This window comes from Oryctolagus cuniculus, chromosome 14 (genome assembly GCF_964237555.1).
Source record: "Oryctolagus cuniculus chromosome 14, mOryCun1.1, whole genome shotgun sequence".
Classification (NCBI taxonomy): Eukaryota; Metazoa; Chordata; class Mammalia; order Lagomorpha; family Leporidae; genus Oryctolagus; species Oryctolagus cuniculus.
The window spans coordinates 66,068,259-66,120,266 of NC_091445.1; the positions used below are offsets into that span (position 1 = coordinate 66,068,259).

Here is a 52,008-nt window from a genome sequence, read left to right on the forward strand (position 1 = left end):
CTCTGACTTTCAAATAAATAAGTAAATCTTTAAAAAATAAAAAATAAATTAGGAAGAAAGAAAATAAATTAAGAATTGTTGTGGCTTTCTTTCATGATGAATATTATTCCTTACATAATGCTATGGTCTGAATGTCTATGCCCTCCCAAAATCCACAGATTGAAACCTAAGTGCCAGAGTTATTAACCAGTACAGTCTTTGAGAAGTGATCAAGTCATGAAAACTTGGTCCTGGTGAATGGAATTTAGTGCCCTTATAAAAGAGCCCTGGAGAGCTGCTTTGTACTTCTGTTTGTGAGGATTCAGCAAGAAGTCACCTTCTTTGAAGCAGAGAGCCCCTGTCAGACATCTGACCTACTGGTGCCTTGAGTTTGGATTACCCACCTGGGGACATATGAGCAGTTAAAATTCCTGTTGTTTATGATTTACCCTATCTAAACTATTTTGTTATAGCAGCCTGAAAAGACAAGCTATAAATATAATCAGGATGTGGAATTACAAATTTAATTTTCATTTTTTTGTGTCTATTTCTTGCATAGAGTAAAACAGTTAAATTCAAATTACACTATGAAATGGGTAGAGCTTTCAATTTTAAAGATTAAAAGTTTAATATAGGAATTTTGCTTTCTTTTCATACTTTGTTATAAATTTTATTCGTACTGCAATGTGTCTATATTATTTGACTGTGACATTTTAAACCACTGGATTTTCAGCATACCATATTGGATTGCATATATAATAACTGACCTTTACCAAAGGACTTTTTTTTTAAAGATTTTATTTATTTACTTGAGAAGTAGAGTTACAGACAGTGAGAGGAAGAGACAGAGAGAGGTTTTCCATCTGCTGGTTCTCCCCAGATGACCGCAACGGCCGGAGCTGCGCCGATCTGAAGCCAGGAGCCAGGAGCTTCTTCCAGTCTTCCACACGGTACAGGGGCTCAAGGACTTGGGCCATTTTCCACTGCTTTCCCAGGCCATAGCAGAGAGTTGGAACGGAAGAGGAGCAGACGGGACTAGAACCGGCACCCATATGGGATGCCAGCGCCGCAGGCAGATTAACCTACTGAGCCACAGCACCAGCCCCAGGACTTTTTTTTTAAAGCTTTTATTTAATGATTGCATTTTTCATAGGCACAAATTTAGGAATATAGTGGTTCTTTCCCCCATACCTACCCTCCCACCCCGATTCCCATCTCATCTCCCACTCCCTCTCCCATCCCCTTCTTCATTATAGTTTATTTTTAGTTTGATTTTATATACAGAGGACCAACTCTATGTTAAGTACAGATTTCAACAGTTTGCACACACACACACACACACACACAACATATACAGTACGGTTTGAGAACAAGTTTTGTAGTTAATTCTCATAGTACAACTCATTAAGGACAGAGGTCCTATGTGGGGAACAAGTGCAGTGACTTCCGTTGTTCTTTTAATGATTAACACTCTTATTTATGACGTCAGTGGTCACCTGAGGCTCTTGCCATGGGCTACCAAGTCTATGGAAGCCTTTTGTGACTACAGACTCCATCGGTAATTGGACATGGCCATAATCAAAGTGGAAGTTCTCTCCTCCCTTCAGAGAAAAGTACATCCTTCTTTGTTGGCCCCTTCTTTCTGCTGAGGTCTCACAGAGATCCTTCGTGTAGGATATTTTTTGCCACAGAGTCTTGGCTTTCCATGCCTGAAATGCTTTCACAGGCCTTTCAGCCAGACCAGAAAGCCATAGGGGTTGATTCTGAGGTCAGAGTGTTATTTCAGGGAATGTCATTCTTGGAGTCTGCTGTGTGGACTGCTTCCCATGTTGGTCCTTTCTTCCTTTTTAATTCTATTATTATTACTAGGCACTTTTTTTGATGTTATTTATATGATCACTTGTACACTTAAACCTATCTATATGTTGACTTTAACATTTAATATGATCATTTTAAGAATAAAGATGGCTTTACAGCACCGATTTTAATGAGTTTGGAGTCCCATGACAAGCTTTTAAGCTGTACCCTTAGAAGTAAGTCTGTAGAACTGTATGTAGAACTATACAGCTTTACTTATAGACTACCTCCTCCCTCTCTTATTCCCCCTCTTATTTTTTTACTGGGATCTTTTTTCAATTGAATTTATATACATATGATTAACTCTATGTTATGTAAAGAGTTCAACATATAGTATGAAGAAGATAAAGGAAAAAGGAAGAAAACAAAGAAAATGGAAATGCAAAATAAAAAGTAACAATAAAAAACTGTCCCTCCACAGTCAGGACGAAGACTTTTTTTAAATCTGGAATTAATACTTTGTTTCTTTTTTAAGATTGATTTATTTATTTGAAAGTCAGAGTTAGAGGAAGAGACAGAGAGAGAGCTTCCATCCACTGGTTCACTCCCCAAATGGCTATAATCACCAGAGCTGAACTGATCTGAAGCCAGGAGCCAGGAACTTCCTCCAGGTCTCCCATGTGGGTGCGAGGGCCCAAGCACTTGGATCATCTTCTACAGCTTTCCCAGGTGCATTAGCAGAGCACTGGATCAAAAGAGAAGCAGCCGAGTCTGAACCCAGCACCCACATTGGATGGCACCCACATGGGGTCAGCGCTGCAGACAGCGGCTTAACCCTCTGTACCATAACACCAGTCCTATACCTACTTATATTTTATACATAGATTTCTATGTATTTATCACTACTTCGATCCAGACTGCCTATCAGTTATCTGAATCTCCTCACAAGTCATTAAAGTGCATGAGGGTTATTCTTAGTTTGATCTTAAAGGCAACTGTCCTGGAACAATCTCTATTTCAACTGTTCGCCTCCTGCCACTGTCTCAGTTATCTAGGATTCTTCCTTCATCACTGTTCTGTGGACACCCTCTCCTTCTCAACTATGTTGGATTTACTGTTTTCTGTATACTATGTTCTTTGTTTTTGTTTTTCTCTCCCTAGTTTTGGGAGAAACATGTCCCACCATAGTTTTATAAGAAATCTCAGATAAGTATATTTTTCTGAGAGCATATGTGTTTGGAATGATTTATTCTACTTTATGTAGACTCCAGACTTTGGCTGGAGATAGGGTTTTAAAAGTCAGAAAGAATTTTGTTGAGAATTTTAGAAAGTATCACTCCATTAGCTTCTTATTTGTTTTAAGAGGTTAAGTTTATTGAAGGGCAATGTACACACAGTAAAATTCACTTGTTTCAGGTATAGAATGCATTGAGGGTTTTTTTTTTAGGATTAAAAAAATTATTTAAGGTATATAAACTTCATGCACTTCATATATTCAAATTTAGGAACATAGTGATTCTTCCACCCTGCTCTCCCTCCCACCTGCACTCCCACCCTTTTTCCCCCTCCTTTTACATTTCCCATTCTTATTTTTTACAAAGATCTATTTTCAGTTAAAATTTTTTTTTGACAGAGTTAGACAGTGAGAGAGAGAGACAGAAAGGTCTTCCTTCCGTTGGTTCACCCCCCAAATGGCCACTATGGCCGCTGCGCTGCGCGATCCAAAGCCAGGAGCCAGGTGCTTCCTTCTGGTTCTCCCATGTGGGTGTAGGGCCCGAGCACTTGGGCCATCCTCCACTGCCTTCCTGGGCCACAGCAGAGAGCTGGACTGGAAGAGGAGCTAGTACCCGGCGCCCCAACCAGGACTAGAACCCGGGGTGCCAGAGCCGCAGGCAGATTAGCCTAGTGAGCTGCGGCGCCGGCCTTCAGTTAAATTTATACTCATAATTTTAGCCCTACACTAAGTAAAGAGTTAACAAATACTATAAAGAAAAAGAAACAGTCAAGACAAGGGCTGTTCAAAATCATCAGATCTCAGTGTCAAGTGCATTGAATTTTGAAAATCATGTAACCCATGTAATCACAATCCCAATTAAGATATATGTGCAACATGATCCGGCCTCACAATCAACCCTTGGGGCATTCGGATTTGGCTAAAAGGCCCATGAGAATTTCACAGGCATGGAAAGCCAAGACACTGTGGCAAAAACAACCTAAATCAAAGATCTTGGTGAACAAGACCCCAGCAGAGAGAATGGGCCATCAAAGGAGGAGGCACCTTTCTCTGAAGGGAGGAAGGAACCTCCACGGTGATATGGCTTTGACTAAACAAGTTCAGAGCTGGTGAACTCAAGGGACTTCCATAGCCTACACAGCTCATGGCAAGAGCCTCAGGTGATTGCTGACGCCATAAATAAGAGTGTCAATTATTAAATCAACAACGGGAGTCACTGGGCACATGCTCCCCACATAGGATCTCTGTCCTTAATGTGTTTTACTATGAAACTTAAAGACAACACTACTAGTCGAACAGTACTTTCTATCTTGTGTGTCTGTGTGGGTGCAGTCTGTTGAAATCTTTGCTTAGTATATACTAATTTGATCTTCTGTATATAAAGATAATTGAAAATGAAACTCAATGAAGAGTGGGATGGGAGAGGGAGTGGGAGATGGGAGGGCTGCGGGAGGGAGGGAGGTTGGGGGAGGGGAAAGCCACAACAATGCAAAAGTTGCACTTTGAAAATTCACATTTATTAAATAAAAAAAGGGAAAAAAAAGATGTGCAACATGAGCAAAAACAAAAAATAAACAAAAACAAAAAAACAACAGAGAAAAAAAGATATATGTGCAATATCTCCATTACCTCCCACCCTATAGGCTAAGAAGTCCAAGATCACGGCACCAGCAGGTTTGGTGTCTGGTGAGGGCCATCTCTACTTACAAGATGGCTTCTTGGACATTGGGTCTTCCTGAAGATAGCATAAGGGTAAACAGGCCCATACACCGTGGAAAGCCTTTTTTATAAAAGCCGTAATTATATTTATACGAAGGAGCCTTCATAACCTAATCACCCCCTGAACACTCAATACTATAGTATTGGGCATTAAGTTTCAATATGAGGACCAGCATTCGGGTACAGTGGATTAAGCTGCTGCTTAGAATGCCCACATCCCAGGGCCAACGCTGTGCTGCAGTAGGTTAATCCTCCGCCTGTAGTGCCAGCATCCCATATTGGCACCAGTTCCAGTCCCGGCTGCTCCTCTTCTGATCCAGCTCTCTGCTGTGGCCTAGGAAAGCAGAGAAGACGGTCCAAGTGTTTGGGCCTTTCCTTGCACCCATGTGGGAGACCTGGAAGAAGCTCCTGGATCCTGGCTTCAGATTGGTCCAGCTCTGGCAGTTGTGGCCATTTGGGGAGTGAATCAGTGGATGGAAGACCTCTCTCTGTCTCTCCCTCTCACTGTCTGTAACTTTTTCTTTCAATAAATATTTTTTTTAAATTTTTTTATTTTTTTATTTTTTTGACAGGCAGAGTGGACAGTGAGAGAGAGAGACAGAGAGAAAGGTCTTCCTTTGCCGTTGGTTCACCCTCCAATGGCCGCCGCGGCCGGCGCGCTGCGGCGGGCGCACCGCGCTGATCCGATAGCAGGAGCCAGGAGCCAGGTGCTTTTCCTGGTCTCCCATGGGGTGCAGGGCCCAAGCACCTGGGCCATCCTCCACTGCACTCCCTGGCCACAGCAGAGAGCTGGCCTGGAAGAGGGGCAACTGGGACTAGAACCCGGTGTGCCAGCGCCGCTAGGCGGAGGATTAGCCTAGTGAGCCGCGGCGCCGGCCCTTTCAATAAATATTTTAAAATTTATTATTATTTATTTGAATGTTAGAGAGAGAAGGAGAGGCAGAGAGAGAGAGGTGTTCCATCTGCTGGTTCGCTCCCCAATTGGCCACAACAGCCGTAGCTGTGCCAATCTGAAGCCAGGAGCCAGGAGCTTCCTCCAGGTCTTCCCACATGGGTGCAGGGGCCCAAACACTTGGGCCATCTTCCACTGCTTTCCCAGGCCATAGCTGAGAGCTGGATCAGAAGTTGAGCAGCTGGGACTTGAACCAGTGCCCACATGAGATGCTGGCACTGCAGGTGGCAGCTTTACCTCCTATATCACAGCGCTGGCCCCAATAAAAGCTTTAAAAAAAAAATTAAAAGTACTTAAAAAAAGAATGCCCACATCCTATATCAGAGTCCCAGTTCTTTTTCTCAGCTACTCAGTTTCCAATCCAGCTAATGACTGGAAGGCCGGAGATAATGGCCCAAGTACTTGGGTTCCTGTCACCCATGTGGAAGACCTGGATGGTATTCCTGGTTCTTGCTTTCAGCCTGGCCCAGCTCGTTCTGCTGCAGGCATTTGGAGAGTGACCCAGTAGATGGAAGCGCTCTTCCTTTCAGTCTGACGCTGTCTTTCAAATCAATAAATGAATCTTAAAAACAAAAACTGGTTTCAGGCCCCTTTTAAATATCATGCTCTTCTTTCACTATTGTGAGGATGGAGAAAGCAGGGTTCCCTAAATGCCAGCTTCTTGATTTTGGACTTCCTGGCTTTCAAACCTCTAATATAAATTTCTATTTATAAATTACCCAATTTCAGATATTCTGTTATAGAAGACAAAACAGACTAAGACAGAGGGACACAAACATTCAAACCATAGCAAGCTCTAAGCTGTACTGAGATGATTCTTGGTAAACTTCAGAAAGGCCTGCCATTCCTCCTGAGCTAAGTTTCTACAATGTACAACATGGCTTTTCCAGGCCACAGTTCTGCTACATGCACTCACCTAATAATCAGATTCTTCCAGAACCCCATTCAGCATCACTGCAGAATTGCCATTAAAAAAGGCACTTGCTAGTTAATGTCTTCCCCTCTGGCACTCCCTCTCATGGCTTTCCAGCAAGTCCCAGGGGTGTGACACTACCTGTGTTGTGCTTTCTCCAACGACATTTGGATCTCAGCCCTGGGCATGAGAGGGCCTCTTCCTTGGGTGCTCTATCTTTGCATTAAGATGTTATACTGTGTTTTCAGTTTCCTAATAGTTCACCTACTCAGTCTCCAATGTGAAGTTTATTCAAAGTTTAGAACTGTTCAAAAAATTTAAAGCTTTTGTGGATTTTACTGCATAGTGTATTCTATTATATAAAGTTTTGTGTGTGGAGAGGATCAGGGAGGGTCAGATTTGCTCTAACCAAAATTAATGAAAAATGGCTTATTAATTTTTTACATGAGATCACCAAATGCTAGAATTACATATATATGAAATAATGTCTTAGATCTTTGTACTTTATTATGTATGATTAGCACTGTGGTTCCTCATCCAGACTGTAGATGAGTGTGATTCTATTTAATGAAAATAAATTTGCTGCAAAAGTAATCTTTCATTGTCTAGTAATTTTTTTTGAAGAATTATTTTATTTATTTGAAAGATAGAGTTACAGAGAGAAGTAGAGACAGAGAGGTCTTCCATTCCGCTGGTTCACTCCCCAAGTGACCGCAATGGCCAGAGCTGGACCAGTCTGAAGCTAGGATCCAGCTTCTTCCGAGTCTCCCACACAGGTGCAGGGGCCCAAGGACTTGGGCCATCTTCTACTGCTTTCCCAGGCCATGGCAGACAGCTGAATCAGAAGAGTGGGGACTTGAACCAGTGCCCATATGGGATAACAGCGCTGCAGGCTGGGGCTTTAACCCACTGCGCCATAGCGCCAGTCCCCAGCAATATATTTCTTAAACAACATTATTGGTTACATATTTACTACGAAAGAAAACATATACCTTCAACAAATCTTTGTACTTAGTTTTCTACTCTCCAAAATAAGTTGTATCATCCCAAGTCTCTTGCAAGTCTAAAACCCTGTTCTGTGCTGTGCTCTCTCATGGAGGCATGTTCCCAGAGGTTTCATTCTCCAGAGATCCCTAATAGGATAACCTTCTGTCTGGGGCTTGCTGCTTTGTTTCTCTCGGCTCCCTTGGGGTATTGCTTCTCCTCTGAGAGCTGCTTCCCTGTGACACAGGAACTATAAATAGTCTCTGTTGGGACTACTTCTCTACTCTTAAGTGACTGAGCCGTACACTACTTTGCTTTCCTCCCATTCACTCCAGATGGTTCTGTTCCTGACATAATAGCATTTACAACTTGGCCTCTTCCTCCTTAGCAAATTCTAATAGCAGCCCTAACTGAATTTTTCTCCTGTCCTATTTTACTTGCTGTGTATTTAAAAAGAACAACACTCAGAGTGCCAATCATTTAAGCATTTGTGAACATAATGCTAATAGACTTTACATTTGCTAGATGCTTATTTGTAGAACTACATGAATTTAACTTGCTCACAACTTTTAGAATCCTCAGCCAGATCAAGGATATAGAAGGGATCCAGGGAGATCCTGTGGAAGACATTTTTTTCAAGAGATTTTTAAGTGTTCAATCTTCTTGGAAAGGGGGATTATTACATTCCAGTCCTAAAGTTACTGAAAGGACCTTCACAGGAACAATTCAGAGAACTCTGAAATGTTTCCTACAAGTATTCTGGTGGGGATCTAGGAGAGTGCTGCCTGACATTTGCCTGTACTAGTGAATTTGTTCACACCAAAGATGTGAAACTGTTTCCAGTGGACCAGATGTGGGCCACTCAAGGGATCCCGCACAGAATAATATTGACCCTTATCTAGAGTTAAAGAAAACATCAGGGGGCCAGCGCTGTGGTGCAGCGAGTTAAAGCCCTGGCCTGAAGCACTGGCATCCCATATGGGTGCTGGTTCTAGTCCCGGCTGCTCCTCTTCCAATCCAGCTTTCTGCTATGACCTGGGAAAGATGTAGAAGTTGGCTCAAGTCCTTGGGCCCCTGCACCTGTGTGGGAGACCTAGAAGAAGCTCCTGGCTCCTGATTGGTGCAGCTCCGGCTGTTGCAGCCATCTGAGGATTGAACCAACAGATGGAAGACATCTCTTCTCTCTGTGTAACTCTGACTTCCAAATAAATAAAATAAATAAATCTTAAAAAAAAAAAAAAAGAAAAAATCAGGATAAAGAGGTGTATACTAGGGGATGGTAAGAAATTAGAAGTGGCTATTTTTGAGATAGATCCACCAGATTCAAGGGAATGACAGGGGAGGTACCCAGGCAGAGAACCTCCTAAGAGGTTGTACATGTGCTCTGGAAAGAAGTCAGCTGCGTCAACTGCTGGGTCCAGGAACTGTAAAGCAGCCACACTATGGAAGAGCCATCCACCTTCTTACCCTTCTGTCCTATCTACCCTTTAACTCCACTGAAGAATGGAGATTGCAGCCCAAAGCCTGAGATGTCAAAGAAGAAAGCTGAGAAACAGTCTTTTCCATTGCCAGGTTACAGCCCAAAGCAGGGCCAAGTTGGGAGCTGTCAACTTTAAGGTTTTATTATTATTGAACTCAGTGAGGCAGTCAGAGAAACCTCCCTTGTGCTGGTTCATTTTCTGAATGCCCACAATAGCCACAGCTGAGCCAGGCTGAAGCTGGGAGATGGGAACTCAAACCAGATCTCCCATGTGGGTGAGGGGGATCCAAGCATTTGAGCCATCACCTGCTGCCTCCGTTTCCAGAGGACCAGATGTGAGCCACTCAAGAGATCCCGCACAGAATAATATGTGTGCATATTAGCAGGAAGCTGGAATAGAGAAAATGGCCAGGACTCAAACCCAGTTGCTTCAATTTGGAATGGGGGCATCCCGATTGGCTTTCTAATCACTAGGCCAAATCCCTGCTCCTGACTATTATAAAGGACTGGACATTTCTGCTTATTGAAATAAAATTGTTTTTACAACCAACCACACTGAGATATTTTATTCTTTCTCAGTGAAACACATGGCCAGGTCAATTCTTTCTCCGGAGACACTGGTGCATACTTCCTCTGTATAAAGGTAAGGACAAAAATGTACCATGCCTGTTCCAACAACTTGTATACATCTTTTTAATGGAATATTCCTTGTCAAAACATTCACCTCAGGGCTGGTGTTGTGTCATAGCAGGTTGTCACCACCTACAATGCCAGCATCCCACTGGTCCAGTTCAATCCAGCCACCTGTTAATGGCTTGGGAAAAACAGCTGAAGATGGTCCAAGTGCTTGGGTTCCTGCCATCCACATGGAGACTCAGATAAGGCTCCCAAATGCTGGTTTTGGCATAGCCTAACCCTAGCCACTGTAGCCACCTAAGGAGTGAATCAGATTAAAGACCTCTGTCTCTCTTCTCTTTCAAAGCTACTTGGTTGCTATACAACCAAGTTGCTGCTTCACTGCCTCCTCTTTGATTTCCAAGGCTATTCATAGTCTTTGCCTTGTATTTCTTAGATTATGGATCAAACTTTTGTGTTTTTAAAAACAGCTAAATATAATCCATGTGCTAATTTTGAAAGAAAAGTCTCTGAAATTTTAAAAATATTTACTTATTTGAAAACCAGGGATAGATAGATAACATACCTTCCATCTGTTGGTTTACACCCCAAATGGCCCCAACAGCCGGGGTTGGGCCAGGATGAAGCCAGGAGCCAGGAGCTTATTTGGGTCTCCTACATGGGTGGCATGGGCCCAATCACTTGGGCCATCTTCCGCTGCCTTCACAGGTGCTTTAGCAGGGAGCTGAAATGGCAGTGGAGTAGCTGGCGCTGTACACAGTGGCTTAACCTGCAGCGTTAGGCCCTGAAAATACTTAAAACAATTCTAGAATGCATTATTTTGCTTTTCTTACATGCATGATAGTACAAAGGAGTTTCAACTAAATTTCAGCCAAGACTAAATTATTACAATCCAGAACTCAAAAAAGGGCTGAGGGGCTGGTGCTGTGGTGTACTGGGTAAAGCTGCCACTGACAGTGCTGGCATCCCATATGGGTGCCAGTTTGAGTCCTGGCCGCTCCACTTCCCATCCAGCTCTCTGCTACTGGCAGTGGAAGATGGCCCAAGCACTTGGACCCGTGTGTGCACCCACCCACATGGGAGACCCGGAGGAAGCTCCTGGGTTCGGATCTCCATCTGGAGAGTGAACCAGCAGATCGAAGACCTTTTTTTTTTTTTTTTTTTTTAACAGAGATAGACAGAAATGTCTTCCTTTTTCCATTGGTATACACCCCAAGTGGCCACTACGGTGCGTTGCGCCGATCCAAAGCCAGGAGCCAGGTGTTTCCTCCTGGTTTCCCATGCAGATGCAGGGCCCAAGGACCTGGGCCATCCTCCACTGCCTTCCTGGGCCACAGCAGAGAGCTGGACTGTCAGAGGAGCAACCGGACAGAATCCGGCGTCCCAACCGGAACTAGAACCTGGGGCGCCGGAGCCACAGGTGGAGTGTTAGCCTAGTGAGCTGTGGTGCTGGTCCCCGTTTTTCTCTTTCAAATAAATAAATAAATCTTAAAAAAAAAAAAAAAAAAAAAAAAAAAAAAAAAAGCTTAATACAGCATTTCTGCCTGAATAGCTAATAGCCACTACCTGATTGCTCCTTATCACTCAGCTTTCTTGACCTCCCTCTAAGGAAGGTTTCCCCTTTCCTGCTTATATGTTCATGAATGAAGGGGTACTAGACAGTTAATAAAAAGGAAATTAAACCATCTAAGTAACCTTCCAAAAGTGTCTAGTTTTGCTGTGTCAGGCAAACTCCCATTCCATATTGTTCAATCTCCCTTGAACACCTGGCTAATTTTTTTTCCCCTCTTGATATTCTACTGAAACACAAGACATTTCTGGCAAATAAATACTAAATTTTAGCAAATCCCAAAGTCATTTTAACAGTTCTCACTCTCTGGTCTCAGCGATGCATGATTGCACAATTCCCTTTCCCTAATTCCTGGGCTAATTTTGGAACCACTGGAATGTCAATGTCAAGAAGGCAGGGATCATATTTGTTTGCTCTGGTATTTGTGTATCCCTAATATAACCTTTCACATAACTGCATCACACATACAGATACGTCCTCTTCTGTCTCAGATGGGTATCTCCCAAATCTTTGAGACTCTTGAAATTACCTTTTTGGAATTTGTGTATTTTTTTTAATGATTTCAACCAATAGAATAAAGGATGTTTAGTGAAGTTCATCAATGAACTGAACCCTTTTTTCTCACCATTACTTTTCTATTGTCTTCATCATTCTAACCCTTACAGTCAGTCCCCTCTCATAACTTTTTATTACTAGTAAATCTAAGCTCCAGTCCGGACTTTCTATGTGAACTGCCACCAGGTTTACAACTGATCCTAACAACACAAATAAGCTAATTGTATTAGTCAGGAAGTAAGGTATCCAAAGACTCCTGTCTCCCTGTTAATACTGCTGAAGCCTCTCTTCTGTCTCTGCCTTTAAAAAATGTAACTAATGACGAAACTCTGCTTGAAATCAATCATCTGTCATTGTCTTCAAACTAAAATAATTGGATCACTGCCTATCCCTCTTAATTCTTCTCTTGCCAACCCCTCCCATTCTCCTGACAAGTCACAGCATCTGGTTTTTGGCCATGCCATGCTGACTGGCTGTGACTCAAACATTTGTTCCATTGCTAGGAGAGCCAGTTCAACTCCTGATTCCTACCTGGTTCAAATCTTAGCCTGTTCATTGGGGTCAAACACTCCTTTTCAATATTCTCACAGAAATCTGTCCATTTATGTCATAGCCGTACAAGATTTTTTTATGCCTCATGGGCATATTCTATGCTTATGCTTTAGTAACTCAATGACTTTAACTGATCATGTGACTTTATTTGCTACAATTTAGAGGGCAATTATGATAAGCATAAAGGAATGGTTTTCTAACGTTTTAAACATCACAGCCTCATACTTTCACTTTTTTTTTTTTTGATAGGCAGAGTGGACAGTGAGAGAGAGAGAGACAGAGAGAAAGGTCTTCCTTTTGCTGTTGGTTCACCCTCCAATGGCCGCCACGGCCGGCGCACCGCGCTGATCCGATGGCAGGAGCCAGGTACTTACCCTGGTCTCCCATGGGGTGCAGGGCCCAAGTACTTGGGTCATCCTTCACTGCACTCCCTGGCCACAGCAGAGAGCTGGCCTGGAAGAGGGGCAACCGGGACAGAATCCGGCGCCCCGACCGGGACTAGAACCTGGTGTGCCGGCACCACAAGGCGGAGGATTAGCCTAGTGAGCCGCGGCGCCGGCCCACTTTCACCTCTTTACTTTTCTTAACTGCAATACCTAACTAGTAAAAACGGGTACCCTGCTTTCTACAGGTTGGGTAAAAAAAACAAAAAACAAAAAACAAACAAACAAAAAAAAAAACAAAAAAACCACAAAAACCAACTGACTTCCATAAAGTCAGATGAAGTACAAAGGAACAATCTGATTTTGAGAACTGGGGTGATATTTGAAGCATATAACCCAAACTGCAAAAGGCAGAACTGGGCAGTGAAGAGCCTAGAAGTCAGGTCTCAGATTCACTGTTGAAACTGTCAGTTCACAAGGTTGTTACAAGTTAATGTCCACACTCCATGGTGAGGGCGGAAGGTGCTAACTTGTATTTTATGTGGAAATTAGGGTACTTTCAGTGGACTTAGATAATCTGAGAAGTGTTAAATAGAACTAGAGCATAATTTTGTGAAGCAGGAAGAGAAGATCAGGAATCAAAGCACTAACTGGGGCTGGCACTGTGGTGCAGTGGGTTAATGCCCTGGCCTGAAGCACCAGCATCCCATATGGGCGTCGGTTCGAGATCCCGCTGCTCCACTTCCTGTTCAGCTCTCTGCTATGGCCCAGGAAAGCAGAAGATGGCCCAAGTCCTTGGGCCCCTGCACCCACGTGGGAGACCTGGAAGAAGCTCCTGGCTTCAGATCGGCACAGCTCTGGCTGTTGCAGCCATCTGGGGAGTGAACCAGATGGAAGACCTCTCTCTCTGCCTCTCCTCTCTCTGTGTAACTCTTTCAAATAAATCAGTAAATCTTAATTAACTATGATATGGTTCTTATCTCAGAGTAACAAGTGTAGCACTGGCCTGGGAGGTAAACTCACTTTGCATACATTAACAGGCCTTATTGTGTTACTACCCCCTTTCTCATCCTACCCCTTTAGGTCAATTGCTTTTCCTTTGATTCTGCATTAAACAATTTCACAGATCCTCAGGTCAGTGTTATGCATTTTCCATGAACTTCTACAAGGTCTCCAGATACTGGGAGAAAGCCCAATAGAAACTAGCCAGTAATCTGTACAACTGAATGGTAAAGTGTGACCTAAAGGAAGACCTAAGAGTTAAAATAATCTTCAGATTATAATATGTAAATATCATGTGGTTAAGTAACACACATGCTAACACAGTGGCTATTTACAATTCAGATAGCACAGCTTGGCTATTACTACCTTAAATAGCTCTTCTAGCATTTGGCCTCCCTCTAATTGCTCTTATTTTCAGCAGTTAAACAAAGTTGATGTCTCCTCACTTCAACCCATTCTGTTCAAACACAGCCCTACAAACTGTCTCAAAATCCTTAAATACATATTTTGTACACTGACTTTTTTGTCTACCCACCAATTTCAGTCTACATGCTAGGTCCCACGTGAGCATTATAGATGTTATGGCAACCTTCCCTAAAACAGCTATTCAACATCTACCTTTATGTTCTTATTCTAAGTTCCTCCCAATATAATTGATAATCATCCCCTGAAATCAAACAGCAGATGAACATGCGATGAAGAACTCTGAACTCTGAAATTAAGCCACCCCCCTTCCACAACTACAGCAATTCAAAATCACTGATACAAGACTACAAAAAAAAATACCTTTGCACACCAGACATATTTTGTAACCAGAACATTTATTGCTTGACTAATTGTTGAAATTCTCAAGATGAACTGGATGCTGCAACAGCTGCCCTCTTGGGTTTAGGTGTTGTTCCTTCACGGAATCCATGCCTGCACCGTGTTAAAAACAAAAATGGGCACTTCAGCAACATAAATACTCACATTTTATTTTTTTTTGTTAAACATATCTCAAAATGAGCTTATCTCAGTTAAACGTCAAAATCAGTATGCCATTCATAAGTTCAGACATTTGTGACATCACCGATAAGCGATAATATTTAACTTCAATCTCCTTGAAGATACCCATTTCAGTTTATAATCAACTGCATTAAATTATTTGGATACACTGATCACTGGCACAGCATTTACCCATTGCTTGCCAACCGACCCAAGCTACTTGTCAAATTGTTTCCTTGTGCTGTGAAGGTTAAATCTTAGTAACTCTCACCTAGCAAAATAACGGGAATATTTTAATGGCAGACGTCTTCTAAATGGCTTTAACCAAAGGCTTTACATTTTAACTCAATGTTCACATCTACTTTGAGGTACAGAAAAACTAAGCAAACTTGATCTGCTTACAGTTCATCCTAGCTCCTGCATCATAGTAGTTCACTCAACAACACCAAGTCCATAGGAGTACAAAAAGAAAAAATCATCTCAGCCTAAGAACAAACCTAAGTGTGTTCACAAAGCCATGAACAAACTGCCTTGTGACTTTTTAAAAATGATCATCCCAAAATACTGCTAATCCCTCAAATAATAGTAATACAAGCAAAGGCTTTAGAAGGGGGGGCAGGTATTTGGTGGTTAATCTGCTGCTTCATACATCTCTATCATAGTGCCTGGATTTGAGCCCCTGCTTCAATCTCCATTCCAACTTCCTGCTAATGTGCACCCTGGGAGGCAACATGATGTTCCAAGTAGGGTTCCTGCAACTATGTGCAAAACCTGGATTGAGTTCTGGCTCCAGGTTTCTGCCTAGCCAGATCCAGGCTGTTGCAGGCATTCAGGGAGTCAATCTGCAGGGCAGGCATCCATCTTTCTGCCTTTCAAACAGATCTCATCTATCTGAATGACTTAAAAAAACACTGTAGGGCCTCAACTTTGATTAAGACCCTATCTTAATGGAGGGAGAACCTTTCTCTCAGTCTCTGTCTGTAACTCCACCTGTCAAATAAAAAAGACCCTATCTTTCTGTACAAACACAATAGCAACCATGGACAGTCTTCTACAGCACACTTGTCCAAAGCCCACAAACCTGAAGGCCGAACCAAGTTAAGTGTTGACTCCAAACCTCACTCATGCACTACTGCCTAGAGAAATTTCAAGTTGAGACGTATACGCATTCCTAATGCTAGTATTTTAGGGGAATCTACCTCAAACTGTGCTCCAGCATTTTAGTTCATACTATCATTTAGTAAGCTATTAATAAAATTGAGATCAACTGATCCAAAACTACAGTTACAAGAAAAACAGCTTCATGCATCTCATCGCTACTAATCAGTGCAACCTTTCTAGCCAAGTAAACATGTAAGTTCTTATTCACCCAGGCCCAGAGAATCAGTTACAATGGAAACATAAAAATTGTACCTGAATCTGCGGTATACAATTTTTAGGTGCCTCATCCGACCAGTCCCAGTGGTATTTCGCCTTTTAGCCTTGGCACTCCAGTTATCTAAAAAGCAAGTTTAAGAAAGGTGTCAAGCGGTTTTCCCTGTAACTTACAGACTGGCAGATGTCACGAAAGTACCTTTAGTTTTGGTCCATTCATCAGCACACAAATACACAATCATCCGATTTAAGTACCGAGTAACTCAAAGCCAAGACTCCAACGTACGACCTTAAGAAAAACGTTGTTGGTCAGGGAAAACATCACTCACACTTTCTCTTGCGCTTCGCAGGGTAGCCGCATTTGCCACAGGTCGACTTCTGAAGGTGGTAGGCCTTAGAGCCGCAGCGGCGGCACAGCGTGTGCGTCTTGTTGCGACGCTTTCCAAACGATGACGTCCCCTTCGTCTGCAGAGTAAAGGAGCAGAATCACCAACTCGGAAAGCTGCCAGTCTCTATACGTGTTCTGACTTCGCGGGAAAACCACTGCTAACATTCCTATGGCCCGAGACTGTGTTTCCGATTTGTTTCATTAATGCCAAGTTAGAAACCACCTCCGGCATTCCACGTTGTACGTAAAGCCCTCAGCACGAGCTGTACTGTTCCACAATCTACTCTGAGAAAGGATCTCTGTATGGCGCTAGCAGTAACTCTCCCTAGCTTCCCTTACCTCCTATCGGAAGGCAAAGCTCCGAGAGGGCCCCACTTATCAGACAGAAGCAAGGGGCCGAGAGAGGCTCTATCCAGCTCCTAGACGGAGGGCTCGGGTCCCGGGACACCTATCGGCCAGGAGCCATTCTCCTAGATCTTGCGGCCCACAGCATGCCGCTTTCCTGCCCACCCGCTCCCTTTATCCGGAACTTTGCCATTCCCCTAAAGAAAGCAGGCAGCACGGCACAGGAGACAAGGATGGACGCCGATTCCGACAAGCCCAGGAAACTACTCACCATCTCGCTTCTGCAGCCGAGACCAAAGAGACCGGAAGAGAAAGCACTTCCGCTATATTGCTCTCAGAGGCTTCCGCCCAGGGAAGTACTTCCTGTGGAGCGCGGGGTCACTGTCCTTAAACGTCGGTCGTCGCACTGAGCGTGAGGTCAAGAGGAGGGTCCAGAGCCAGGCGAAACCAATCGGGATTCAACGCCCTGCAGACGGGCAGGCCTCCCAATTAGCGCGCGAGAGGGTGGGCGTGTCCTCTCGGAGCCCGCCTTGGCTCGGAACCGCGGTTTGGCTGGAACTGAACCCGTCTGACTCCTGTGGCCGCTCGCTTTGGTTTCGCTAGTTCGTAGTGCGAGGTCACCGCATCCCGGATTCCACTCCAGGAGCCATTAGGGGATTCTGGAGTGTGGGGCTCGCCCCGTCTGCGGATGCTCGCACCTAGTGTTCGCGGCAAGCTGGTGGTGTTCGGTAGGGTTGGAATCCCTATGCAGGAGACTCTGGCTTCTCCAGGTGCCTCGGCACTCCGGGCCTGGAACTGTTGGCTGCTGCTGCCTCTCTCTTGTGAGCAGTCGCTGGGAGTGCGGAGTCGCGGACCGGCCTTAGAATGACTGGAGCCTAGAATCCGAAGGGAAAGACAGATTGTATTGCACTTTGTAGTAATGTCGGGGCAAGTGATTTGATCCCAGATTTCGTTGTGCCACAGTCACACGTGAAACTTGTTGAAAATCATTTCCAGCATCCTGCTGTCGATATAGCTGATATGCCAGATTTGGGTAAGGCTTGGAAGTCTGTACGATGAAAATCGCCTTCAGGGCTTGAAATTGGTGGGTCCCAGACCACCTTGAAAAACGCTATTGCGTTTGTAACCTCTTATCCAGAAAGGCCACCAGCATTGCCAAGAATTCAAGAAAACAGCCAAACATTTAAGAATCAATTGGGAAATACTATTCCAAATAACCATGTATAATCTGTTTTCTTTCTAAAGCAAAATGAGATTTCTTGGCCTGTCACATTCAGAATTCTAGCAAATTGGCAAACTGCTGGCAAAATAAGATGAACACTAGGAATCAAGGGTTTAGTTACAACAGGGTCACAATTGATTGGTGTCTAGTAAGTATTAGGCTGCTTTGTTGGCGCTGGGAATAGAAACGTTTACAGGGTATAGTTTCTGCCCTGGAGGTAGTAGATGCATTGGGGAATGAGGAAGAGAAAGAAGAGGCAAATATTTGAGAGGGTGAACCAAACTGTCTTGGGGAGAGACTTTCTGGATTGTGTTGTGTTGTTTTCCCATTGCAGCTATGTAAAAAGGTACCACAAATTTAGTGGCTTAACCAGCAGACTTTTAACCAAGAGGTATGAAGAGGCAATTGTGAATATGTTCCAGAGCTGTAAAATATTCCACCTGTGGTTAACAATACTATATTGTACACTGTGTTGTTGAGAGTATGTTAAGTGTTCTTACCACAATTAAAGAAACAGGATACAAAATTAGTAAGGTTTTTTGGGTTAGCACAAGAAGGGTTTCACTGGGTTAAAGTTAAAATGTTGGCAGGATTGCCTTCCTTTCTTGGAGGCTCTGGGAGAGACCAGTTTTCTTTTTCTTTTTCTTTTTTTCTGTCTTTAAAAAAAATATTTGAGAGGTAGAGTTACAGACAGAGAGAGGGAGAGACAGAGAGGTTTTCCATCCACTGGTTCACTCTGCAGTTGGACGCAATGGCTGGAGCTGGGACAAGCTGAAGCCAGGAGCCAGGAGCTTCTGTGTCTCCCATGCAGGTGGGCCATCTGCTGCTTTCCCAGGCCATAGCAGAGAGCTGGATTGGAAAAAGAGCAGCCCGGAGGAACTGGTGCCCATATGGGATACTGGCGCCACAGCACCAACCTCCTTGTTTTTGCCTTTTTCAACTTCTGGAATCTGCCCAAACACTTGGTTTATTGCCCCTTTCCACCTTCAAAGCCGGTGGTGTATTATAGTTTCTCACTTTGTGTTACTCTCTTCTACCTCCCTCTCCTACTTTTAGGACTTCTTGTGATTACAGTGGTCCAATCCAGGTAATTTCTCTGTTTTAAGATCAGCTACTGGAGCCAGTGTTGTGGCTTAACAGATAAAGCCATCACTTGCAATGCTGGCATTCCATATGGTGGCTGGTTCGTGGCCCACCTGCTCCACTTCCAATCCAGCACCCTACTAATGGCCTGGGAAAGCAATGGAGTATCACCTACGTGCTTGGGCCCCTGCTACCGTCATGGGAGACCTAGAAGAAGCTCCTGGCTCCTGGCTTCAGCCTGGCCCAGTGCTGGCTGTTGCAACCATCTGGGGAGTGAACCAAAGGATGGAAGATTTCTGTCTCTCCCTCTTTCTCTCTAGCTCTGCTTTTCAAATAATGAATGAATGAATGAATGAATAAATATTTGGAAAAAAAAAAAAGATCAGCTACTTAGCAATTTACATCCATCTGCAGCCTTAATCCTCATCTGCCATTTAACATTTTCACAGGCTGTGAGGATTAGCACAAAGCCATGTTTGGAAGTGTCCAGGGGGAGGAGGGATTACCTGCCTATAGATGTGTGAGAAATGAGATCAGTGTAGAAAGGGCAAGACAACTGTCAGCCATTAAAGAATCAAGTAGAGTGGCTGGGGCACAGCCTTTCTGACAGGCATTATGTGAGCCTCTTTATCCCAAACACTCCCAGAATTGAAAACATCGGAGAAAATTAAATATTTTCCCTGTTCTAATACGAGGTGTTTCTTTTCTGTGAAAATAAGACAGAGTGAAGTAGCACCTTGACAGTAGGAACTCCATTTTGGAGCACTTGAGATTCCATTCTGAGAAAGCACACCCCCTCCCCCCCTCCTTGTGAGACTCTGGTCTGAAACTATGATCTCAAATAGTCGGACAATAGCAGTGCACTACGTCACCCTTGGCAGAGCACAAAAACCCCCTAGCATGATTGCTCAAGCTTAAAAGTAGAGAGGTTGCACCTGGGTTACCTGGGCTAATAATGAAGATGTGATTTGTCTGTGTCTTACATTAATGTCAAGTCCTGATTGCTATTTGTAAGATTGTAACTGGTATTGTCAAGATTATGATAAATATTAATTTCACTTAGGTTTTATGTTATGTTGACCCCAGTAACCATATACTCTCTTTTGATTTTATGTACTCTCTTTTGATCTTAGCAACTATGTATTCCCCCCTTCCCGGTTTTGCAGTTTTTGCCTTTAGAAACCCTAACCTTTGGTTATTCGGGGCTGCTCTGCTCATGTATGATCAGACAGCCCCAGCATGCTGGATAATCAATAAAGCTTCCCCTTGCTGTTTGCATAAGAGACGTGTCTCTTGGTGACGTTTTTCGGGCGGTAACTCTAACAGTAGTAGAGCAGCCAGAACTTGAACTGGTGCCCATATGGGATGCCGGTGCCATAGGCAGTGGTTTAACCTACTACTCTATGGCACTGGCCCCTTAACCAACAACTTTGCCACTGGGCCAAATACCTGCCGCTGTGGATTTATTTTTAGCTTTTAAAAAAACTGTTATGCAGTATGTAATGTTTTGAGATGTACAGTTTTCCCTTAATATTGTTATGATTTCTGTAGAGTGTAGGTCACTTAAATGCATTCTTTTAGAATGTTGTATAATTTTGTTAGAAAATTTCTATTTTCACCCAGTTTCCTGTTGATAGTCATTTAGACTGTTTTCAGGTTCTTGTGAGCTGTGCAACTGTAAATAAAGACCAACTATAGGGGGTCGGCACTGTGACTCACTAGGTTAATCCTCCGCCTGCAGCACCAGCATCCCATATGGGCGCTGGGTTCTAGTCCCTGTGGCTCCTCTTCCAGTCCAGCTCTCTGCTGTGGCCTGGGAGGGCAGTGGAGGATGGCCCAAGTGCTTGGGCCCTGCACCCGCATGGGAGACCAGGAGGAAGCACCTGGCTCCTGGCTTCCAATCGGTGCAGTGACAGCCATAGCAGCCATTTGGGGGGTGAACCAACGGAAGAAAGAAGACCTTTCTCTCTGTCTCTCTCTCACTGTCTAATCCTGCCTATCAAATAAAAGACCAACTATATATTTTTTTTTAAAACACAATAAAAATTGTTAATAAAAACAAAAGATTTTAAATGCTAAATAGTAGTGTTTAAAATAAAAAGCATTAATCCCCCTGTAAACGTATCTCCAGGGTTAACCAGTGTTAAAATTGGATATCTCTTTCTGGGCTCTCTTTAATGTAATATCTATCTGTATAAACATATAATACACCATGCATACTACATTTTAAAACAAAAAGAAAATCTATAATTGCTGTTTTCTATAACAGTGTATCATGGATATCATCACTTGTTAATACATAGAGACCAAGGGGCCAACATTGTGACACATGGGTTAAGCTAGCAAAATGCCCTATGATTTGAGTCCCCATTGCTCTGCTTCCAATCCAACTTCCTATTAATGAGCCAAAGAAGGCAGCAGATGACTCAAGTGATTGGGTGCCTGACACCTCCATGGGATTCCTAGGTCCAGTTCCTGGCTCCTGGCTCCTGGTCTCAGCCTAGCCTAGCCCTCCCTGGCTGTTGTGCCCATTTGGGGAGTGAACCAGCAGATGGAAGATCTCTGACTCTTTCTGTGTCACTTTGCCTTTCAAGTACATAAATGAATCTTTAATTATATATGTAAATAAAGAGAGAGATACTTCATTCTTTTAAACAAAAGTTTATTGTACTTGAAAGGCAGAGTGACAGAGAGGAGAGACAGAGAGGGAACTTTCATCAACTGTTCCATTGCTCCCGGAGTTGGGCCAGGCTAAAGCCAGAAGTCAGGAACTCCATCCAGGTCTCCCATTTGAGTGGCACGGGTCAAAGTACTTGGGCTATCTTCTACTACCTTCTCAGCCATTAGCAGGGATCTGGATTGGAAAAAGAGGAGCTGGGACTCAAACTTGTACTCCAATATGGGATGCTGGGATCATAGGCCACAGCTTAATCAGCTGCTCCACAGTGCCAGTCCCTACTTCATTCTTTTTAAGAGTTCTTTGGTGTTTCTTAACATACCAATATTTATATTACAAATCCCCAATTTATGGAAATTCTGGTTATTTTTAATTTTCTGGTTTTATGCACAATATTGTAATACTGTTTCTTCTACGTACATCTTTGGGGATTTGTGGGATTATTACCTTAAGATCATTTTCTAGGAGTGGAATGGCTGGATTGAAGGGTTTGAATTTGTATTTTTAGCTATTAGCATATTTACATATTATAGCCCTTCAAAACAAGTTTTGGGGGGTTTTTTATTTAATAAATATTTTATTTATTTATTTATATAAATATTTAATAAATATTAAATTTTATTTTTATAAATAAATATTTTTTATTTAATAAATATAAATTTCCAAAGTACAGCTTTTGGATTACAGTGGCTTTTTCCGCCCCCATAACTTCCCTCCCACCCGCCACCATCCCATCTCCCACTCCCTCTCCCATCCCATTCACATCAAGATTCATTTTCAATTCTCTTTATATACAGAAGATCAGTTTAGCATACATTAAGTAAAGATTTCAACAGTTTGCACCCACACAGAAACACAAAGTGTAAAGTACTCTTTGATTACTAGTTATACCATTGATTCACATAGTACAACACATTAAGGACAGAGATCCTACATGGGGAGTAAGTGCACAGTGACTCCTGTTGTTGATTTAACAATTGACACTCTTGTTTATGGCATCAGTAATCACCCTAGGCTCTTGTCATGAGTTGCCAAGGCTGTGGAAGCCTTTTGAGTTAACCAACTCCAATCTTATTTAGACAAGGTCATAGTCAAAGTGGAAGTTCTCTCTTCCCTTCAGAGAAAGGTACCTCCTTCTTTGATGGCCCGTTCTTTCCGCTCAAAATCCAGTTTTATTATCATCCCACTAGAGCTCAGAATGGGGGAATACCTAGTCAATCCTGAAGTTCAAGAGAGGCTTCTTTAAGAAGGTGACTCCTTGATGAGATATAATCAAGCCATTAAAAGAGCATAAAAATAATCTGCAAGGAGTCAAATCTGAGAGTGCAAAAGCTGGATTCCCCATTGTGCTTGTTCAAATGCACCTCACCCACAGTAGGCATCATTTACATATTTACCAGATAGAGGCTGTCTTTGTCTTTTTTTTTTTTTTTTTTTTTCCCTCTTAGTTACCCTTCCAAAGGATTTCATAACTCATTTCCTGGTCTAGAGAACACAGGAACAATGGACACTGAAAGTGTTCCTTCAGAGATCATAGAAAAAGAACGAAAGACTTTGCTTGAAATCCTCCAACAAGATCCGGATTCTATCTTGGACATGTTAACCTCTCGGAGGCTGATTTCGGAAGAAGAGTTTGAGACTTTGGAGAATGTCACAGACCCCCTGAAGAAAAGTCGAAAGCTGTTAATCTTGGTGCAGAAAAAAGGAGAAGTGAGCTGTCAGCATTTTCTCCAGTGTTTATTCAGTACTTTTCCAGAGTCAGCTGCTGTTTGGTGCTTAAGTCGTGGTAAGTTGAATTTTTACACTTTTAAGAGTGTGAGGGAGGGGGTAGAAAAAAAGAAAATATTTGCCACCTTCATTTTTGTTTGTTTTTTTTCCCAGATGTAATTTTCACTGAAATGGGAAGGGGGGAAAATGCCCTGAATTTAAAAAGCAGGGAATGATGTTTATTGTTGTTTTAGAGGATTGATAAATTGTCCAAACTGTCCCCCAAACTTCTGGTTGTTTTAGCATTCTGTTCTGACCCTGACATCCTAAGCTCAAAGGGTAGGAAAGAGAATACTGTTAGTAATGACACCATCTGGGGTCTCTTTTTCAAGTAAGTAAATGCATGGGTATTCATAGTTCTAAGACCATAGGTGGCATATTTCACTTAGTATAGCTATTTTGAAAGCTTAGGGGAAATAATTTTTAGCACATAGAGATGGTAGATCAGTAACTTCATTTCCTCTGTGATAAGTTAGCAGAACCCCATTTTCTGAAATAATTAAAATGCTAATGCTAGTTCTTTTCAAATTTATTTAATATGTTTTAAATTAAAAAAAATTATTTACACATTTGAAAACTATAGTGACAGAAAAAAGGGAGAGATGGAAAGGTCTTCCATCCATTGGGTCACTACCCAGATAGCCCAACAGCTGGGGCTGTTCCAGGCAAGAGCCAGAAGCCTGGAACTCCATTTGGGCCTCCTATGTGGGTGGTAGGGGCCCAAGCACCTAGGCTATCCTCCACTGCCCTTCCAGGTGCATTAGCAGGAAGCTGGATCAGAACTGGAGCAGCCAGGACTTCAAACAGTACTCTGACATAGAATGTTAGCATTGCAAGCAGCAGATTAACCTGCTGCACCACAATGATAGCCCCTATGTTTTGATTTATTTAGCACTTAATAATTGTACATATTTGTGGGGTACAGTATAATATTTTAATACGTATTTCTAGTGTATATAATAAGATCAATGTTATTGGTATATCCATCACCTCAACTATCTATTATATTTTTTGTGTTAGGAATATTCAAAATCCTATTAATTGTTTTGAAATATGTACAAAAGCTTGGAGTTGACACTGTGGTGCAGCAGGTAAAGCCGCTGCCTTAAGTGCCGGCATCCTATATGGGCGCCGATTCTAGTCCTGGCTGCTCTACTTCCGATCCAGCTCTCTTCTGTGGCCTGGGAAAGCAATGGAAAATGGCCCAAGTCCTTGGGCCTCTGCACCCTCATGGGAGACCTGGAAGAAGCTCCTGGCTCCTGGCTTCGAATCGGCTCAACTCTGGCCATTGTGTCCAATTGGGGAGTGAACCAGCAGATGGAAGACCTCTTTCTCTCTCACTCTCTCTCTCTCTCTCTCTCTCTCTCTCTCTCTCTGCCTCTCTGCCTCTCTCTCTCTCTGCCTCTCCTCTCTATGTGTAACTGTGACCTTCAAATAAATGAATAAATAAATCTTTTAAAAAAAGAATTATATACAAAAGCTGATTCTTAAGTGGTTTGATGATAACCAGTGGTAGATACTGGAGCAGTTTTTCCAGAATGTGTTGTTGTTTTGCAATTCTATAAATTACCACTAGAGGCAGGAGGAACTGCTTTTCTAGGAACTGAAAAAATATTCAGTATTATTTTAAGAGAAGTTAGAGAGGTACAGGGCTCAGATGAAACAATGAATATTAATGATCTCTAAAGTTAGACAGCCACATATACTTAGAAAATTAAGTTTTATTATTTCTAGGGCATACTATTCAAATTAACCCATTTTTAAAAACTGATTAGAAATTATTGGGATGAGATTTCATTGGCAGTTGTCCCCAGAAAGCCAAGTTTCTGTAGGTTACAGTAAGTCCACAAGTAAACACTGTTAATAAGATTCAATTATTTTGTTTCACTCACTTACCCTGTGAAATTACTGTGAAAGGCTGAAACTTTTGAACAAGGTGTTGGTATAATCTGACTCTTTTTCCCAATGAGAAAGAAGAAAGTTCTGACAGTTGACTTGTGTTGCTATGCAACTTTTGTGGAAGTGGAAGATATTTCTCCCTTCCAGTTAAAAAAAGAAGGATGATGCTTTGAGGTCTTGCAACTAGAGTTATTATACAATTTCTTTTTGTTAATATCCAGAAACAAAACAAATAACCAAACCTCCTTGTTCTTTTCAGAATGTTTAATGCATGAGAATAATGCACCTCCTCAATCAATGGGGGTTCCCAAGAAACCAAAGAATGATGCCTTTGCACTTGGAAAGAAACAGCCTGGGAATCCTGAGAACACATTGTCCTTCAAAGAGAAGGAACTCTTGGATTTGGAAACCTCTGGGATTTTCAGAAACAAGAAAACTACATGTAAGGAAACTGTTTTGTCTTCCAGTGAGAATAAGAAAGAAAACAACGCACTGAAAGTCTCATTGCCAAATTCAGTTGAAGAAGTTGAATACAAAGTTCCAGCAACAATTACCTATTTAAAGGATGGACAGAGATACGAGGAGCCTGATGATTCCTTGTATTTAGGGGAAGAGGAGTATCTGGAAATTGTTGGATACCCTAAAGATGCAGAACCCACTGTGGAAGAGAGGGATTTTGAAGACCCAGGGCACGTTGTATATGATGTGGAAGGGAACTCTGAGTATTCAGAAGCTGTGGTGTTTTCTGATGAAAAGCAGAGTGGTGAGGACTCAGAAACCAGCATTTCATTGGAGGAGGAGGAGGAAAGTATGGAAGGTATGGATGTGATGTGTGTAATTAGTTAGGCAACAACATGAAGGAGCACTCAGAACCTAGGCAATGAAGGACAGTACAGTGGCCCCTCAGGATCCACAGGTGATTTGTTCCAGGACCCCCTAGGGATGCTAAGTTCTGCAGAATGCTCAAAATGGCATAGTATTTGCATGACATCTATGAATATCTCCCTATATACTTTAAATAACACCTCAAACAATGTAAATGCTATAAAATAGTTAGATTTTATTGCTTAGGGAGTAATGACAATAAGGATGTCCACACATGTTCAGTACAGATGGAAATTGTTTTTCAAATATTTTTGGTCTGTGGTTGGTTGAATATGAGGATATGGAACCTGTGAATACAGAGGGATGACTGTTCCAGCAAAAGTAAATATTGATATTCAGCTTATAGGTTTCTGTGATCACCTCCCATCATGCATATAAGGAGTTGCTAACCCTTAATCTTAGGTGTTACCTTCCATTCTTCAGATTAGACCATATTAGTCATTAAAGTGACTATGTAATGAAAGAGGCATGCAGAATATAGGTATAACCATTGAAATGAAAATAGTAGATATATTTGTGTTGCATGGTTTGAGATTCCCAAATCTTGTTACTTGGCTTGATCCAGTTCATAGCTTATTTATTTATTTAGAAGGCAGAGTGACAGAAAGGGAGAGACAGAGAGAGGAAGAGATGTTCCACTTACTGGGTCACTTCCCAAACGTCTTTAATGGCTAGGGCTAGACCAGAGGGAAGTTGGGCCAGGAACTCTGTCCAGGTCTTCCACATGGGTATCAAGGGCCCAAGGTCTTAGGCCATCTTCTCTTGCTTTCCCAGGTAATTATAAGGGACCTGGATTGGAAATGGGGCAACTGGGGCTGAAACTTGCACTCCCCTGTGGGAAGCTGGTATCACAAGTCACAGCTTAATTCACTGTGTCACAGTGCTAGCTACAGTATCATCTTTATGAAGAGAATTATGTCAGTACAGTATGCTTTTTCTTTTTAAAGCTGTTTTATTTAGTTAGTTTGAAAGGCAGAGAGAAAGAGACAGACAGACAGACAGGTCTTCCCTATGCTTATTCACTCCTCAAATACCTGCAACAGCCAGGACTAGCCTAAGCTGATCCCCAGAAGCCTAGAACTCCATCCTGGTCTCCCATATAGGCAGTAGGGAACCAAGTACTTGAGCCATCATCTGCTGCATTCCAAGGTGTGCATTAACAGAAATCTAGATCAGAAGCTGAGTAGCCAAGACTCAAACCAGGCTCTTCAATATGAGATGTGTGCATCCCAAATGATGTTGTATTATAATTGCTGTTATAATACCTACCCATCAGCACAGTGTCTTGAATCTGAATATTTCTTATGAAAATTCAAAACATGAGAAGTGTTTCTTTTGGAGAAATAATATCTGGGAAAATAAACCTCACCAACTCTGAGTGAGGAATGGAGGGGTAACACCATCTCACATTAAGTCCAAATCCTGGGGATTTTAATCGTCTTCTGTGTAGAAAAATAATTTCTCCTAAGGTTCTTATAATGACTTACCACAAAATGGAAGGCTTAAACAATAGAAAACAAAAGTTGATTGTCTTGCTGTTATGAAGGTCAGAAATCTGAGGTCAAGGTTCTGGTAAGTTTGGTCCCTTCTGTGAAAAAGAATTTATTAGTAGTCTTTGATGGTTTGCTGGAATCCTTTTGATGTTCCTCAGATTGTAGGAATATCAGTGTGGTCTGCCTTCATTTTTAAATGGCTTCTCCCTGAGTGGATGTCTCTATGTCCAAATTTTCCTTTTTAATGACATCAGTCACACTGGACTAGGGGCCACTCTGAAGACCTCGTGTTAACTAATTATGTCTGTAATGCCCCTGCTTTCAAGTAATATCACAATCTCTGTACTGAAACTTAGTATTTTAATATATGAATTTATGGAAGACAAAATTCAACCCACACCTCTTGTCTTACCCTCATCCTCATACACCTTTCCTTTTTTTCTTTTCTTTTCTTTTCTTTCTTTCTTTCTTTTTTTTTTTTTTTTTGACAGGCAGAGTTAGACAGTGAGAGAGAGAGAGAGAGAGAGAGAAAGGTCTTCCTTTTCTGTTGGTTCACCCCCTAAATGGCTGCTATGGCCAGCACACTGCAACTGTTGCGCTGCGCCGTTCTGAAGCCAGGAGCCAGGTGCTCCCTCCTGGTCTCCCATACGGGTGCAGGACCCAAGGACTTGGGCCATCCTCCACTGCCTTCCTGGGCCACACCAGAGAGCTGGACTGGAAGAGGAGCAAACGGGACAGAATCCGGCACCCCGACCTGGACTAGAACCCGGGTTGCTGGCACCGCAGGTGGAGAATTAGCCTAGTGAGCCGCTGCACTGGTGCTCATATACTCTTCCAATACATTATATTAGTTGTTACATGAGGTTGAATTCATTAAATCATTTAGTGCATAGTATAACTGTTGTTCAGCACAAAGCCATTTTTTTTGCCTCTATTCCATTTTTTTCCTTCATTCTTCATTCTCATTCATCTTCTTCCCCAGATAACATCATAATATTGCCATGTGTCTCTTGAGTATTATTATTTTGTTTGCATAAGTTTTTTCTATATCAGTTATTTATTGCCATAATAATGCTACATAACAAACCATCTCAAAATTGAGTCGCTGAAAACAAGTTTATTATTGTTCACATGTCTATGTTTAGCTGAACAATTCTTCTGGTCTTCACCTGTGCATTTTTATCCAAGTAGTTGTGAACTGGTCTCTTATATTCTATCAGGCTACTTTGGGCTTGTTCTCAAAGAAAGATCGGAGTAAGTGGGGTATATTTGCTTATTAAAGATGTATTTATTTACTTGAAAGGCAGAGTGATGGTAAAAGGAGAAAGAGGGATGGATGGATAAAGGGAGGGAGAGAGAGAGGGAGAGGGAAAGAGAAAGAGAGAGAAAGAGATTTATCTTCATCTGCTGGTTTACTCCCCAAATGCCCACAATAGCCAAGGTTGAGCCAGGCTGAAGCCAAGATTCCAGAACTCCAACTGGGTCTTCCATATGGATGTCAGGACCAGAGTATATGGGCCATCATCTGTTTCTCCCTCCCAGGTGCTTTAGAAACTAGATTGCGAGAATGATGAGTTCCAGTACAGGCATGGAGTTCAGAGTTGGTCACCTATAGAGGGGCAGAAAAGTTTGGTTACAGTTAGAGGTTAGTGAGTTTACACAGCGTGGCACTTCCACCATAATCTCTAACAAACCCATTAGGACTTTCCTGCCCTCACTCAGTCGTTCTTAAAATCATTTATTCTGGGGCCGGCGCTGTGGTACGGTGGGTTAACTCCCTGGCCTGAAGCGCCGGCATCCCGTATGGGCGCTGGTTCTAGTCCTGGCTGCCCCACTTCCCATCCAGCTCTCTGCTGTGGCCTGGGAAAGCTTGGGACATCTGCATCCCAAGTGCTTGGGCCCCTGCACCCACATGGGAGACCCAGAAGAAGCTCCTGGCTCCTGGCTTCAGATCTGCGCAGCTCCGGCCATTGTGGCCATGTGGGGAGTGAACCAGCGGATGGAAGACCTCTCTCTCTCTCTCTCTCTCTCTCTGATTCTCTCTCTCTCTGTCTAACACTTTCAAATAATAAATCTTTTTTAAAAAGTCAAAAAAAAAAAAAAAAGAAACTAGATTGCAAGTGGAGTAGCCTGAACTTGAACCAGCACTCTGATACAGGATGTAAGCATCCTGAGCAGTGGCTTGACACACTGCATCACAATATCCATCCAGGCAGGGTATATTCTTATGGTGAGGGCAGAGGAATTGGCAGGAGTGGGTGTGGGTGTGGGGTGAAGAGGATAGGAGAGAAAGAAAGAGGGAGGCAGGGAGAGAGTGAGCAAGAAGTAAAGGCCCTTTGAGGCTTGATCTTAAGAATTATCAGGGGCCGGCGCCGTGGCTCAATAGGCTAATCCTCCGCCTTGAGGCGCCGGCACACTGGGTTCTAGTCCCGGTCGGGGCGCCGGATTCTGTCCCAGTTGCCCCTCTTCCAGGCCAGCTCTCTGCTGTGGCCAGGGAGTGCAGTGGAGGATGGCCCAAGTGCTTGGGCCCTGTACCCCATGGGAGACCAGGATAAGCACCTGGCTCCTGCCTTCGGATCAGTGTGGTGCGCCGGCCGCAGCGGCCATTGGAGGGTGAACCAACGGCAAAGGAAGACCTTTCTCTCTGTCTCTCTCTCTCTCACTGTCCACTCTGCCTGTAAAAAAAAAATTATCAGGCCCTGTTTTTTAGGGCTGCTTAAAAAATCACTGCAAATGAATGTTTAGAACAATAGAAATTTATTATCCACAGTTTTGGGGAACAGAGTCTGAAATCAGAGCATCAGCAGGATCCTGCTCCCTTTGATGGTACTGGGGAAGGATCCATTCCAGGCGGGTCTCCTAGCTTCTGGTAGCCTCATGTATTTCTTTGTATGTGACCATCTTCTCCCTGTGTTCTCTTCATGCTACCTTTCCTCTAGACATGTCTGTGTGTCCAAATTGCATTTTTAATAAGGATACCAGTAATACTGGATTAGAGCCTGCTGTGATGACCTCATTTTAACATGATTATCTCTGTTTACAGACCTTTTTTTTCTTCTTCTTCTTCATCTTTTTTTTTTTTTAAGATTTATTTTATTTATTTGAAAGGCAGAGTTACAGAGAGATGGAGGGAGAGAGAGAGAGAGAGAGAGAGAGAGAGAGGTCTTTCATCCTCTGGTTTACTCCCCAAGTGGCTACAACAGCAGGAGCTTAGTTGATCCAAAGCCAGGAGCAAGGAGCTTCTTTCAGGTCTCCCAAGTGGGTGCAGGGGCCCAAGGACTTAGGCCATCTTCTACTGCTTTCTCAGGTGCATTAGCAGGGAGCTGGATCAGAAGTGAAGCAGGTGTGACTTGAATCGGCTCCCATATGGGATGCTGGTACTGAAGGCCAGGGCTTTAACCCACTGAGCCACAGCACTGACCCCAAGAGACCTTATTTTCATAGTAAGTCCATATTCTGATATTACTGGGGCATTTCTGTATATCTTTTTTTTCAGAGGATACAAATCACCCTATGACACTATCACTTCTGCCACATTTTGTTGGCCAAAGAAAATCACAAAGACAACCCAGATTCAAAGGTTTGGAAAAACAAATTCCACTTCTTTCAAAATAGGATTGCAAAAGATATGAAGACCAAGAAAGCCATTAATTGTGGCTATGATTGCAACCAATCTAATACCTTGTTAGCAAACCAAGTCAAGAAAAGTCTTAGTACTTTAATTCTTTTAAAGATTTATTTATTTGACAGAAAGAGTTACAGAGAAAGGTAGACACATACACACACAGAGAAAGAGAGGTCTTCCATCCGCTGATTCACTCCCCAAATTGCCACAACAGCTAGAGCTGTGCTGATCCGAAGTCAGGAGCCAGGAGCTTCTTCTGTGTTTCCCACGTGGTTGCAGGGGCCCAAAGACTTGGGCCATCTTCCACTGCTTTTCCAGGCACATTAACAGGGAGCTGCATCAAAAGTGGAACAGCTGGGACTTGAACAGGTGTCCATATGGGATGCCGGCACTGCAGCCAGGAACTTTAACCCACTGCACCACAGCATCAGCCCAAAAAGTCTTAGTACTTTCAATGTCATTGCAATAGCTGCCCATCCACTCTAGTTGACTAGAGGCATGTGACTATCCATTGTCTCTCACTTGAATAAGGTTTGTCTGTGTGGCTGGAAACTGAAAATAAAATCCAAACTTCTCTAACTCAAAACAGGATTTTTGGGGTGGGTGTTGTGGTGAGGCAGTTTAAGCTGCTGCTTGGGACATTTGCATCCCATATTAAAGTGCTTGTTCTGGTCATGGCTACTCTGTTGTGATACAACTTCCTGCCAGTAAGCCTGGGAGGCAGCGTATGATGGACCCAAGTACTTGTGTTCCTGCCATTCATGTGGGAAACCCAGATGGAGTCCCTGGCTCCTGGCTTTGACCTAGCCCAGCCCTGGGTGTTGTGGCCATTTGGGTAGTGAAGTAGTGGATGCAAGATCTCTCTTTCCTGTCTATCTCATTCCTGTCACTCTGCCTTTCAAATACATACATTTTATAAAAACAAATATTATATAGACATTAAAAAACAAAAGGTCCTCATGTTTTTTGGTCATGTTAAATTTCATGCTTCTCCCAAAATACAGTGTTAAATCCAAATATCAGGAAGACTGGGTTGTAGTATGGGACCGGTGCTGTTGCATAGTGGATAAAGCCACTGCCTGCAGTGCCAGCATCACATATAGGTGCTGATTTGAGACTTGGTTCCTCCACTTCCTATCCAGCTCTCTGGTATGGCCTGGGAAAACTGTGAAAGATGGCCCAAGTTCTTGGGCCCCTGCACCCGCATGGGAGACCCGGAGGGAGCTGCTAGCTCCTGGCTTCAGATTGGTGCAGTTTTGACTGTTGTGGCTAATTAGGGAATGAACCAGCGGATGGAAGACCTCTCTCTCTGCCTCTCCTTTCTGGGTGTAACTCTGACTTTCAAATAAATAAATAAATCTTTAAGAAAAAAAATAGATTGTAGTATTATAGATCTAAGAATCTGGATTTTTTAAAATCTGTTTCATTTCTCAATTAACCTGACTGATCTCAAATTTTAAAATTTTTAAAAAAATTTTTGAAAGATTTATTTACTTATTTGAAATTCAGAGTTACAGAGACAGAGGGAAAGACAGAGAGATCTTTTCCACTCACTGGTTCACTATCCAGTTGGTAGCAAAGGCCAGGCTGAAGCTAGGAGCCAGGAGCTTCCTCTAGGTCTCCCACATGGGTGCAGAGGCCCAAGCACTTGGGCCATCTTCTGTTTTCCAGGCACATTAGCAGGGAGCTGGCTGATCTCAAATTTAAAATCCCTTCTTAGTGGGTAGGAGCTGAAATATTTGTTCATTTCTTTTTGCCTTAGGTAGGCTATTTTTGTGAGTTTTTGATTTGAAAAAGTGATATTAGATCCTGGGTATTATAAGTTATTATTATTATTATTATTATTATTTTTGCCTAGCTCTGTATTTAATTAGATATGTCCTTGTTTGCATCCACTCTGTTTCTTCTGTCTGCTGCATGTAACACCGCTGATACCTTGTCAGCAGTGGACATCTGGCTTGGATTGTGTGGATGCCAATATCTGTGCTGAAAAAGTAGAGAATTGTCATCCTAAGGCAAAGTACGGAATAAGTAAGAATAGAACTTAAAAGCTTTTTTTAAAGATTTATTTGAATTATAGAGTTACAGAGAAAGGGAGAGACAGATCTTTCATTTGCTGATTCATTCCCCATATTGCTGCAAAGGCTGAGGCTGGGCCTGGCCAGGCCAAAGTCAGAAGCCTGGAACTGCATTAGGGTCTCCCACCTGGGTGCAAGGGCCCAAGTACTTGGGCCATCCTCCTGTGCTTTCCCTAGACACATTAGCAGGGAGCTGGATTTGAAGCAAAACAGCTTGAAAACAAATTGGTAGCCATCTGCAATGCCTGTATCATAGGCAGAAGCTTAACCAGCTACACTGCAACACGGGCCCCTTAAAAATTTTCTGCTTGCCCTGGGAACCCTTCATGCTAGTATAAACTCACCTTCTCATTTTTTTTTTAACCCAGCTCAAGAAACTTAAAGATTTCTTGTATTTATTTCCTGATTGCTAAATTCTATGTTTTTTTTTCCTTACTTCTGTTGTTTCTTGTAGGCTCTTTTTAAAGCTTACATTAACTTGATGTTGTAAGGAGTAAATCCACTCTTATCTTCCTGTACTAAGCTGTATCTCTATTTCCAAGAATTCGCTAGAAGATACATTTAAAAGTCAGAGATGGGGGGATGGCACCATGGTATAGTGGGTACAGCCACTGCCTGCAATCCCAGCATCCCATATGGACAACTGTTCATGTCCTGGCTGCACCACTTCCGATCCAGCTCTCTTCTAATGGCCTAGGAAAAGCAATGAAAGATAGCATAAGTGCTTGGGCCCCTGCTACCCAAGTAGGAGATCTGAAAGAAGCTCCTGGCTCCTGGATTCCGCCTGGACTAGTCCTGGCCATTTTAGCCATTGGGGATTGAACCAGTGGTTGGAAGATTTCTTCCTCTCTCTCAGTAACTCTGACTTTCAAATAAATAAATAAATTTTTAAAAAATAAAAATAAGAAATAAGTCAGAGATCAGGAGAAATTAGGGACAACATATACGTTCTGAGAAAACTTTGAAGTAAAATCTCCAGTTTCTTCAAATTTAATCAAGCGATAAATTCATGAAATCAGCACCAATGTTGAAAAATCTCATACTTGTATATAATAAAGCATTAACAAGATCTTTCACTGCTGCATGAACATTAGAAAAACAATAGCAACAACAACAAAGCAAACAGAACTGGAAAATCTAAATGATCATCTATAATTAAGAACATATTGGTCCATCCAAACTGGGGAGTACCATGAAATGGCTTAAATTAAATGGTAGACTTCTATATGCTGAACTGAAAAAATGTGAAAAGAATACCATTAAATGAAATTAAGTTGCAGAGTCATTTGTTTAGTATGATGACATTTTAAAAAAGATTTCTCTGAAGGGTAGAGTTACATAGAAGAGAAAGAGAAAAAGATCTTCCATCTAGTGGTTCGCTCCCCAAACAGCTGCAACAGTCAGGGCTGGACTTGGCTGGACCAAAGCCAGGAGCCAAGACTTCATCTGCATCTCTCACATGGGTTGGCAGGGCCCCAAGTATTTGGGCCAACTTCTGCTGCTTTCCCAGGTGCATTAAGAGGGAACTGGATCAGAAGTAGAGTAGCCAGGACTCAAGCCAGTGCTTATATGGGATGCTGGGATAGCAGGTGGTGACTTAACCTGCTGCTTCATAATGCAGACTCCTAGTGTGATAACATTTATGAAAAACTAGAACAGTATCTATTAAGCAAAACTGTTTATTTCTGAATATGCATGCATACTTATGTGCTTGCCTAGAGAAAGGATGGCAAGCCAATATACCATACCATCTTGATGTTTTTGTTAGAAGGGAAGCAGAATTGGCAAAGTGGTAAAAAGGGACTTTCACTTTATTTGTATCATTTCATCTTTTCTAGTGAAATGTCAATTACTTTAAAAGTCAGTAGAGGGAAAATGATTTTGAACAGGGTATTCACCGAGTATCTTCTCTTCTACAGAAAGAAAAAAGGTATTTAAAGATGTCCTGTCACATTTGAACATGGATAGAAGCAGAAAACTTCTGCCAGAGTTTGTTAACCAGTTCTCCTTAGATCGAGGACATAGGTGGACCCCTGAGACTCCAGGAGACTTAGCCTGGAATTTCTTGGTAAAAGTTCAAGCACTGGATGTGACAGCCAGAGATTCATTCCTCAGGCACAGGATTCTGGATGAAGACAATAAAGAGGGATCACTGACTGGAGTGGAGAAGTTGGAAACTCAAGATGTACAAATCATTAATCCCCTTGACGTCATTTGCGCCTCCATGCTGTGTGCAGACAGCTCTTTGCAACGTGAAGTCATGTCAAACATGTATCAGTGCCAGTTTGCTCTTCCTCTGCTACTACCAGATGCAGAAAACAACAAAAGCATCCTAATGCTGGCGGCCATGAAGGGCATTGTGAAGAAGCAGTCGACACAGTCCTCAGGAGGGCCTGTGGGGGATACTGAAAAGTCTCTGACTCGCATGAAGTTGCCTGTCATCTCCTTTGTGCGTTTGGGACACTGTAGCTTCTCGAAGTCCAGGATCCTCAACAGGTTGCTCAGCCCTGCCCAACTGGAACCACGTAAAATATTTCTCCATCAGGATTTGCCTGTTCCAGTGCTTCCCCGGCAAATCTCTGATGGCCTGGTTGAAATAACATGGTGCTTTTCTGGTAATGTTGATCTAAAGGAAACCTCTAATGTTTTCCAAAAGCCTGTTGCTGTGGCCAACCTTCGTGGAGATCTAGAAAGCTTTTGGACACAATTTGGCTTCTTGGTAGAAATTTCCTCAGCTATGTTTTTTTTCACTGACTGCCTAGGTGAGAAAGAATGGAATTTGCTAATGTTTTTAGGAGACGCAGCCATTAAAAGATGCTACTTTATGCTCAGTCCTCAAGCCAAGGAGAATGAAGAAGCTCAGGTTTTCCAGAGGATCCTGAAATTGAAGTCATCACAGCTACTGTTTTGGGAGGGGGAGGAAGGTGGGGATAGGAGGAAGAGCATGAAGGGCCTTCAAGCTGCCCTCCAGGAAGTGATGTCCTCTTCACTCAGGTCTGTGTCTGTGGAGGACATGGCCTCCCTGGCCAGGGAGTTGGGAATTCAGGTAGACCAAGACTTTGAGAATACTCAAGGAATTCACGTTTCTCCCAGTGAAAATGTGGCTGGAATAACTGAAGGTGATGATCAACAAATTCTTAGCCAGCCAAAAAGCTTATCTGGAAGCCAAACAAAGATGCCTGTTAGCAAGCCTGGAGCCAGATACGAAGTCAGCCAGAATCATCAGAATTTTCACCACACCCCAGTATTCATGCCTCCTGGAAGAAACTCCCAGCCCTTATCAACCGGAACTGGAGGTAACTCTAACCATGTTTCCTTAAAAGCTCCCTTGATTAGGGGCTCCCTCCTTGGATCAGAGCAGAGATTTAAGTGGTTCTGTCCTTTGCCCTTTCATTATACAAGCTCCCATGGCCAAGGTACAATTTTTGGCACTCAGTGTCTCCAACCCCAGATGTCTTATTCAGGTGTAAGATTCATGGACTTTTCAAGAACTGCTCGAGGACATCCCACCAATGGAATACTTGGGAGCCCACCAATTCCCATTTTTCAGTCTGTGGGGGCCTATCCTGGGAGAACACAAACAGTGGGAGCTGGGGCAGTAGTCTCCCAGGTGAGTCATTCCAATTCCCTAGGTTTACAGCCTGCAGGAGCTGTAAGGAAACCACAGCCTGGGCCATCCTGGGCCCAAGGAACACAGCTGACTAAAGCAACTGAAACTCTTATGAGAACAACTTCTTATATTAAAGAGCCTCAGTTCTTTGAAACAACAGGAACCATGCAAAAATTGGTAAAACCTGCTCCTCTGCAAGGTGCCCAACTAAAGACAGAAGGACAACCTTCAAATCCCACTTTCCAAACAAGATCACATTCTATCTCTGAGAACAAACTTTTACCCAGCTCTCAGTTCAAATCCAATCAGTCCAAGCCATCCCAAGTTCAGCATTTCCAGTCTAAACCTTCTCAACCTGTGTCATCTAAAACTAATCCTCAGGCAAAACCCCCTCAGCTCCAACCCTTCCAAGCTGTACCTGCTCTACCCAAACCCACTCAACTCATGCCACATCAGCCCCAGCCCTCTCAAAATAAGCTTTCCCAGCCAATATTCCCCAGACTCACTCAACCTAACTTATCCCAGACCAGTTCTTCAAAGGGCAAGGCAAGTCACTCAAGAGGAAGGCCCAAGAGGGTTGGGAAGCACTAAAGTGCTTAGTTCAGAGATCCATGAAACATGTTCTTCATGTAGGCCACTCCCATCACAGAGAAATCCCAAGAGAGGTTCCTATCCTTAACCTGACACAGAAAAAAGGCATGCAAGGCCCAAATTGACATTATTAACATATTCATGACAGTTGGATTCCTAGCCAAGAGAAAAAATTAATTAAGAATAGGACTAAATAATAAATGAATTGAATCCAGTCTTGAGTATTAGCTAATGTTTAACTTGAATGCAGGAAGTGGAGACTGTGAGACAGCCCTACTTGAAGAAAAATGGAGTTGGGGGGTCTCTAATTGCAGGCTGACTATAAAAGAGGGCTCAGATTATCTCAGTGTTGCAAAAGAAACTACCTTAGATGTTTGCTACTCTAAAGGTACCCTGGTCAGAATCTCAGCCAATGGGCAGATAATCCTGCTTATTTTGGGATGATTAAATCAGCTTGCCCTAATATAACACTTGGAAAATAAAATTTTCTCCTTTGATCCTTCCAACTAGAAATAATAATCTAACAGCCAACAAATGAATTATTTTGCCTTGACTTTAGGAATGACCTGTGTATTTCAAATTTTAAATATTCATAATAGTTAAGAAAGTTTGGCTTATTAGAAAATCTGGTAATTATGTTAACCTCATGATTTCAATTTAAAACATATTTTTAGTTTTTATCTTAGGGTTGTGATTTTGAGTTGAAAAGATTGAAATAAATTTCCAAAGTTTGCAAAAAAGTATTGAAATGTTTAACATAATGTAAGATACACAAAATTTATGATTTTATCAGGTTTGTGTTCTAGACACTTGGATAAGTTCTGCTTATTAGAAGCCTTAAGTAAAAAGAATATATTAAATTTAAAACATTAAGTAGAGTTTAATTAACTGAATTTTAAAATGACACCAAATATTAATAAAAGACTACTTTAAAAGTAGGTGTTAATTCAATCCCATCAAGGTGGCACGTGCCAATGCCATCTTACTAGTCAAAACGATCAGTTTAAATTCATAATTGATCATAATGATAGGATTAAGAGTCAGAGGGATCACATAAACCAGACTAGTGATTGCTAATAATAACTGATAGAATCAAAAAGGAGAGAATGATCCAATATGGGAAGCGGGATACACAGAAGATTCATAGAATGGCAGATGTCCTAAACAGTACTCTGGCCTCAGAATCAGCCCTAAAGGCTTTCGAATCTGGCTAAAAAGCCCATGAGAATTTCACAGGCATGGAAAGCCAAGACACTGTGGCAAAAAAAAACAAAAAAAACAAAAAAAAAAACAAAAAAAAACAAAACCTAAATGAAAGATCTCTGTGAGATCCCAGCGGAAAGAACGGGCCATCAAAGAAGGAGGTACCTTTCTCTGAAGGGAGGAGAGAACTTCCACTTTGACTATGGCCTTGTCTAAATAAGATTGGAGCTGGTGAACTCAAGAGGCTTCCATAGCCTTGGCAGCTCATGACAAGAGCCTCGGGTGATTACTGACGTCATAAATAAGAGTGTCAATTGTTAAACCAACAACGGGAGTCACTGTGCACTTACTCCCCAAGTAGGATCTCAGTCCTTAATGTGTTGTACTATGCAAATTAATGGTAAAACTACTACTCAAACAGTATTCTATACTTTGTGTGTCTGTGTGGGTGCAGTCTGTTGACATCTTTACTTAGTATATACTAAGTTGATCTATTTATAAAGAGAATTGAAAATGAATCTTGATGAAGAATGGGATGGGAGAGGGAGTGGGAGATGGGATGGTTGCGGGTGGGAGGGAGGTTATGGAGGGAAAAGCCACTATAATCCAAAAGTTGTACTTTGGGAATTTATATTTATTAAATAAAAGTTGAAAAAAATAAAAAGTGTATGGAAAAAACTGAATTAAAAAATAAATTTTATTTTGGAGTATGAAAAAAGTAGGTGTTAAAATTCATCTGATTATGAACAAAATGGAAATTGGACTTTAGAGCCCCAATTTTTGAATTCTAACTTTAATAATAATGCAGTGCTGGCATCCCATGTGGGCACTGGTTTGAGTCGTGGCTGCCCCACTTCTAATCTACCTCTCTTCCTTGGCCTGGGAAAGCAGTAGAAGATGGCCCAAGTCCTTGGGCCCCTGCACCTGCATGGACTCCTGGCTTTGGATTGGCCCCGCTTCAGCAGTTGTGGCCATTTAGGGAGTGAACCAGTGGATGGAAAACCTCTCTCTCTGCCTCTCTATAACTCTGCCTGTCAAATAAATAAATAAAAATTAAAAAAAAATATTGGTTTTAAATACTAAAACAGTTCCAAGGAGTCTTTTCTGGGTTTTAAGAAAATTGCTTTAGCTCTTCCTGTAAGCGGCCTTAGGTGACCTGCGAAAATGGTTCGCTACTCACTGGACCCAGAAAACCCCACAAAATCATGCAAATCAAGAGGCTCGAATCTTCGCGTTCACTTTAAGAACACTCGAGAAACTGCCCAGGCCATCAAGGGTGTGCATATCCGAAAAGCCACCAAATACCTGAAAGACGTCACGTTAAAGAAGCAGTGTGTGCCATTCCGTCGGTACAATGGTGGAGTTGGTAGATGTGCCCAGGCCAAGTAGTGGGGTTGGACCCAGGGTCGTTGGCCCAAAAAAAGTGCCGAGTTTCTGCTGCACATGCTTAAAAATGCAGAGAGTAATGCTGAGCTGAAGGGTTTGGATGTAGATTCTGTGGTCATTGAGCACATCCAGGTGAACAAGGCCCCCAAGATGCGCCGCCGGACCTACAGAGCCCACGGCCGGATCAACCCGTACATGAGCTCCCCGTGCCACATCGAGATGATCCTCACTGAGAAGGAACAGATTGTTCCTAAGCCAGAAGAGGAGGTGGCACAAAAGAAAAAGATATCCCAGAAGAAACTAAAGAAGCAAAAACTTATGGCTCGGGAATAAACTCAGTATAAAATAAATACGAATTAAAATAAAAAAAAAATTGCTTTAAAGACATGAAACGAAAAAAATCATACTGACACATGGATCAGAACTGATCTTTGAAAAGGAATAATCTCTGGAAACATTCTCATATCACAGTAGGTATTCTTATTTGTGCATGTAGAAAACATTATTGTTTACAGTGTTTAATCTCTCTCAAAGTTATTGTAAGGATAAACAAAAAGGACTATGCATTGAATTGTTTTTTGTTTAATTGCGATTTCTCATCTGTATTCATCAGGAGAAATAGTATGATTAAACAAAATCATTGGTCTAAAAGTGAAAATTTTCAGCTAAAAATAATTTTTTAAAATAACTTTTAAAATGTGTAGTATTAATGGTTATTATTGTTTTCATTTTTTATTTCAAAGAGAAAGAGAGAGATCTTCAAACTGCTGGTTCACTCCCCAAATCCCAGTGCTGGGCCAGGCTGAAGCCAGGAGCTTGGAACTTAATCTGGGTCTACCATGTGGATGGCCAGGCCTCGTACTTGAACTGCCTCCCAAGGTGCACCTTAGCAAGAAGCTAGATCATAAGTGGAGTAACCACATCTCTGCCATTCTCTGAAGTATCCCAAGCAGTTACTACTGCCATGCGAAATGACTACTTTAAATTGTTTTTAAAACTTTCTCTGAATCCATCTTAAAGATTAGTTCCTGAAGGTGAAAACATATTGGGCTGTTGTCACTAACATATTCTGTACCAGTATGGGTCTCGGCAATACAAATATGATACATTTAAATTGGACAATTTGAGGAGTTTAATAAAGAAACTATTTCCAAAGAGCTAAATAAGAAAAGAAAGCAAGGAGCCAGCATTGTGGTTTAGCAAGTTGAGGCACTGCCTGAGATGCCAACATCCCATATGGGCACTGGTTCATGTCCCAGATGCTCCATTTTTGATCCAGTTCCCTGCTAATGTACCAGATGCTCCAAGTGCTTGGGAACCTGCCATCTATGTGAAAGAACTATATGAAGCTCCTGGCTCCTGGCTTCTGTCTAGTCCAGCCCTGGCTCTTATGGCCATTTGGGGAGTAAACTAACAGATGGAAGATCTCTCTCTGTCTCTCACTCTCTCTGACACTCTGCTTTTCTAATAAATAAATAAATCTTAAAGAGAAAAGAAAGCAAAAGAGGAGCGTGCAGTACCCTGGACCTAGTAAGAGAGGGGGAACACTGTCCCCAACATGTCAAAGGATGGGAGACATCAGAAGAGCTCTGTGGAAAGGGTCTTGGGTCTGGTTGGCTGATGGATTCCGCAGGCTGCAGTGACCCACAGTGATATTTCATTCTTATTATTCATATCTCATTCTTACTTCCTGCCAGTGTATCCCCTTGGGCAAACCCAACCTGAAATCAGGGGACAAGGAAGCCTACCCAGGCAGTTCATGTAAGTCAGCTTTTCTTTTTTAAATTAATTTATTTATTTGAAATTCAGAGTTACACGGAGAGAGAGGGAGAGGCAGAGAGAGAGAGAGAGAAGTCTTCTATTTGCTAGTTCACACCCCAGATGGCCATTAATGGCTGGAGCTGGGCCAATCTGAAACCAGGAGCCAGAAGCTTCTTCCAGGTCTTACACATGGGTGCAGAGGCTCAAGGACTTGGGCCATCTTCTACTGCTTTCTAGGCCATAGCAGAGAGCTGTATTGGAAGTGGAGCAGCCAGGAATTGAACCAGTGCCCATATGGGATGCCGGCACTATAGGCGGCAGCTCTACCTGCTATGCCACAGCACTGGCCCCAAAATCAACTTTTTGTTAGGGCTCTAAGTAGCACAAGAATGAATATAGAGGTGTAATAACAAGTTGTTTAACAGAGACCTTCTTTTGCATCCCATTCTTTTTCTCCTCCCCCTTTTTATCTTCTCTTATTCACATTTGTTTATTCAGGTATTATGTGCAAGTTATTGGGCTAGGAGCTGAGAAGATGTGGAAACAGTGTGACAGGTCCTATTGTTGTTATAGAGACTGTAAATTTCTTTTCCCTCCTTATAAAACTATTGCTCATTACAGTTTTGAAAATGCAGAAATAGGGGCCGGTAGTGTGGCATAGTTGGTTACCCATCTGTCTGTGGTGCCAGCATCCCATATGGGTGCTGGTTTGAGTTGCAGCTACTCCACTTTTGATCCAGCTCCCTGCTGAGGGCCTGGGAAAACAGTAGAAGATAGCCCAAGTCCTTGGGCTCCTACACCAGCATGGGAGACCTGAAAAAACTTCTGGCTCCTGACTTCGAATTGGCTCAGCACCGGTCGTTGCTGCCATTTGGGGAGTGAACTGGTGGATGGAAGCTCTCTCTCTCTCTGTCTCTCCCTCTCTCTGTCTATAACTCTACCTCTAAAGTAAATAAATAAATCTTAAATGCAGAAATAGAGAAAGAGTAAAAAGAAAATCTTATAACTTAGAGTAACTGGTGGTGTAGTTTGATTACTAATTAATAACACTTTTGTGTTTGTTCTCCATGTATGTATATTTACAGGTGGCAGCTAAAGACATTTTTGAGCATGTGCTTTGGTCAAATATGGCAAAGTCAAACAGTATTGGGAGCAGGCAATATAGACAGCATTAAATATTGGTTTTCCAGATGTCTTAAAGAATTCTGAATTCAGCATATGAAATACAATTTCAGTGTCATTGTATAATGCACCAGTCCAAATTTTAAAATATTTATTCATTTGAAAGGCAGAACAACAGAAGAGGGAAGAATGGGAGCAGGGAAGGGAGAGAGATAAGGAGAGAGGGGAGAGAGAGAGAGACATTGATCTTCCATCTACTAGTTGACTCCCCACATTCTCGTGATACATGGAATAGGGTCAGGCTGCATCCAGTAGCCCAGGCTCTCTGATCCATCTCAGGATCTCTGATATATGATTCAGAAGTCTCAAGTAGTGACTTAACCTGAACCACAACGCCTGCCTTCAAATTCAGTTTTTGGTCAAACATACAGAAACTCGAAACCACTCTAATATATAAATACATGATATTTACTACATCAAGACCATTGATTTTGCACCTGATTTCTTTTTTTTTAAGCAGATGCAAGAGTCTATCCAATGACTTTCCACTTTCACTGCCTGAGAATCCTAATTAAATACTATAAATCCAATTATATTTTTGCAAAGCGAAGTAAAAAAAAGTTGCTTTCTTTAACATTAAAAAAATGTGTTCTTTGTCAAAGTTATTGAAAGGAGTATATACTGATGAGAAAAAAAAAGAGTGGCCATAGATTCAAAGTTGTTCATTGAGTGAGTCAAATTACTTTCATAAATCTAGGTTTTGCCTTGCATGCACATGACCCCTATATATTTTTTGCCTTAGAGTTTTTATATTCTTCTTTTGTGATTAAAGTATAGTCATTTTTGCTATATTTGCTACAGAGAATCCATGTTAACTGAGTATATGTTGGGGAAAATAAACATCACTGCCAATGGCTTGATCTGATTGAATGGGTGGTATTAGATGCTAATAAGCTGAAGGTAGTTACTGTATTTGTTCTGGGTAAAGGCTAAGAAGCTACAGCAAGAGGAGGATAAAAGATAGTGGCTTAAATAATACAGGAGCTTATCTTTCCATAGTTTCACCAGTGGGAATGGTGGAGCAGCTCTTGTTAGTTCAAGAAGAGAAGTCCATCTTCCTTCTCCTCAGGTATTACCCTTTTATGCATGATGGAAGCCTGTCTCACATTTCCTTCATTCAGTTTACAGAAAGGTAAGGGAAGCTGAAATCCATAGATACTAGCCTTAATTTTAATTAGAGATGACTTGAAAATTCTACACATCTGTCAGTTACATCTCGTTGATTCAAACTTTGTCTTATGGCCTCATTTTGGGAAATGTATTTATTAGTCAAGTGACCATGCATCCAAGAAGAAGGGAAGAAACAGCAGTCTTCTGCAATATCATAACCCATCACAAAAATCAGAGGGCACAGAAAGAAGAAAAGATCACATCAAATCTTCATTCCTACCCCTTGATCATAATTTGCTACTTATTTTATGATACTATTTTTTCCCAAGGAAACCTTTTATTTAAGGAATACAAATTTCATAAGTACAACTTTAGGAATATGGTGATTCTTCCCACCATACCCAACTCCCACTCCTCCTCCTCCTCCCTCTTCCATTCCCAGTCCTATCCTCCATTAAAATTCATTTTCAATTAACTTTATACACGGAAGACTAACCCTATACTAAATAAAGATTTCAACAATTTGCACATGCGCACACACACACACACACACAAGAGACTGAGAACAAGTTTTATAGTTAACTCTCATAACACAACTCATTGAGGACAGAGGTTCTGCATGAGAAGTTAGTGCAGTGACTCCTGTTGTTAATTTAACAATTAATACTCTTATGTATGATGTCTGTGATCACCTGAGGCTCTTGACATGAGCTACCTAGGCTATGGAAGCCTTTTGAACCCACAAACTCCGTTAATATTTAGATAAGGCCATGAGCAATGTGGAAGTTCTCTCCTCCCTTCAGAGAAAAGTACATCCTTTGATGGCCGCATCTTCCACTGGATTCTCACTCAGAGATTCTTCATGTAGGACTTTTTTTGCCACAGTGTCTTGGCTTTCCAAAAAAGCTCTCATGGGCTTTTCAGTCAGACCAGAATGCCTTAAGACTGATTCTGAGGTCAGAGTGCTACTCAAGCAACTGTCATTCCATGAGTCTGCTATGTGGACTGCTTCTCATGTTTGAACAGTATCTCCTTTTTAATTCTATTATTATTACCATACACTTGATTCTGTTTATATGATTACTTTAACGCTAATCCTATCTATATGACCACTTTAACACTTAAGATGTCATTTTTACCACCAGCTTATTGGGATTTGGGGTCTCAGGGCAAGTTTTTTTTTTTTTTTTTTTTAAGATTTATTTTATTTATTTGAAAGACAGAATTACAGAAAGAGGTAGAGACAGAGAGACAGGTTTTCCATCTGCTGGTTGACTTCCCAGATGGCTGCAACAGCCAGAGCTGTGTCGATCCGAAGCCAGGAGCCAGGAGCTTCTACCAGGGTGCAGGGGTCCAAGGCCTTGGGCCTTCTTCTACTGCTTTCCCAGGCCATAGCAGAGAGCTGGATTGGAAGTGGAGCAGCCGTGTCTCGAACCGGTGCCCATATGGGATGCCGGCGCTTCAGGCCAGGGCGTTAACCCACTATGCCACAGCACAGGCCCCTCAGGGCAAGTTTTTTTTTTTTTTTTTTTTTTTTTTACAGGCAGAGTGCACAGTGAGAGAGAGAGACAGAGAGAAAGGTCTTCCTTTTGCCATTGCAATGGCCGCCGCGGCCGGCACACCGCACTGATCTGATGGCAGGAGCCAGGAGCCAGGTGCTTTTCCTGGTCTCCCATGGGGTGCAGGGTCCAAGCACCTGGGCCATCCTCCACTGCACTCCCTGGCCACAGCAGAGGGCTGGCCTGGAAGAGGGGCAACTGGGACAGAATCCGGTGCCCTGACCGGGACTAGAACCCGGTGTGCCGGCGCCGCTAGGTGGAGGATTAGCCTAGTGAGCCGTGGCGCCGGCCTCAGGGCAAGTTTTTAAACTGTACCTTTAAGGCCGGCGCCGGGGCTCACTAGGCTAATCCTCCGCCTTGCGGCGCCGGCACACCGGGTTCTAGTCCCAGTCGGGGCGCCGGATTCTGTCCCAGTTGCCCCTCTTCCAGGCCAGCTCTCTGCTGTGGCCAGGGAGTGCAGTGGAGGATGGCCCAAGTGCTTGGGCCCTGCACCCCATGGAAGACCAGGATAAGCACCTGGCTCCTGGCTTCGGATCAGCACGGTGCGCTGGTCGCAGCGGCCATTGGAGGGTGAACCAACGGCAAAGGAAGACCTTTCTCTCTGTCTCTCTCTCTCTCACTGTCCACTCTGCCTGTAAAAAAACAAAAACAAAAACAAACCAAAAAAACCTGTACCTTTAGAAGTAAGTTTGTAGGAATGTATGCAGAACTATGCAGCTTTACAAACTTCTTCCTCCCTCTCTTATTCTCACTCTTATTTTTTATTGAAGTCTATTTTTTTTTTTGACAGGCAGAGTGGACAGTGAGAGAGAGAGAGACAGAGAGAAAGGTCTTCCTTCTGCCGTTGTTTCACCCTCTAATGGCTGCTGCGGCCGGCGCACTGCAGCCAGCGCACCGCGCTGATCCAATGGCAGGAGCCAGGTACTTATCCTGGTGTCCCATGGGGTCAGGGCCCAAGCCCTTGGGCCATCCTCCACTGCACTCCCTGGCCATAGCAGAGAGCTGGCCTGGAAGAGGGGCAACCGGGACAGAATCTGGCGCCCCGACCGGGACTAGAACCCGGTGTGCCGGCGCCGCTAGGTGGAGGATTAGCCTAGTGAGCCACGGCGCTGGCTATTGAAGTCTATTTTCAATTGAATTTATACACATAAGATTAACACAAGGTTAAGTAAAGGGTTCAACAAATAGTATGAAGAAAAAAAAGTTTTCCTTGATAGTTAAGACAAGGGCTGTTCAAGTCATTGTTTCTCAAAATGTCAATTTCACTTCTACAGATTTTGTTTTAGGTGCTCTATTAGTTATCACAGATCAGGGAGAACATATGGTATTTGTCTCTTTGGGGCTGGCTTATTTTACTAAGTTTGTTGTTTTCCAGATTCATCCATTTTGTTGTGAATGACTAGATTTCATTTTTCATGGCTATGTAGTATTCCATAGTGTACAATCCCATAATTTCTTTATCCAGTCTTTGGTTGATGGGCATTTAGGTTGATCCCATGTCTTAGCTATTGTGAATTGAGCTGCAATAAACATGGGGGTGCAGATAACTCTTTTATTTGCTGATTTCATTTCTCTTGGGTAAATTCCCAGGAGTGGTATGGCTAGGTCATATGGTAGGTCTATATTCAGATTTCTGAGAATGATACTATTTTAATGATGAGGATTGATGTTAATTGCCTCAAATGATGATTAGATTCTGAATGATGGGGCGATGAAAAGAGAATTTTATATTATGTACTCATTTGAATAAAATGTTTGCCATCGTGACCTGGGTATTGCCAGCTGCTCTTCCTAAAGTCCACATGAGGGTCAGGAAGATTTCTGTTATTCTATAAACCAGACTGTCTTCTCTAATTCAAGATTCTAACATTCTTCACATCCTCTTGGCAAATTTTCTTGAATTCTAAAGCAGTGTTTTAAAATGTGAGGGTGTGTAAATATCACCTGGAGTTCTTGTTCCAACTGCATGCTGCTGGGCATCCCCCAGAGCTTCTGATTTGGTGGGTCTGGGGTAGGCCTGAGGAATGTGCCCTTAACTAGGGACCCTCATAGAGGCATAAGATCCTTGAGGCCTCTGGGAAATCCAGATACAGCCTGGGCTACAAACCTATTCTCTGGTGTTCAGAAACATTAAACACTTCATCTGGACCAGAATTCAGGCTGGGATAGCTTCTTTTTATTATTCTCCTTAAATTCATTATTCATCTTTTGCTTGAAAATTGGGCACTAAAAAGTAAGTACAATGAAGTGATAATGGGGTAAACATTTATAGCCATTTAAGAATAGAGCAGTTCTACCTATAGGGTTTTATATCTAGTCTTCTCATTTTACAAATTTTGTACCTTAATCAATATTTTTCAAAACATGCTTTTCTCTGCTGCATGGGTAAGACTTGATTTTTCCCCCTCAAGCCTTAATCCTTTTTTCCTCTTGCCAATGACACTGGTGCATATATTATTGCTTCATTGACTGAATTGCTTTACTGGAGATGAATGCAACCTAATTTTTAGCATAGGTCCTAATTTGTCAAGTCCCTAATTTAAAACAGTCACAGACTAGATAAATTTCTCTGATATGGTAGAGGCAGAGAAAGTGGAAAGTAGGTCAAGATATTGACATGTGAGTATTCTCCATCAGGGCCCATATCCCCTCTCCAGTGTCCTTGACAAAGCCCCACTCACATCCTTATGCCCCAGAGCAAAGAACAGAATTTTAAGATAGATTTAACTCTGCCTGTCTTTTATATCTCTAATACCTCCTGCAAATGAAGTGGGGTAAGGGTAGAAAATACTATTCAGTTAATACTGCTTCAGAACTGTAGCCTGTGTAGTGGGCACAGAGTGACAGGGGCAACTGAAGAAAGGCAGCAATTAAGTGACAGAGTATCAGTGAGTTGCAATGGGTCCTGATGGAGAGGAAGACCCAAGAGGGGTGTTGTGAAAGTCCTGAGTGGGCACATTCCAAGATAACAGAGATGATGTCAGGCACTTTATTAAACCAGGGCCAATTTCCTTCTTTTTAAATTAGAAACAATATTTTTTTAACCTGAAAAAAATTGTATGTATTTATAGGCTACTGTGTGATACTTTGTTTTTGGTTTTTTTTTTTTTTTTTTGGACAAAGTGGACAGTGAGAAAGAAAGAGAGAAAGGTCTTCCTTTGCCATTGGTTCACCCTCCAATGGCCTCCGCGGCCGGCGCGCTGCCAACGCACCCCGCTGATCCAATGGCAGGAGCCAGGTGCTTATCATGGTCTCCCATGGGGTGCAGGGCCCAAGGATTGGGCCATCCTCCAATGCATTCCCTGGCCACAGCAGAGAGCTGGCCTGGAAGAGGGGCACTGGGACAGAATTGGCGCCCCGACCGGGACTAGAACCCGGTGTGCCGGCGCTGCAAGGTGGAGGATTAGCCTAGTGAGCCGTGGCGCCGGCCTGTGTGATACTTTGATAAATGCATACATTGTGTGATGTTCCAATTAGGGAAAACATATCTATCTACTCAAACATTTATCATTATTTATGATGAAAACATTCAGAATCCATTCTCCTAGGTTTTTTTTAAGAAAAAAATATACAGTATATTATCATTATCTAGAGGCACTCTCCGGTGTAATAGAATGCCAGAATTTCTTTCACCTGTCTAGCTATAACTTCGTGTCTGTTAACCAATCTTTCCTTTTACTCTCCTACTATCAACCTCTGGTATGTATCACTCTCTACTCTCAACTTTTATGAACTTAACTTTTTAGATTTCACAAATGAGTGCGATCATGTGGTCTTTGTCTTTCTGTGCCTAATTTATTTCTCTTAACATAATGACTTTCACTTCCATCCATATTGTTGTATATAACAAGATTTCATCCTTTTTAATGGCTCAGCAGTATTCCATTGTGTCTATGTACCATATTTTCTTTATCCATTCATCAATGAATGGACACTTAGATTGTTTCCATTTCTTGGCTATTTTGAATTGTGCTGCAATAAACATAGCACAGATGTGCTGCAAGAGATTGGTGTCATTTCCTTTGGATTTATGCCCAGAAATGATATTGCTGGATCATAGGGTAGTTCTATTTTTCGTTTTTTGAGGCACCTCGGAATGTCTTTCACAATGGTTGTGCTAATTTATAGGGTACAAAGGTCCCCTTTTCTGTATATCTTCACCATCATTTGTCTTTTTGATAAGAGCTGATCTAAATGGAGTAAGTGGATATCTCAATGTGATTTTGATTCGCAGTTCCCTGATAATTAGTGAATGTCGAACATTTTCTTATGTCCCTGTTGCCTATTTGTGTAATTTCCTTACTTTGAACTGACCTACTTTTGATGCTTTTAAGACGAGGAAGAAGATGAAGTTTTGGAAAATGAAATAGCCCCATCAAAGGAATATTCTGCTGCCTCTTTACTCAAACCATGTCTCAAATTATTCAGATATTTCTCAAAAGATTTATTTCCAGGGCAGCCATGGAAAACTCTTGCTTCTTTCTTCCTTCATAACTGCTCCTGCTGTGAGGAGTGTAGGTGGCCAGCAGCCCTCAGCTGCACTACTTTGGAGTCCACTATGGGGTACTTGAAACCACTGTCTTGGCAGGCTGTCCTCACCCAGTGGCTGAGCCTGGCCAGTCACAAGGCAGGCTTTGGACTCTCACTGGCCTGCCTGAGACTTTTTCCAAGCGATGCTGTGATCTGAGGCTCTTCCTCCCCAATCATCTTTGCTTCTCTCTTTCTGTAAAGGTATCAGCCCCCTCATAACAGAGTGAGGCTCCCCCCTGCCTACTCCTGCTTTCTTCTCTCTTTAAGCTTCAGATTTTTCTAGCACTTCTATTTTCATGTTAGCATCTGCTTTCTGGAGGACCTGAACCAACAGACTTTTTGTGAATAGTATTTTTTTTTTCAAATGTCTGAGCACCTTGTACATCTGCCCTCTTGCCTTTCTTTTAAGAAATCAGACCCAGGATGTGTCTATAATTCTAACATTCTATTTCAAAGAGGAAAGGATGATTTGATTCTCGTTTAGTATCTCTGTTAGAATGAAAATCATTGGCAGAGATACTTAATTTAAGGTTAATGAATTGATCTGGGTTGAGTGACCAGGAAAGCATCTCTCCTCTGGAAGCAACGGTAAAGAGTGCAAAACTACAATTCTGTACAGGAATTTTTTTTTTTTAAATCAGAGCATGCATTACATATTGCATCTGTTCCTGTGTGTCATTACACAATGTTCTTTGCTTAATGCCAATGAAGATTCATTCACAATGTACTATTCTCATTAGGAAAGAAAAATCCTTATGGTGCGGTGAGGGCCAGGACATTGCTTTAGCTCTGTGGGATTTCTTAGAAAATTAGCCAATTGTGTCACCTAACTCAGAAAGATCAGCGGGGTAATACATGTTCTCTTGCATTGTGTAGTTATTGTTACTATATTTAGGGAAGAAAAGGACACAAAAGCCATGCTGAGGAGGGCTGAGGTGTGAATGGGAATTGAGGAAGGAGGCATTTAGGAAATGTGATTGGGATTAAAAGTGCAGTACATATAGACAGGAAAGTTTTTTTTCTTCCTCTCTTCTTCCCTCTTCCCCTCATTCCCTTCTTTCGCTCCTTCCTCCCTTTTCTATCTCTTCCTACTCTTCTAAGTCTTCTTAATTTTCTTTATTGGTAAATATTTATTTATTTATTTGAATGGCAGAGAGACAAAAAGAAAGGGAGAGACAGTGAGAGAGAGAGACAGAGAGAGAGAGAACTTCCATCCACTGGTTCACTCCCCAAATGACCACAACAGCCAGGGTTAGGCAAGGCTAAAGCCAGGAGCAAGGAGCTTCTTCCCAGTCTCCCAAGTGGGTAACAGGGGCCCAAGCATTTCAGGCATTTTTTTAAATTATTTATTCCTCCCCCCAGAAACCTTTTATGCATGAATTTCATAAATACAACTTTAGGAATATAGTGATTCTTCCCAAGGTTCCTGCCCTCCCTCCCATGCTCCATGCCTCATCCTCCTCCCTCTCCCATTCTTATTTTTTTATTAATATTTGTTTT

General features: G+C 42.3%; 2 protein-coding genes, 1 non-coding gene and 1 pseudogene across 3 annotated transcripts; 2 read left to right on the forward strand and 2 right to left on the reverse strand.

The window, feature by feature from the left end:
* Positions 1-14,558: 14,558 nt before the first annotated feature.
* Positions 14,559-17,717, reverse strand: RPL37 (ribosomal protein L37). Its single transcript, XM_002713998.5, has 4 exons — positions 17,119-17,717; positions 16,444-16,579; positions 16,154-16,238; positions 14,559-14,674 (listed from the first exon to the last, which is right to left on the reverse strand). Exons 1-4 carry the CDS (start codon positions 17,119-17,121, stop codon positions 14,605-14,607), a joined length of 294 nt encoding a protein of 97 aa, XP_002714044.1. The 5' UTR covers positions 17,122-17,717; the 3' UTR covers positions 14,559-14,604.
* On the reverse strand, positions 14,761-14,834 carry LOC127492886 (small nucleolar RNA SNORD72). Its single transcript, XR_007922714.1, has one exon. It is a non-coding gene; the product is annotated as a small nucleolar RNA SNORD72 (small nucleolar RNA).
* Positions 17,718-23,252: 5,535 nt separating the features above from the next.
* On the forward strand, positions 23,253-40,739 carry CARD6 (caspase recruitment domain family member 6). The gene is made up of 3 exons (XM_002714122.5): positions 23,253-23,615; positions 25,755-26,312; positions 35,496-40,739. Exons 1-3 carry the CDS (start codon positions 23,333-23,335, stop codon positions 37,775-37,777), a joined length of 3,123 nt encoding a protein of 1,040 aa, XP_002714168.2. The 5' UTR covers positions 23,253-23,332; the 3' UTR covers positions 37,778-40,739.
* Positions 40,084-40,739, forward strand: LOC100355297 (large ribosomal subunit protein uL22-like; annotated as a pseudogene).
* Positions 40,740-52,008: the final 11,269 nt, after the last annotated feature.

Coding starts and splice junctions, on each gene's coding strand:
- CARD6 (XM_002714122.5), top strand. CDS start 23,333: ATGGACACTGAAAGTGTTCCTTCAGAGATCATAGAAAAAGAACGAAAG. Junction 23,616..25,754: donor TGTTTGGTGCTTAAGTCGTG/GTAAGTTGAATT, acceptor TGTTCTTTTCAG/AATGTTTAATGCATGAGAAT. Junction 26,313..35,495: donor GGAGGAGGAAAGTATGGAAG/GTATGGATGTGA, acceptor TCTCTTCTACAG/AAAGAAAAAAGGTATTTAAA.
- RPL37 (XM_002713998.5), bottom strand. Junction 16,239..16,443: donor TGCGAAGCGCAAGAGAAAGT/GTGAGTGATGTT, acceptor CTTGCTTTTTAG/ATAACTGGAGTGCCAAGGCT. Junction 14,675..16,153: donor ATTGTATACCGCAGATTCAG/GTACAATTTTTA, acceptor AACACGGTGCAG/GCATGGATTCCGTGAAGGAA.